This window comes from Anomaloglossus baeobatrachus, chromosome 9 (assembly GCF_048569485.1).
Source record: "Anomaloglossus baeobatrachus isolate aAnoBae1 chromosome 9, aAnoBae1.hap1, whole genome shotgun sequence".
Taxonomy (NCBI): Eukaryota; Metazoa; Chordata; class Amphibia; order Anura; family Aromobatidae; genus Anomaloglossus; species Anomaloglossus baeobatrachus.
In genome coordinates this window covers 16,249,832-16,321,347 of record NC_134361.1, presented here as the reverse complement: position 1 = coordinate 16,321,347, position 71,516 = coordinate 16,249,832, and the positions used below count along the sequence as shown (strand labels likewise).

The following is a 71,516-nucleotide window of genomic DNA, read 5'->3' as shown; positions in this document are numbered from 1 at the left end:
CGCTCCGGTGCGGAGACCCTCCTGTAAGTGATGGATATCAGCGGACCTCTTATATCGCTCCAGCACTATTATAACCTCCGGGCTGCGCGGGGGACTGTTCTTTTAGGTAAACCATATAATCCTCACAAAAGGGAATGGCGCCATCCGCAGGACGTTACCGCACGGCTCCGAACACACAGGAGAGGCAGGTGCAGCATGCGCAGAGTCCCAGCACCGCAGATATGGCCGCTGCCATCCGGGACTGTCTCTGGTACTTCAGCGCCTTCTTCACTTGCTCGTTGGACTGTGAGATGTAGTCCATGGTGTTCAGGACATTGTACTCAATGTTATTAATGACGTCCTCCTGCTCGGTCACCAGCAGGTCCAGCTGGATGAAGAGGGAGTGCAGCTCCGATATCTGGGCCTCCAGGTCCAGCAGCTGCTTGTGTCTCTCCTGGGCCATCGCCAAGTGCTGCTTCACCTTAAGAATCTCCAGGTCATGGCCGACGATCCTCGGAGCCATCGGACTCCCGATCAGCTCATTGATCTCCTCCTCCTGGAGGTCCAGGCCGGCCAGCTCCGCCTGCCGCACAATCTGCTCCTTCAGTTTCCCGACGTAGCGGGTCTCGTTGATGTAATGTTGGGTCATCACCTCCCGGAATCGGTTGGATAGAACGGTGAACTGACTTTGCCGGATCCGGTGCTCCGCCATCCAGTGCTTGTCACGTTGGGCCAAGCTGCTCTTCATCAGGCTCAGCTGGGACTGCAGGGTCTTGGCGTCGGCGGTGAACAGGTTCTTCATGACGTTTAGCTCCTTCTTGCCCTCGCAGATCTTGGCTTCAGTCGTGCTGCACAGGATCTCTTCTTGTTTGCTCTCGATGGTCTCCGCCAGGGCTTTGAGCTTCTTCAGGGCTTCACACAAGCTGTAGACCTCCTGGAAGAAGATGTCCATCTTGTTGGTCTCATCATTTTGGAAGACTGGGTTATCGAAGGCCAGGTGGTCGTCATAGTCCAGCAGGTCGTCCGGGTTGGTTCTGTTCTTGAGCTCCTCCAGCCGGTCCTTCATGGTGTGGACATGTGTGACAGCGGGAGCCGCGCGCTCAGCTTTTCCATGAGCTCACTCTTCTCTGGGCTTCCACCTCTGTTGCGTCAAACGAAGCTGCGGAGAAGTTTCTGACAAATATTGACCGAGGTGTCTTGGCTCTGGGATGATTTGCTCTGCCAGTCACGTGTGTGGTTGGGTGGCTGTGGATGCCAGAAGTGGGTGGTACTCCCATGGCTGCGGGCGAGATGTTGTGTTTTGGAGCAGGTGATCAGGAATTAAGCAAAAGAAATTAACCTGTGAACGTGGAACTGAGACGACTTAATCCTGTGCATGACGAAACCTTCCTCCCTGTCCGGGATCAAATGTCACCAGGAGCCTGAGGTGCAGCTCCGAGGGGAACAGACTGCACCTCCTGGTCCTGACACTACACAGGTGTCACATAGAGTGAAACATTAGTGGAGAGCTGCTCTGCAGGTCCATGAATGGTCACCATGCCATGGTCTCAGTACCAAATGTACAGGCCACGGGCAGCTCTGCCCCAATATACATGGGAAATATAATGAGGGAGCCTTAAAGCTATAGTCGGAGGACCATGGCCACCTGGTTGACCCCGTGGTGCAGGTGCTCACTCTATTCCTCCAGATGTGTCAGGCAAGGCGGCTACAGAACTGGATCTACAGGTTCAGCACCATCATCGTGCCCCGAACAGAAGATCCGGAATCAGAGGGGGACACAGAGAAAGAAGCCACATCCGGGCCCTGGTAACTGGGGGTCAAGAAGAAGCAGCCACATCTGGGCCCTGGTGACTGGGGGCCAAGAGGAAGCAGCCACATCTGGGCCCTGGTGACTAGGAGCCAGCCACATCCGGGCCCTGGTGACTAGGGGCCAAGAGGAAGCAGTCACATCCGGGTCCTGGTGACTGGGGGTCAAGAAGAAGCAGTCACATCCGGGTCCTGGTGACTGGGGGTCAAGAAGCAGCCACATCTGGGCCCTGGTGACTGGGGCCAAGAGGAAGCAGCCACATTCGGGCCCTGGTGACTGGGGGCCAAGAAGAAGCAGCCACATCTGGGCCCTGGTGACTGGGGGCCAAGAGGAAGCAGTCACATCTGGGCCCTGGTGACTGGGGGCCAAGAGGAAGCAGTCACATCCGGGTCCTGGTGACTGGGGGTCAAGAAGAAGCAGTCACATCCGGGTCCTGGTGACTGGGGGTCAAGAAGAAGCAGCCACATCTGGGCCCTGGTGACTGGGGCCAAGAGGAAGCAGCCACATTCGGGCCCTGGTGACTGGGGGGGCCAAGAAGAAGCAGCCAGATCTGGGCCCTGGTGATGGGGGCTAAGAGGAAGCAGTCGCATTTTGGCCCTGGTGACTGGGGGCCAAGAGCAAGCAGTCACAATCGGGCTCTGGTGACTGGGGGCCAAGAGGAAGCAGCCACATCCGGGCCCTGGTGACTGGGGGACAAGAGGAAGCAGCCACATCCTGGCCCTGGTGAATAGGGCCAAGAGGAAGCAGCCATTTCCGGGCCCTGGTGACTGGGGGCAGAGGGAAGCAGTCGCATCTGGGCCCTGGTGAGTGGGGGCCAAGAGGAAGCAGCCACATCCTGGCCCTGGTGACTGGGGCCAAGGGGAAGCAGCCACATACGGGCCCTGGTGACTGGGGCCAGGAGGAAGCAGTCGCATCTGGGCCCTGGTGACTGGGGCCAAAAGGAAGCAGTCACATCCGGGCCCTGGTAACTGGGGGCAAAGAGGAAGCAGCCACATCTGGGCCCTGGTGACTGGGGCCAAGAGGAAGCAGCCACATACGGGCCCTGGTGACTGGGGCCAGGAGGAAGGAGTCGCATCCGGGCCCTGGTGACTGGGGCCAGGAGGAAGGAGTGGCATCCGGGCCCTGGGGACTGGGGCCAGGAGGAAGGAGTCGCATCCGGGCCCTGGTGACTGGGGCCAAGAGGAAGCAGCCACATCCGGGCCCTGGTGACTGGGGCCAAGAGGAAGCAGTCACATCCGGGCCCTGGTGACTGGGGCCAAGAGGAAGCAATCACATCTGGGTCCTGATGACGGGGGCCAGGAGGAAGCAGTCGCATCCGGGCCCTGGTGACTGGGGCCAAGAGGAAGCAGTCACATCCGGGCCCTGGTGACTGGGGCCAAGAGGAAGCAATCACATCTGGGTCCTGATGACGGGGGCCAGGAGGAAGCAGTCGCATCCGGGCCCTGGTGACTGGGGCCAAGAGGAAGAAGTCACATCAGGGCTCTGGTGACTGGGGGCCCAAGACGGTCGCAGTCTCACCACAAGTGGCTCGTGGCTGCAGGATTAACCCCTTCCTACTGGAGGACATAACTGTCCCTCCCGGTGTATGAGTACGTAGCTGTGCCCGCCCTTCTGGCAGATGCCACCGACAGCAGGGACAGGAGCTCGTTGTGAACGCCACTGTTTAACCACGTAGATGCTGCTGGCCGTCACTTACGGCGACAAGTAAAAGGACGAGTTGGCGAAGCTCGTGTGCGCCGGCGGCCATCGAGCACCAGCTGTGCTGTATGTTCACTCCTCGCACTTCAACCAAAAATACAATAAAAAGTGATCAGAACATCGAGCCGACCCCAAAATGGTAAAAAACAAACAAACAAAAACCACCGTCTCGCTGCGGAAAAAAAAACAATAAAAGGACCCCTGATAGGGATCCATCGGCTGCAATAAAAAAAAATGACAGGTTCCAGAAAATAGCGCCAAAGAATTTTTTTTTTATTGATATTTTAGTCATTAAGAAAAAAATTGTAAAAAGAAGGGAATTTTGTTACTTACCGTAAATTCCTTTTCTTCTAGCTCCTATTGGGAGACCCAGACGATTGGGTGTATAGCACTGCCTCCGGAGGCCACACAAAGCAATTACACTAAAAAGTGTAAGGCCCCTCCCCTTCTGGCTATACACCCCCAGTGGGATCACTGGCTCACCAGTTTTAGTGCAAAAGCAAGAAGGAGGAAAGCCAATAACTGGTTTAAACAAATTCACTCCGAGTAACATCGGAGAACTGAAAACCGTTCAACATGAACAACATGTGTACCCGCAAACAAACCAAAAATCCCGAAGGACAACAGGGCGGGTGCTGGGTCTCCCAATAGGAGCTAGAAGAAAAGGAATTTACGGTAAGTAACAAAATTCCCTTCTTCTTCGGCGCTCTATTGGGAGACCCAGACGATTGGGACGTCCAAAAGCTGTCCCTGGGTGGGTAAAGAAATACCTCATGTTAGAGCTGCAAGACAGCCCTCCCCTACGGGGAGGCAACTGCCGCCTGCAGGACTCTTCTACCTAGGCTGGCGTCCGCCGAAGCATAGGTATGCACCTGATAATGTTTGGTGAAAGTGTGCAGACTCGACCAGGTAGCTGCCTGGCACACCTGTTGAGCCGTAGCCTGGTGTCGCAATGCCCAGGACGCACCCACGGCTCTGGTAGAATGGGCCTTCAGCCCTGATGGAACCTGAAGCCCCGCAGAACGGTAGGCTTCAAGAATTGGTTCTTTGATCCATCGAGCCAGGGTGGCCTTAGAAGCCTGCGACCCTTTGCTTACCAGCGACAAGGACAAAGAGTGCATCCGAACGGCGCAGGGGCGCTGTGCGGGAAATGTAGATTCTGAGTGCTCTCACCAGATCTAACAAATGTAAATCCTTCTCATACCGATGAACTGCATGAGGACAAAACGAAGGCAAGGAGATATCCTGATTAAGATGAAAAGAGGATACCACCTTCGGGAGAAACTCCTGAATGGGGCGCAGCACTACCTTGTCCTGGTGGAAGACCAGGAAGGGAGCCTTGGAAGACAACGCTGCTAGCTCAGACACTCTCCGAAGAGATGTGATCGCTACCAGAAAAGCCACTTTCTGTGAAAGTCTAGAAAGTGAAACCTCCTTCAGAGGCTCGAAGGGCGGCTTCTGGAGGGCAACTAGTACCCTGTTCAGATCCCATGGATCTAACGGCCGCTTGTACGGGGGAACTATATGGCAAACCCCCTGTAGGAACGTGCGCACCTTAGAAAGTCGTGCTAGACGCTTCTGAAAAAAGACGGATAGCGCCGAGACTTGCCCTTTAAGGGATCCGAGCGACAAACCTTTTTCTAACCCAGATTGGAGGAAAGAAAGAAGGGTAGGTAATGCAAATGGCCAGGGAGACACTCTCTGAGCAGAGCACCAGGATAAGAATATCCTCCACGTTCTGTGGTAGATCTTAGCAGACGTGGGCTTCCTAGCCTGTCTCATGGTGGCAACGACCCCTTGGGATAAGCCTGAAGACGCTAGGATCCAGGACTCAATGGCCACGCAGTCAGGTTGAGGGCCGCAGAATTCCGATGGAAAAACGGCCCTTGGGACAGTAAGTCTGGTCGGTCTGGTAGTGCCCACGGTTGGCCGACCGTGAGATGCCACAGATCCGGATACCACGCCCTCCTCGGCCAGTCTGGAGCGACGAGTATGACGCGGCTGCAGTCGGATCTGATCTTGCGTAGCACTCTGGGCAAGAGTGCCAGAGGTGGAAACACATAAGGGAGCCGGAACTGCGACCAATCTTGCACTAGGGCGTCTGCTGCTAGAGCTCTTTGATCGCGAGACCGTGCCATGAATGTTGGGACCTTGTTGTTGTGCCGGGACGCCATTAGGTCGACGTCCGGCCTTCCCCATCGGCGACAGATTTCCTGAAACACGTCCGGGTGAAGGGACCATTCCCCTGCGTCCATGCCCTGGCGACTGAGGAAGTCTGCTTCCCAGTTTTCTACGCCGGGGATGTGAACTGCGGATATGGTGGAGGCCGTGGCTTCCACCCACATCATAATGCGCCGGACTTCCTGGAAGGCTTGCCGACTGCGAGTCCCTCCTTGGTGATTGATGTATGCCACCGCTGTGGAGTTGTCCGATTGAATTCGGATCTGCTTCCCTTCCAGCCACTGCTGGAAGGCTAGTAGGGCAAGAAACACTGCTCTGATTTCCAGAACATTGATCTGAAGGGTGGACTCCTGCTGAGTCCACGTACCCTGAGCCCTGTGGTGGAGAAACACTGCTCCCCACCCTGACAGACTCGCGTCTGTCGTGACCACCGCCCAGGACGGTGGTAGGAAGGATCTTCCCTGTGATAATGAGGTGGACAGGATTGACTTTGGGAAGTTGATGATCCACCCGAACGCCTGGAGAGTCTCCAGTGCAAAATTCAGGCTGAGTTGGCATGCCTCCTGAGAGGGTGCCTTGACCAGTAGATCGTCCAAGTAAGGGATCACAGAGTGTCCGTGAGAGTGCAAGACTGCTACCACTGCTGCCATGATCTTGGTGAACACCCGGGGGGCTGTCGCCAGACCAAATGGCAGAGCCACGAACTGAAGGTGTTCGTCTCCTATCACGAAGCGCAGAAAGCGTTGGTGTTCCGTAGCAATCGGCACGTGGAGATAAGCATCTTTGATGTCTATTGATGCCAGGAAATCTCCTTGGGACATTGAGGCAATGACTGAGCGGAGGGATTCCATCCGGAACCGCCTGGCGTTCACATGCTTGTTGAGCAGTTTTAGGTCCAGAACAGGACGGAAGGAGCCGTCCTTTTTTGGAACCACAAAGAGATTGGAGTAAAATCCTCGCCCCCGTTCCAGAGGGGGGACAGGGATCACGACTCCTTCTGCTCTTAGAGAGTCCACCGCCTGCAGCAGGGCATCTGCTCGGTTGGGGTGTGGGGAGGTTCTGAAGAACCGAAGTGGAGGCTGAGAACTGAACTCGATTCTGTACCCGCGAGACAAAATGTCTGTTACCCACCGGTCCTTGACCTGTGACAGCCAAATGTCGCAAAAGCGGGAGAGCCTGCCACCGACCGAGGATGCGGAGGGAGGAGGCCGAAAGTCATGAGGCAGCCGCCTTGGAAGCGGTTCCTCCATTTGCTTTCCTGGGGCGTGAGTGAGCCCGCCAGGAATCTGAGCTCCCTTGTCCTTTCTGAGTCCCTTTGGACGAGGAGAATTGGGGCTTGCCCGAGCCTCGAAAGGACCGAAACCTCGACTGCCACTTTTTCTGTTGAGGTTTACTTGCTCTGGGCTGTGGCAAGGAAGAGTCCTTACCCTTGGACTGTTTTATGATTTCAGCCAATGGCTCACCAAACAGTCTGTCTCTAGATAATGGCAAGCTGGTTAAGCATTTTTTGGAACCAGCATCTGCTTTCCAGTCCTTTAACCATAAGGCTCTGCGCAAAACCACAGAATTGGCGGCCGCCATAGAGGTACGGCTCGTAGATTCTAGGACAGCATTGATAGCATAGGTCGCAAACGCAGACATTTGCGAAGTTAGGGACGCCACCTGTGGCACTGCTGGATGTATGATAGCATCCACCTGTGCTAAACCAGCTGAAATAGCTTGGAGTGCCCACACGGCCGCGAATGCTGAAGCAAACGACGCGCCGATAGCTTCATAGACAGATTTCAACCAAAGGTCCATCTGTCTGTCGTTGGCATCTTTAAGTGAAGCGCCATCCTCTACTGCGACTATAGATCTAGCCGCAAGCTTGGAAATTGGGGGATCCACCTTTGGGCACTGGGTCCAGCGTTTGGCTACTTCAGAGGGAAAAGGATAACGGGTATCCTTAGAACGTTTAGAGAAACGCTTGTCTGGATGAGCGTCGTGCTTCTGGATTGATTCTCTGAAGTCAGAGTGGTCCAAAAAAGCACTTAATTTACGCTTGGGATACAGGAAATGGAACTTCTCCTGCTGTGCAGCTGCCTCCTCTGCAGAAGGGGCTGGGGGAGAAATATCCAACAGTCTATTAATCGCCGATATAAGGTCATTAACCATGGCGTCACCATCAGGGGCATCCAGATTGAGAGGGGCCTCAGGATTAGAATCCTGATCACCGTCCTCAGTCTCATCACAGAGAGATTCTTCTCGCTGAGACCCTGAGCAGTGTGATGACGTCGAGGGTCTTTCCCAGCGAGCTCGCTTAGGCTGCCTGGGACTGTCATCTGAGTCAGAGACTTCAGCTTGTGATGCTTGAGACCCCCTTGAAGTACGGATTAGTTCCAACTGAGGGGGACCAGAGAGCATAGACACAGCAGTGTCCATGGTCTGAGGAACTGGCCTGGCCTGCAAGGTCTCCAGGATTTTTGTCATAGTCACAGACATTTTATCAGCAAACACTGCAAAGTCTGTCCCCGTCACCGGGGCAGGGTTCACAGGCGTCGCTGCCTGGGCTACCACCACAATAGGCTCTGGCTGACGAAGTGCCACTGGGACTGAACATTGCACACAATGTGAATCATTGGAGCCTGCCGGTAGATCAGCCCCACATGCTGTACAAACAGTGCACACAGCCCGTGCCTTGGCAGCCTTGCGTTTTGCGGATGACATGTTGCTGCCTCCTCAGAGCAGTACAGGGTGTCCAGCCAAGAAGCGACCTACAGTGCAACTATATATATATATATATATATGGTACCAAGACAAAAGTACACTATATATCACTGAGGCACTAGTGGGGCCAGCACTACTGTGCTGCTTACCACCCGCTTAGGAGCGGTGTGTGGTCGCCAGAAATCCCTTTAGTCTGGGTCTCCCAGAGCCTGCTGCCTCTCCCCAGCCAGATCGCATGTGTAATGGCTGCCGGCGTCCTTGTGGAGAGGGGGGGCGGGCCCTGGGCGTACACCGACGAAGAGCGGGAAGTCTGCTTCCCCCTGTGCCTAGTGAGAGGGCTGGAGCATGTAAATAAAGCTCCAGCCCTCGGCGCTGCCTATTGAGCAGCGTCTCTCCCCTACCCTGATTGACAGGGTGGGGGCGGGAACGAAGCGGCGCTAGGCCGCAGAAGCCGGGGGCTAAAGTTAGAAGCGCCGCCGCCGTAAAAGCGCGGTCGGCGCAAAGCCCCCGGCGCACCACAAGTCGCAGCTGCGCCGCCGCTCCAGGAGCGGTCGGCGCAGTAGTTCCCAATACACAACGTCACTCAGCAAAGCTGCAGTGACCTAACCCCCAGCGTACAGCGCCACTGTCCCCGGCGCACTACAACGCTCAGCAAGCCCTGAGAGTGTCCGTGCCTGCCGGGGACACAGAGTACCTGAAAGTTGCAGGGCCTTGTCCCTGAACGGCACTCCCGCTCCAAATCCAGCAGGTTCTATGGGTCTGTGGATGGAGCCCGGCCCCAGGGCTTGGGGGCCGGCAAGATCCCACTTCCACAGAGCCCTCCAGGGGATGTGGAAGGAAAACAGCATGTGGGCTCCAGCCTCCGTACCAGCAATAGGTACCTCAACCTTACAAGCACCAACCGCGGGTGAGAAGGGAGCATGCTGGGGGCCCTATATGGGCCCTCTTTTCTTCCATCCGATAGAGCCAGCAGCTACTGCTGACTACAAACAGTGGAGCTATGCGTGGATGTCTGACCTCCTTCGCACAAATCAGAAAACTGGTGAGCCGTGGGTGCGTCCTGGGCATTACGACACCAGGCTACGGCTCAACAGGTGTGCCGGGCAGCTACCTGGTCGAGTCTGCACACTTTCACCAAACATTATCAGGTGCATACCTATGCTTCGGCGGACGCCAGCCTAGGTAGAAGAGTCCTGCAGGCGGCAGTTGCCTCCCCGTAGGGGAGGGCTGTCTTTGCAGCTCTAACATGAGGTATTTCTTTACCCACCCAGGGACAGCTTTTGGACGTCCCAATCGTCTGGGTCTCCCAATGGAGCGCCGAAGAAGGGAATTTTGTTACTTACCGTAAATTCCTTTTCTTCTAGCTCCTATTGGGAGACCCAGCACCCGCCCTGTTGTCCTTCGGGATTTTTGGTTGTTTTTCGGGTACACATGTTGTTCATGTTGAATGGTTTTCAGTTCTCCGATGTTACTTCGGAGTGAATTTGTTTAAACCAGTTCTTGGCTTTCCTCCTTCTTGCTTTTGCACTAAAACTGGTGAGCCAGTGATCCCACTGGGGGTGTATAGCCAGAAGGGGAGGGGCCTTACACTTTTTAGTGTAATTGCTTTGTGTGGCCTCCGGAGGCAGTGCTATACACCCAATCGTCTGGGTCTCCCAATAGAGCGCCGAAGAAAGGTTATAAAGTCGGGAATCGGCGTCACCGGGCATCCCCCCGAAAATCACAGCATGGGGTCCGGGTATGTCCGGAGAAGCAGCGCCGCGAAAACTAAACCCAAAGGACAAGAGTTTTACAGGAGATCCCCCCCCACACTTGTAACGGGCGGCGGGATTCACTTTATTATATGAAAATCAACAGTACAAGAAAGAAAAGACAAAGGATAAAGAACAAAGGAGGACGGAGAAAACAAAGAACCCGGAGGAAAAGAAACCAGAGACTCACCATCCAGAAGAGACTGAAACCGCAATCTACAGACAGTATCACACAGGAGAGGATTAGATACACAGCTCAGCAGGCAGTATCACACAGGGTAGGATTAGATACACAGCTCAGCAGTCAGTATCACACAGGGTAGGATTAGATATACAGCTCAGCAGGCAGTATCACACGTAATAGGATTAGATATACAGCTCAGCAGGCAGTATCACACAGGACTGGATTAGATACACAGCTCAGCAGACAGTATCACACAGGGTAGGATTAGATATACAGCTCAGCAGGCAGTATCACACGTAATAGGATTAGATACTGTCTGCTGAGCTGTGTATCACACAGGAGAGGATTAGATACACAGCTCAGCAGACAGTATCACACAGGATAGGAATAGATACACAGCTCAGCAGACAGCATCACACAGGATAGGATCAGATACACAGCTCAGCAGACAGTATCACACAGGAAAGGATTAGATACACGGCTCAGCAGACAGCATCACACAGGATAGGAATAGATACACAGCTCAGCAGACAGTATCACACAGGAGAGGATTGGATACACGTCTCAGCAGACAGTATCACACAGGAGAGGATTGGATACACAGCTCAGCAGACAGTATCACAGGAGAGGATTAGATGCACAGCTCAGCAGACAGTATCACACAGGGTAGGATTAGATACACAGCTCAGCAGACAGTATCACACAGGATAGGATTAGATACACAGTTCTGCAGTTGGTATCACAGGATAGGATTAGATACACAGCTCTGCAGAAAGTATCACACAGGATAGGATTAGATACACAGTTCTGCAGTTGGTATCACAGGATAGGATTAGATACACAGCTCTGCAGACAGTATCACACAGGATAGGATTAGATACACAGTTCTGCAGTCGGTATCACACAGGACAGGATTAGATACACAGCTCTGCAGACAGTATCACGCAGGATAGGATTAGATACACAGCTCAGCAGACAGTATCACACAGGATAGGATTAGATACACAGTTCTGCAGTCGGTATCACACAGGACAGGATTAGATACACAGCTCAGCAGATCGGATTAGATGCAGTAGGGTAACAGTGTCTCTGGCGATTAGATTCCTAATTTTGCCTTCATTATTCCGCATTTTCACGCTCGGGGATCACTAATGGTTTGTTCTTCGCTGGAGGAGCTGGGATCTCGGATGTGGTTGGAGCGGGGCTGGTTTTGGATGATTCTTCGCCTGCGGCTCCAGTCACCGTCACATATGGAGGGACCCGCGATGGAGGACGGGGGCGGGAGGGGCAGAAGTGACGCTGTGACACCGATCGGACATCACATCGATCATCACTGCGCTATTATACATCATGGAGTCTTATAGTATTACTGCGTCCTTTCACAATTCATTGCTCGGCCCTAGTTGGAATGAGCCAGACGCTGTGTTCATCCTGAGCCTCCTGCTTCATGAATAGACTGCTGCAGCTGCAGTGGTCACTGACACGCGGGGCACAGGCGGGTGACAGGATTCTGCACAGTATCTGCACTGCTGCAGTCACAGACATGTGGAGCCATGAGGTTGTTCCAGCAGGGACTGCACGGGCGGCCATGTTGGCGGTCACCCAACTTTCCCAGGAGCAGATTCTATAATAAAACTTTTGGAAATTGTGACGGAGACTCAGGGGTCACGTTACTGTGGATTTGGGGTGACATGAGAGAAGGTACAGGGAATCTCATCTTATTTTAATCTGCAGCGTCCGGATTGTAATCTGTGCTCCTGTAAGAAGCGTCTACAAGGTCCCTGGCTCGGCTACGCGTGAGTCATCACCGTCCGTGCGTCACTGCTGAGCAAACACCGAGACGCGAGAGCCCGGAGAAGGCTGGAGGAGGAATAACTTCCACATCAGCCGCCGCCGCAGGAAAGATCCTGGTGTTTAAAGGGACCGCGTCATGTGAAACGTGCCATCCAGTCCCAGGCAGCGCGTGATCGGCAGGAGGAGCCGGGCAGATCAATATATACATTCTTTATAACTTGTCATTCAGGGATCTAAAATGTTGCCACTTTTGGGTGTAGAGTCCAGTGGGCGGTCCTACAGGATGATGGACAAGACTCCGCCCACTGGACTCCAGACAACAAAAGGAGCTTTAAAACTAATTCTAGAAGATCTTTTCCCACAAACTAATATATCAACCAACTCAGCTCCTCCTGCCCTATAACATGCCCGCAGAACGGGCGACATTTAACAGGACATCACAGCAGACACAGACAGAAGAGGGCCCCTGGGCAAGAACAGTATATGGGCCCCTGGGCAAGAACAGCCTATGGGCCCCTGGGCAAGAACAGCCTATGGGCCCCTGGGCAAGAACAGCCTATGGGCCCCTGGGCAAGAACAGCCTATGGGCCCCTGGGCAAGAACAGCCTATGGGCCCCTGGGCAAGAACAGCCTATGGGCCCCTGGGCAAGAACAGCCTATGGGCCCCCTGGGCAAGAACAGCCTATGGGCCCCTGGGCAAGAACAGCCTATGGGCCCCTGGGCAAGAACAGCCTATGGGCCCCTGGGCAAGAACAGCCTATGGGCCCCTGTGCAAGAACAGCCTATGGGCCCCTGTGCAAGAACAGCCTATGGGCCCCTGTGCAAGAACAGCCTATGGGCCCCTGTGCAAGAACAGCCTATGGGCCCCTGTGCAAGAACAGCCTATGGGCCCCTGTGCAAGAACAGCCTATGGGCCCCTGTGCAAGAACAGCCTATGGGCCCCTGTGCAAGAACAGCCTATGGGCCCCTGTGCAAGAACAGCCTATGGGCCCCTGTGCAAGAACAGCCTATGGGCCCCTGTGCAAGAACAGCCTATGGGCCCCTGTGCAAGAACAGCCTATGGGCCCCTGTACAAGAACAGCCTATGGGCCCCTGTGCAAGAACAGCCTATGGGCCCCTGTGCAAGAACAGCCTATGGGCCCCTGTGCAAGAACAGCCTATGGGCCCCTGTGCAAGAACAGCCTATGCGCCCCTGTGCAAGAACAGCCTATGCGCCCCTGTGCAAGAATAGCCTATGGGCTCCTGTGCAAGAACAGCCTATGGGCCCCTGTGCAAGAACAGCCTATGCGCCCCTGTGCAAAAACAGCCTACGGGCCCCTGTGTAAGAACAGTATATGGGTCCCTGTCCAATAGCTCATCATAATGCACAATTCCCCCTGCTGTGGAGCTGGATGTGGCCCCCTGACCTCTTGGGCCCCTGGCTGCGCCAATGACACGTCCGCCCCTGCAGGACACTGAAGATGGCGGGAACAGATCGCTCCTGAAATCTGCAGCCATAAAGCTCACAGGAAAATCGTATATTCCATAATTAGTACGCAGCACACATGCGGAGCCATGCGTCTCCACGGTGGCAGAATAAAGCGCTTCTGTTTGGTTTTCTGCAGCAATCACGCAGCCCTCGGACTCCGGGGACAATTGATCCGTCACGGTTTGCACCGGGGCAGGATCCGTCAGCTCCTGTTCGTCCGGCTCTGCAGACGACTCGTCCTCCTCGCTGCATTCTCCTGCTCATTTACGATTCGGGGACGGTGTAATTAGAAGGATCCGGCTAATTGCAGGGATGGAAGTGTCATTAACAGCCGCTCATCATCTCCTCTTAATTATCGGCTCCGATTACGATGTTTACACCAATGGTCATTACTGTTCATTTCTGGTGAGGAAATCTCAGGAAATTGCTTCCAGGGCTGCGAGGAAATCCCCGGCTCTGCACGACGGCGGCGGCGGAGGCTCAGGGAACCTCCAAAGTCCATGGATGAGCTCGGTCTGTCGTCCCCCGACCCCTTATTTATCACACGCGACACTTTGTGTTTTGTTTTTATGGAAAACTTTAATTTAAAAAAAGACCAAATAAATAAATCACGAACAGAAACATAAAAAAAAAATGGAGGAAACCTAAGAAACAAGACGAGCGTTCACCGATTCAGCCGAAAACCGGTCAATTCCTTTGGAGAGCGGGTCCCATGTATTATACCGGGAGGAGTGTGGATGATACGAGAGCGGACGGGTGCGGAGAGGGACGGGGACGTGACGAGGCAGATTCTTCGCTCCCACGGTCGGGAACGCGCAGCACCGGATCCACAGATCAGACGACCGGCGAGAGCGGAGCCCGAGGATTGCAGGCCGCACTGATGAAGGGTTTGTCCTTTTGGATGAATTTTTCCTCCTTTTCTAGTAAATTCCTACATTTCGTTTCTCAGAAAAAAAAAACTAAAGAAAACTGAGACTTTACAAATGTACACTGCTCTGTACAATACAAAACAACCACAGCTCGTTGCATATAAATAGAACATTTGGTGCGGCCGACGCGGCCATAAAAAAAATCCCTGAATTATTGGTAAGAACCTGAGACAGCGAGACGTACGGCAGAGACCGCCAAGAAGAGACGACGCAAGGGTCCGAGCGATGGCGGCACCTGTACCAGACCGGTGTCTGGAGAGGAGCGCGGGGAGAAGAAATACTGAGAACGCTGCGCAGCCGACCGAAAATCTAACACCCCCCAACTATAATGACCCGAAACAGAAATCCCGAGATCACGAGCCGCCAACCGGCACCTCGTCAGATCCAACCGTGAACCGCCGACCGGCACCTCGTCATATCCAACCAGGAACCGCCGACCGGCACCTCGTCAGATCCAACCGTGAACCGCCGACCGGCACCTCGTCAGATCCAACCGTGAACCGCCAACCGGCACCTCGTCAAATCCAACCGTGAACCGCCGACCGACACCTCGTCAGATCCAACCAGGAACCGCCGACCGGCACCTCGTCAGATCCAACTAGGAACCGCCGACCGGCACCTCGTCAGATCCAACTAGGAACCGCCGACCGGCACCTCGTCAGATCCAACCATGAGCCGCCGACCGGTACCTCGTTATATCCAACCGTGAGCCGCCGACCGGCACCTCGTCAGATCCAACCGTGAACCACCGAGCGTCACCTCGTCAGATCCAACTGTGAACCACCGAGAGGCACCTCGTCAGATCCAACCGTGAACCACCGAGAGGCACCTCGTCAGATCCAACCGTGAACCACCAAGAGGCACCTCGTCAGATCCAACCGTGAACCACCGAGAGGCACCTCGTCAGATCCAACCGTGAACCACCGAGAGGCACCTCGTCAGATCCAACCGTGAACCACCGAGAGGCACCTCGTCAGATCCAACCGTGAACCACCGAGAGGCACCTCGTCAGATCCAACCGTGAACCACCGAGAGGCACCTCGTCAGATCCAACCATGAACCACCGAGAGGCACCTCGTCAGATCCAACCGTGAACCACCGAGAGGCACCTCGTCAGATCCAACCGTGAACCTCACTGTGAGATGCAGCAAGTTCAGAGAAACCACAAAATCAGCAAGAAAGTAACACCGGACTGTCCCCTCTGCGAGGCAGAGACGCTGCTGGAGGGGGCGCAGCAGAGAACGGGCGAGCAATGTACCCCAGGACATATCATCCCAAACATTCCAGTGCCTTTAGCTCATTCTTTTGTTTGCCCTTCCATGTCTCTGGTCACAGACAGTCTCCTGTACTGCAAATAGTTGCATTAAATCCATAGGCAGTCTCCTGTACAAGCAGAGTAAATACATCAGTGCAGTATGGGGAAACAGTCTCTTGTACAGCAGAGGAAATACTTCAATGCAGCATGGAGAGGCAGTATTCTGTACAGTAGAGAATACATATCAGTGCAGCATGGAGATGCAGTATACTGTACAGCATAGGAAATACATCAATGCAGCCTGGAGAGGCAGTTTCCTGTACAGCAGAGAATATAGTCAATGCAGCATGGAGAGGCAGTCTCCTGTACAGCATAGGAAATACATCAATGCAGCATGGAGAGGCAGTCTCCTGTACAGCAGAGAATACAGTCAATGCAGCATGGAGAGGCAGTCTCCTGCACAGCAGACAGAACTTCCTGTGGTCATTCCCATACATGCAGTCACATTCTTACATGGCGCCCCTGTTATGCGTTGGGGGGAGGAGGGGAGGGGGGTAATCGTTTTGATCTTTATCATGTTGTTCAAGAAGTAAAAAAGAAAAACAAATCCTCCGTCAGCTGCGGGGTCCACAGTGCGGGGGTCCGACCATTATTGCTTTGTTATGAAGAACCTATGAAGGTAAATGATAGGGGTGGAATTCTGCTAAATTAGCCCCCAACATCACGCACCAGGGGTCCCCACTCATGTTAGAGAAACTAGCCCCCCAATATACACCAGGGTGTCCCCACCAGTGTATTAGAACACAGGGGTCTCAGGGATTAAACCCATTGGCACAAATAAAAGCAACATTATATGACGCAGAGAACGACCCGCGGCCCCAAGAGAGGAGCAGCTCCAATCCACCCGCCGACCGGCCGGCATAAGCCCCCTCCAATCCACCCACCGACCGGCCGGCATAAGCCCCCTCCAATCCACCCACCGACCGGCCGGCATAAGCCCCCTCCAATCCACCCACCGACCGGCCGGCATAAGCCCCATCCAATCCACCCACCGACCGGTCGGCATAAGCCCCCTCCAATCCACCCACCGACCGGCCGGCATAAGCCCCCTCCAATCCACCAGCTAGTGTAATCCCACTCCAATCCACCCACAGGCGTTTGTCCCCTCCAATGCAGCCGCCGGGGTCAGCCCGAACCACACAGCGCTATAGACCACCCGGCATCTAGAGGGCGAATATCCGGCTAATGAGAAGTTAAGTCATGTCCTTCACCAAAATCTCTGCTTGCTGCCAATGAATGACAACCTCATCACAATCATTGGGCGTGGAGAACATAAAACCGGACGCGACATGTGCCATCCTACAGCCGTCTACGCCAGGAGATCATGACCCCGCTGCCGGGCCGGCACTCTTAGATCGTCAGTGGTTTTAACTAGTTGTCTGCCAGGAAGATTCACATCCCAGACAGGAATAATATGGCTGCACAGAGGTCGCCGACGCTCCAACTCTACTCCAGTCACATCCAGAGCTGCTCCAATGGATGGATTTGAGCGCCGGATCCGCAGTGAGACCACCCGGGGGACGTGACGTGTCCGGCAAAGAGAACAAAATCTCTAATTAAGCACCAGGAGTCAATGAGATGACCTTCAAGATGGCGGCGGCGGCCTCAGAAGCTGTGGACTCAACAGGGGAGGTGAACCTGGGGTATGGTAATGGCGGCTCCGTCCCCGCGACGTGATACTGGTGCCGCTTTCTACCAGAATTCGATTATTGAGAGGAAAGGACCCTCATGGCTCCGGGACCAGGAGTACGGGCAGCACCGTAAGAGGCGACATGAAGCCACAGGAAGGAGCACCAGGCTCAGCCGCTCTACACCCCCCCAAAAATAAATATCCACTGAATGCAGCTCCGGAGTACAAAAACCACAGAGACCTCCCAATGTGGTGCCCCGGTAGGACCCTCACGCTCCGCACGTCTCCGCCCGCCGCCCCCGCTTTCACAGTTGCACCCGAGGCGCCGGAGGTAGTTAGAAGCTGCCAACGCAAAAAAACAAAAACAAATGGCGACGGAGCTTCCTGTATCCACCGGGCACAACACTGCGATGGCAGAAATCATATGTACAAAGGCACAGAACTAGGAGAGCCGGCACAGCACACGGGCGCACGCACATTTGGCATTGGAAGTTTTGTGAATGGTGACGTCCCCCCTCCCCCCACCCAACGAGGAAAATAAAAGGGTGAAAACCTGTAAACATTAAGGAGCTGCCGTCAGGGTTGGAGTCTTGTGCAAAAAAATATGAGTTTCTGTACTTTAAGCGTAAAGTCACAAAACCCTATAAAATCTCTATAAAAAGGTGCTGAGCTCTATAATACACACAGAAGTCACCGCCGATCGGTGGAGAGGAGGGGGGAGGCCGCGAGGCGCAGCCGCTGCACCCCCACATCTGTAGTGTTGGATTACGGTGTCTGTAAATCTGGTTAAGACCTCATGAATAAGGCTGCTGGCCCTTTAAATGGGACGGGGCGTGGATACTTTGACAACAGTGTCAAAAAGAGCACCAAGTAAAAAGAGTCCGGCCGTTACCAGGCGGCCGCCGTCAGCCGTTCCAGCCCATCAGGTGGCTGACCCGAGCCTTCTCCGTCATCTTCCTCACTCTCCCGGACCTGGAGGTGCCGAGGTTTAGCGGGTCGTCGATCTGCAGCAGGCCTTCGGGCTCGTTGTCGGAGTCGTCGTCATTGTACAGGACGGTCCTCCTGCCCTGGTTCCGGGTGTTGATCCGCGGCTTCTTCCTCTCTTGCTCCATGTAATCGCTCTCGTCTCCTTCGTCGTCATCGTCCTCGTCGGCGTCCTCGTCTGAGGAGTGGGCATTTTTCAATGTCGGGCTGGGGGGAGGGTCCTTTTTTGGCGTTCCCCTTCCTCTGCCCCGACCTTTCCCCTTTTTACTGTCTACACCTCTTAAGTGATAGATCTTGGGTCGTCCCCGTCCCCTGCCCCTCCCTCGGCCCCGTCCCTTCCCTTTCGTCTTGTGGTCGCTGACCGAGCGGCCGCGCTTCCTCTTTCTCCGGGACACTTTGGTGTAATCGTGGTCTCCTTCCACATAGTCCTGGTCGGATTTGGCGGAGGAGTCGGCCTCGGAGCTGCTCTCTGACTCGGACCCGCTCTTTGTACTTCGGCTCAGTTTGGAGTGGCAGCTGGCGGGGGGCGAGGGGGGCACTTTATCCTCCTCCCCCTTATCCTGCTCCACTTTCTCCTCGTCTACTCCTTGGCATTCGTCTTCGGAGGAGCTCAGCAGCTTCCTCCGGAGTTTTGGCGCGTCGCCCCCATCACCGTTGGTGAGAGGTCCATTGGTGTGGTCGTCTGGAAGGGAACAGGAACATCATAAATACCCGAATCATCGCTAAGACTTCACGCCAATACGAAGGAAGTGCGGTCCCGGGTCCCTCCGGTACTCACCCGTCAGCGGGGCGAATTTGGCCTTGGAGCTGCCGGCAGTTTCCGCTTCGGCGTCGCTGATCTTCTCGGCGTCGGCTCGCGAGGACGACTGTTGTGCGTCCATCTCCTCCTCCTCCTCCTCCGGAGCAGAGACGTGGACAGGACCCAGCGGAGAATCTGACACTGCAACAAAACACCATCACCGCTGTGTCCGGGGCGCGACTGACCGAGAAGGGGCTGCCGGCATCATGCGCTGCAGATTATTACCGTGGGACCGCCATTAACAGGTCATGGAGAAGGTGTGGCTATCAGACGGCCGGCTTATTACTGTCGTGCTGCGGAATATGTTGGCGCTAAATAAAATTATTATTATTAATGGAGGTAAAAGGGTTTGTGTATGGGGTGGTGTGTGCTCGTATAGAAGAGTTCACAGTGTCACCAGACTATAGCGGTGTATTATAATGTACACACGTGCAGTATATGTGTTTGTACTTGGGGCTTGGTGTTACCCCGGCCGATCAGTGATGTGTTGCGTACACTGGTATGGGCAGTCACGTGTCCACATACAACACGCAGAGCTTGGTCACATGGAGGGGCGATCATCGCGCTCAGCGGTCGGGTCTTACTTTCAGAGGAGGATGATGAAGAAAAAGAAGATGACGAGGAGGAGGATGAGGAGGTGGAGCTGCTCCGCAGAAGTCGCAGGGGCACGCTCTGCAGGACCCGCTGCGGCATCTTCCGGGGTTTCACTTTTGGACTAGAAAAGAAGATGTCATTGTAGACAATTCAGCGTGTGACTGATCTGATGCCATGCGACGGGGGCCGCTCGTACCTCGGGACGCTGCTGGAGGAGGACGAGCTGCTGCTGCTGCGGATCCTCTTCCTGTAGCGCTGCCTCTTCCGCTGCTGCAGCTGCATGGCCAGCTTGTAGTCAGAGATGATGTCCTTGATGTAGGATTCACACAGAGCAGATAACCGAAGCGTCATACTGTAAATCTGCCGGAGAGAATGGCCCAAAGTGAGGACAGGCACAAAAACAGAGGACACCAAGGAGAAGCCCACCGCACGGAGCCTTGTGAGAGGTCACAGACATGGCGGGTCCTGGAGGGTACCCCACTCCACTCAGAGGGCAAGTCCCAAGACAGTCATTCTAGATCCAGATCGCTGGCTGTTTTACTGATAGGACCCCAGTGATCTCGAGAACGGGGCCCTGGAAGCCACAAACCAGTCTCTACAGTCACGTATTAAATGGAATGAAACAGGTGCACACTGGACCTCCACTGCATACACTGTGTATGGGACCGCCGGAAATAATCCTATAGCTGCACCGTGCATGTGCACCCATCCCCCGCACCGTCCATGTGCACCCATCCCCCGCACCGTGCATGTGCACCCATCCCCCGCACCGTGCATGTGCACCCATCCCCCGCACCGTGCATGTGCACCCATCCCCCGTACCGTGCATGTGCACCCATCCCCCGTACCGTGCATGTGCACTCATCCCCGCACCGTGCATGTGCACCCATCCCTCGCACATGTGCACCCATCCCTCGCACATGTGCACCCATCCCTCGCACATGTGCACCCATCCCTCGCACATGTGCACCCATCCCTCGCACATGTGCACCCATCCCTCGCACATGTGCACCCATCCCTCGCACATGTGCATGTGTACCTATCCCCCGCACCATGCATGTGTACCTAATCCCCGCACCGTGCATGTGTACCTATCCCCCGCACCGTGCATGTGTACCTATCCCCCGCACCGTGCATGTGCACCCATCCCCGCACATGTGCACCCCATCCGTGCACCGTGCACCCATCCCCGCACATGTGCACCCATCCCCGCACATGTGCACCCATCCCCCGCACCGCACGTGCACCCATCCCACTGCACTGCTGCATTATACATCACATATCATGTATCTCACCCGGGATTTCTTGTTCGGGGTGTAAGCTTTGGAGTTAGTAAAAATGAGTCGGACGTCCTGTCCGAATTCCAGGGGATCGCTGTAATCTGCCGCCTCTAGTTTGGCTTTCACCGTGCTGAAGTCCATCGGATTATCGATGATGTCCTGGTAATCCTGAAATGACAAGGAAGGATACAGAACCACGAAGGAGAAAAATGACAAGAATGTGCGCGTCCAGAGCGGGAACCTCAGCCATTATAACATACAGAAGATGCCCCAGTCTGCAGCCCTTATCCAGGGTCGTCCAGTGCCCCCCTCTCTACAGCTCTATACAGGGCCCGGTACGTCCCGGTCTACGGCTCTATACGGGGCACGGTAAGGCTATGTGCGCACGTTGCGTAATTGCATGCAGTTACGCTGCGATCTGCACCGCAGCGTAACTGCATGCGTCCTGCGTCCCCTGCACAGTCTATGAAGATTATGCAGGAGCCGTGCGCACGTGGCGTCTTAGAGCGCAGCGCTTCAGCTGCTGCCCGAAGCGCGCGTTCTAAGAAGTGACATGTCACTTCTTCCGTGCGCTCTGCATGCTGTCCCCGCTCTGTCTATGGCAGGAGCTGCAGTCAGAGCGCATGAAATTGGCTTTTTTTTTTTCTCATTACGGACTGTTTCTGTAGCGATCTGAAGCGCACGTGTGCTGTTCAGATCGCTGCAGAAATTTCTGCAGGGACAGTACGCAACGTGCGCACATAGCCTATAAGTACCCATAGGGCACTTTACACACCGACATCGCTAGTGATCTCGTTAGCGATGTGAAATTCTAGATCGCAAGTGCGATTTTTCAAGATCGCACATGCGTAAAATGACCTATGTGCTATCTCGAAAGATCGCACTTGCGATCTTAAATTTCACATCGCTAACGAGATCACTAGCGATGTCGGTGTGTAAAGTACCCTTTAGTCCCTCTCTACAGCTCTATAGAGGGCCCGGTACGTCCTGGTTTATGGCTCTATATAGGGCATGGTAAGTCCCGGTCTACAGCTCTATATGGGGCCCAGGATATCCTGGGTCTATGGCTCTATACAGGACTGTATGTTGCAGTCTATGGCTCTATACGGGGGGCTGGGTATATCATCTATGGCTTTATCGTGGGTTGAGGACCCTATGAGACCCCCCACTGCCTTGCTGTTGGCACATACAGGGTAGGAGACGCTGTTGACCGGCTGTCTGAAGGGCTCGGAGTCCTCCCGCTCGTAGATCAGCTGCAGCAGCTCCTTGCACTTATCCTTCCATGAATCTGGATTAGATCTCAGCAGATTCCTCTTCGTCCGGCGTGTGATCTAGTGGGGTACACTGGGGTTAGTACAATGGTGGGTCTAATATGAGAGATCTACAGAGCTGCTTTTCACTCACTGCTCGTCCGGCAGAGGTCCCGGGGGCGTCTGACTCCATATCAGCAGCTGCACTTTGCTGGACAGGAAATAAAAGTGTGAGCTCACGTGTACGAGCAACAGAAATACGGGGACACTGCAGAGCGCCTCACCTCGGCCTCCTCCTCCACGTCACTGACCACCTCACACTTCACCTCCTTGTAAATCTCCAAGATGTCTGCACAGTCGTCATCTCTGGGAAGAAAAGAGAAGCGGTGAAGAGGCAGCACCGAGCAGAGACGCGGCACCGAGCAGAGACGCGGCACCGAGCAGAGACGCGGCACCGAGCAGAGACGCGGCACCGAGCAGAGACGCGGCACCGAGCAGAGACGCGGCACCGAGCAGAGACGCGGCACCGAGCAGAGACGCGGCACCGAGCAGAGACGCGGCACCGAGCAGAGACGCGGCACCGAGCAGAGACGCGGCACCGAGCAGCACACCCGCCTGATGTAGCTCAGCGCACGCGCCTGATGTAGCGCAGCGCACGCGCCTGATGTAGCGCAGCGCACGCGCCTGATGTAGCGCAGCGCACGCGCCTGATGTAGCGCAGCGCACGCGCCTGATGTAGCGCAGCGCACGCGCCTGATGTAGCGCAGCGCACGCGCCTGATGTAGCGCAGAGCACGCGCCTGATGTAGCGCAGCGCACGCGCCTGATGTAGCGCAGCGCACGCGACTGATGTAGCGCAGCGCACGCGACTGATGTAGCGCAGCGCACGCGACTGATGTAGCGCAGCGCACGCGACTGATGTAGCGCAGCGCACGCGACTGATGTAGCGCAGCGCACGCGCCTGATGTAGCGCAGCGCACGCGACTGATGTAGCGCAGCGCACGCGACTGATGTAGCGCAGCGCACGCGACTGATGTAGCGCAGCGCACGCGACTGATGTAGCGCAGCGCACGCGACTGATGTAGCGCAGCGCACGCGACTGATGTAGCGCAGCGCACGCGACTGATGTAGCGCAGCGCACGCGACTGATGTAGCGCAGCGCACCCACCTGATGTAGCGCAGCAGGACGTCCGTCACTATCTTGGCGGCTTTTACAATGGGGGAATTGGGCTCGTTGAAGGTCCGGGCGTTGTGCTCAATGTATCGCACCTCCCACATCAGCGCAGAGATTCTCCTGGGAGACGGAAGAAATCGGAAGTCAGAAAACCTGCAACATTCCCAAATATTCCCCGAGGGGCTGCACCAGGACTGTACGAGACCCCAAGTCTGTGCACAGAGAGAAGGAGGCCAGAGGGGGCGCTGTGCACCTCCCCGCAACTAAACAATTCCCAGAGACTTCACTGCTCCTATCACCAGTTTCAAGACCTCTGCTGGCAGTCAGTAACTAAGCATGTGCTGGTGACAGCAGCAATACCGTGCGGTATTATCCGACAGCAGCAGATATCGTGCGGTATTATCACTGACTGCAGCAGATACCGTGCGGTATTATCACTGACTGCAGCAGATACCATGCGGTATTATCACTGACTGCAGCAGATACCATGCGGTATTATCACTGACTGCAGCAGATACCGTGCAGTATTGAGAAATGTGGTTTTATGCAAAACAATACAATGAGGCTTTATACATAACAGGCAGCAATTAGCAGCCTCTCCTTCCCGACAGTACAGACACACGGCCCCCCATCCTGATGGTGCAGACACACGGCCCCCCCATCCTGATGGTGCACACAAACAGCCCCCCCATCCTGATGGTGCACACACATGGCCCCCTCATCCTGATGGTGCAGACACACGGCCCCCCCCATCCTGATGGTGCAGACACACGGCCCCCCCATCCTGATGGTGCACACAAACGGCCCCCCCATCCTGATGGTGCACACTCATGGCCCCCTCATCCTGATGGTGCAGACACATGGCCCCCTCATCCTGATGGTGCAGACACATGGCCCCCTCATCCTGATGGTGCAGACACATGGCTCCCCCCATCCTGATGGTGCAGACACTTGGCCCCCTCATCTTGATGGTGCAGACACATGGCTCCCCCCATCCTGATGGTGCAGACACATGGCTCCCCCTCATCCTGATGGTGCAGACACATGGCCCCCCATCCTGATGGTGCAGACTCTCTGGCTCTGGGCGCTCACCTATAGTAGCGGCTCTCCAGCCTCTTCCTCACGGTGCTCAGGTCGGTGGGATAGGCAACCACGGTGCAGTACAGGGGGTAGGCGCGGAGGTCCACCGGAGCACTGAATGGGCTGCTGAATTCTGCCAATAAGTAAGTGATGATTAGTGTCCTTCCCATGCGCTCAGCCACTGTGCACACAGGAGGGAACAGAGGACACGCACCGAGGGCGAGCAGCTGGTCGATGCCCCGGATCACCCGCTCACACACGTCATCTCGGGACTTGGCTCCCCACTCTCCTTCCTGCGGTTTATACTGGAGCGCATTCAGCTCATCCGCGGTGACGGGAACGCCGGCACCAACCTCGTCCGGAAGAGAAACTGCGGAGATCACCAGAGGATTACATAACGGATGCTCCTCCCCCCGCGGCCTCCACCAGGCAAGCGCACTCACACCGTCACCAGCCGCACAGGCGCACTCACACCGTCACCAGCCGCACAGGCGCACTCACACCGTCACCAGCCGCACAGGCGCATTCACACCGTCACCAGCCGCACAGGCGCATTCACACCGTCACCAGCCGCACAGGCGCACTCACACCGTCACCAGCCGCACAGGCGCACTCACACAGTCACCAGCCGCACAGGCGACTCACACCGTCACCAGCCGCACAGGCGCACTCACACCGTCACCAGCCGCACTCACACCGTCACCAGCCGCACAGGCGCACTCACACTGTCACCAGCCGCACAGGCGACTCACACCGTCACCAGCCGCACAGGCGCACTCACACCGTCACCAGCCGCACTCACACCGTCACCAGCCGCACAGGCGCACTCACACTGTCACCAGCCGCACAGGCGCACTCACACCGTCACCAGCCGCACAGGCGCACTCACACCGTCACCAGCCGCACAGGCGCACTCACACCGTCACCAGCCGCACAGGCGCACTCACACCGTCACCAGCCGCACAGGCGCACTCACACTGTCACCAGCCGCACAGGCGACTCACACCGTCACCAGCCGCACAGGCGCACTCACACCGTCACCAGCCGCACAGGCGCACTCACACTGTCACCAGCCGCACAGGCGACTCACACCGTCACCAGCCGCACAGGCGCACTCACACCGTCACCAGCCGCACTCACACCGTCACCAGCCGCACAGGCGCACTCACACCGTCACCAGCCGCACAGGCGCACTCACACCGTCACCAGCCGCACAGGCGCACTCACACCGTCACCAGCCGCACAGGCGCACTCACACTGTCACCAGCCGCACAGGCGACTCACACCGTCACCAGCCGCACAGGTGCACTCACACCGTCACCAGCCGCACTCACACCGTCACCAGCCGCACTCACACTGTCACCAGCCGCACAGGCGCACTCACACCGTCACCAGCCGCACAGGCGCACTCACACTGTCACCAGCCGCACAGGCGACTCACACCGTCACCAGCCGCACAGGCGCACTCACACCGTCACCAGCCGCACTCACACCGTCACCAGCCGCACAGGCGCACTCACACCGTCACCAGCCGCACAGGCGCACTCACACCGTCACCAGCCGCACAGGCGCACTCACACCGTCACCAGGCGCACAGGCGCACTCACACCGTCACCAGCCGCACAGGCGCACTCACACCGTCACTAGCCGCACAGGCGCACTCACACTGTCACCAGCCGCACAGGCGCACTCACAATCATCATCCACTCATCTACATACATTCACTCATTGTATGCGTACTGTCTTCAGGGATCGGCTCCATGTCCCAGGGGCTCATGTTTTCCTTTTCGTTGTTGTCCCAACTGAAAAATGGAAAAAAAAAAAAAGCAGCAATGAAAGTCATGTAAATTAGTAGCACCCCCCGGGTTGTGTTTACACGTAGACCCCAGTAGCACTTACTGGACGCTGTAGCACTGGAACAGACTGTCGGGGTACTCAGTTTGGAAGGGCTGCTGACTCTCCACCCTTCCAAACCACCAGGCGTCGTCAATGATGCTGCGGAAGCGATCGTCTGCAGAGCAAGGAGCATTAGTACAGCGGAGAGAACCGGACCCCAGAAATCCTCAATACAGAAATCACATCACCCACCGATCTGCCAATTCCTGTCCTTCGCCTCCTTATAGAACTGATGGAGGATGAGAAAGTCAATGACGTCCGGCATATCGTGATATCTACGAGAAAGGGTAGATAATATTCACACCCAGCAAATAGTAACCCCCGGAATATCGTCCCCCGAACATCAAGTCCCGGATCTTCCCCAATCCTGACAGCGCCATCATAACACCCCAATATTATACAGGGTGGTCCAAAAGTAGGTGGACAGTGTGTAATAGGGCTATCAAACATGCTGTGAAGTGAAACTGACTCAGTTGCCCTTAGCAACCAATCAGATTCCACCTTTCATTCTTCACAGACTCTTCGGAAAATGAAAGGTGGAATCTGATTGGTTGCTAAGGGCAACTAAGTCAGTTTCACTTTACACCATGTTTGAAAACCCAATTACACATTATATTTATTTATTTATAATTATATATATATATATATATATATATATATATATATATATATATATATATATATATATATATATATATATATATATATATATATAAAGAAATACAATTACTTGGTTTGTACTTACTTTTACACATAACTTGTGTTACTGCCTGGTGATTGCAGAACACAGAGAGCCCCCATAATAATGTGAAGCCCCCCCCCCACCCGCAGTTATCGGAGGCCCCTGTCTTTCAGTATAAAGCATGGCGAAGGGTCAGAGCAGCAAAAAGGGAGTTTAGGAAACTTTAAACTGCAATAGACCAAGCAGCCAATATGGAGGCACTGACTAAAGATGTGTTCTAATAAAGCAGATCTGCAGGGTAAAGCATGGAGGAAAGATGGCAGCAGTGAGAGCCTCTAATGGCAGGAGGTGGAGTTCAGACTCTCCCTCCATGAACAGAGCGGTGTCCGAAGGGAGCAGCGCTGCAGTGTAAATCATAACTATCATAAATGCCCCCAAGTCTCCACTGCGGGGTCTGACGCTGAATGTCGGGGGCTCGTGTCACTTACTTGAGTGAGAACGACTCTCCGCTCATCTGGCCGGAGGTGGGGTCCAGGAAGGCGAGCTTTAGGCAGCACAATGTGGGGGGCCCTGCCTCATATTTGATCCCCACAACTTTCAAGAACTCCTGTTCCTGGGAAAAGAATATCACGGTGAGCCGGCCGCGAACTGCGGGGATTTATCACAAGCAGCGCTCTGCCTCGGCTGGATCCGCAGATATTAGGGGATTGCACTGTGAGCGATTGCCTGACACGTTTATTACCAGCACGGCCGCAGTGAGGATGAAGTATACAGGAGAGACACTGCACTCCGCCAGGGTGTAATATCGCAGAGTGCAAAAGAGGAAACCGGGATCTATCAGGGAACGCAGGAAACCGGGTCCAGATCCGAGGCAACAGCGCCCCCTGCCGGTCACAAGACGCCACCAACACTTACCCGGAGCTCGGTCTTGTTCCACGGCTGCTTCTGCATATTCACGCTGTAGATTTTCGCCTTCTTCACAGCGCGCACGTACGCTTCATGCCCTTGCCTGAAATAGATGACCTGCACGGGAGAAGCGAGGGTTAAACACAAATGATAAAGATGGGAGAAGAAAACGTCTAATGAGGCGAGAAAAAGCCCAAAATTACACAACTGAAAACGTAAAAACCCCAATATAGGCAGGAGGTGCCCCAAACTAGAGACCAGAACCCCGGCCCCTCGGCGGGCGGCAGAAACAAAAAACCACAGCAAATCAGCAATAACAGCCACTCCACTGGTGAAAAGGATTGTTTCCTAATGCACAGGGCAGATCTGCAGTGTAAAGCATGGGGGACAGACAGCAGCAGTGCCCGCGTCCCGGCAGATATCTGCGCCGCTCACCTGCCAATATGATGCCCAGCGACGTCCGAACTACCCGTTAAATAAACTGTGTGGAAAAACCAACATGGCTGTCCTTACAGGATGCACAGCAGCAGTCACCCAGCTTTCCGAGGCTCCGGAGTTCCTCCTGCAGGAGCGGGGTGATCTACCATCAGCCTTTAACCTTCCACAGAAATACTAGAATCCTGAATGGTAAAATACCCGGTGGAGATCTAAACCCCCACAACTAGATCCTCTGCAAGGATCACATGGCTCCTGTCCTGCCAGATCCATAATGCTGCTGTGAAACTACAACTCCCAGCATGCCGGGAGAGCTGCACGCTTGTGGGGATGCTGGGACTTATGCTTCCACCCTATCAACCTCACAGACATCCAAAATACCTCGTCTCCCATCTGAGGGACAAAAGGAGAGCGGCGCGGGATCGTGTCCAGGATCCACTGGGGCGGGATCCACTCTTCACTGGCTTCCCCCTCCATAGACAGGAACTCGCTCTGCTTCTGAGGAGATTCAGAGAAGAGAGGTCATTCAAGGAAAAGTCCCAAAGTCACCGGAGAGACCCCCATATTATGAGTCAGCAGTAAGACCCTCAGGAGCCTGGGAAAGCTGGGTGACAGTAACCGGCATGTCCGTGGTGGCCGCAGTCACCCAGCTTTCCCAGAAGCAGCAGAATATACTTCGGCTCATGAACACCCAACTGTGAGGACCTTTCTCCGGGTCATCCTCCGCTTCCGCTGCTGCCGCTCCTCCTCCTTCGTGTTCTCCTCCTCAGAGCTGCTGCACATCTTCCTCGTCGTCTGACGCGTTTGTCTTTTCGGAGGCTGCAGATTTATACCAGCGTCCGCCGTCCAGTCCGAGTAATCGCTGGAGGTGTCGCTACAAGGGAGGACGGTGGTGAGGACAAATATCACAGCAGGTGACGCGCTCCCCTCTCCCAACCGGGCGAAGCCCTCCCCTCTCCCAACCGGGGCGACGGCCCTCCCCTCTCCCAACCAGGGCGACGGCCCTCCCCTCTCCCAACCAGGGCGACGGCCCTCCCCTCTCCCAACCGGGGCGACGGCCCTCCCCTCTCCCAACCGGGGCGACGGCCCTCCCCTCTGCCAACCGGGGCAACGGCCTCCCCTCTCCCAATTATATATCTGATGCTCACTGGCTGTGCTGGCGACCCACTACCACCACTATCCTCCCATTATAGGAGTACCTGGAGGAGCTCTCCGTCTGCCATGGAGCCGCCACTTCCCCATCGGAGGCATCACTGGACTGACGCGACTCCTCGTCCTGCAAGTGGAGTGAAAGCAAAAGTGTCTCAGCGAGTGTGTAAGGAAGGCAGCGGCCGCCGGATCCACTAAACCTCAGCGACACAAGCACAAATCATGAGGAATCACAGAGTCTGCAGAGCTTTTCAATGCTGACTTATGTGCGCACACCGCTCTGCCCCGGTCCTGTTCCCCCCTCCAGGTCCTGAAGAGCAGATACCTCCGCAGAGCTCTGGGAATCCTCCCCGTTGGTTGTAGCAGTGCTGGCCTGGGAATCCTGCTCCATGTTGGATCGGGTCTGGTAAGCGTGCGGCCGCTTCTTCTGGACCCTGCGCAGGGAGCGCCCGCTGCACACCTGATAATCGCTCTGGAAGAAAGCGCACAGGTGACACGATGAGCGGCCGAGAGGACTCCGGGCCGGGCCCACACCCCCCGCCATACTGCTTACCCTCTGAGCCGGGTGAGGCGGCTTCCTCCTCTTCTCTGTAGTGTAAAGATGAACCTCCACATCACCCTTAGCAGATCGGCAGTCCTCCTGCACCCTGCAAGATAGGACAAGGTATGTACACAGCAGAACAGTGAGCGCAGCTCCGGAGTATAATACAGGAGGTAACTCAGGATCAGTAACGTATGTACACAGTGACTGCACCAGCTGAATAGTGAGTGCAGCTCCGGAGTACAATACAGGAGGTAACTCAGGATCAGTAATGTATGTACACAGTGACTGCACCAGCAGAATAGTGAGTGCAGCTCCGGAGTATAATACAGGAGGTAACTCAGGATCAGTAATGTATGTACACAGTGACTGCACCAGCAGAATAGTGAGTACAGCTCTGGAGTATAATACAGGAGGTAACTCAGGATCAGTAATGTAATATATGTACACAGTGACTGCACCAGCAGAATAGTGAGTGCAGCTCTGAAGTATAATACAGGAGGAAAGTCAGGATCAGTAATGTATGTACACAGTGACTGCACCAGCAGAATAGTGAGTGCAGCACTGGAGGATAATACAGGAGGTAACTCAGGATCAGTAATGTAATGTATGTACACAGTGACTGCACCAGCAGTATAGTGAGTGCAGCTCTGGAGTATAATACAGGAGGTAACTCAGGATCAGTAATGTAATGTATGTACACAGTGACTGCACCAGCAGAATAGTGAGTGCAGCTCTGGAGTATAATACAGGAGGTAACTCAGGATCAGTAATGTAATGTATGTACACAGTGACTGCAGCAGCAGAATAGTGAGTGCAGCACTGGAGGATAATACAGGAGGTAACTCAGGATCAGTAATGTAATGTATGTACACAGTGACTGCACCAGCAGAATAGTGAGTGCAGCTCTGGAGTATAATACAGGAGGTAACTCAGGATCAGTAATGTAATGTATGTACACAGTGACTGCACCAGCAGAATAGTGAGTGCAGCTCTGGAGTATAATACAGGAGGTAACTCAGGATCAGTAATGTAATGTATGTACACAGTGACTGCAGCAGCAGAATAGTGAGTGCAGCACTGGAGGATAATACAGGAGGTAACTCGGGATCAGTAATGTATGTACACAGTGACTGCACCAGCAGAATAGTGAGTGCAGCTCTGGAGGATAATACAGGAGGTAACTCAGGATCAGTAATGTAATGTATGTACACAGTGACTGCACCAGCAGAATAGTGAGTGTAGCTCTGGAGTATAATACAGGAGGTAACTCAGGATCAGTAATGTAATGTATGTACACAGTGACTGCACCAGCAGAATAGTGAGTGCAGCTCTGGAGTGTAATACAGGATCAGTAATGTATGAAGTGTAACATATGTTATTCTGTTATCGGTTGTGACCCCCCATTAGTGTTACACCCCTTTATCACCTGCTGACTCCAGGATGTAACTCATTCACCACCACCCTCCTCCTCCATGCGATCAGGTCTCGCTCGGTCGCCATCTGGCTTCTCGGGGCGTTGTCGTGCATTTGGCGGACTCCTTCGATCTGTCCGCTGCGCCGGAGGCCGACATTCGGTGGTGATGACAGGTCCAGACTCTGACTCCTCACAACTGGAATATGAGAAGGTGACGTCAGTAAAATAATACATATTCCTGTAACAATGGCGAGAAGTGACCAGTCAGTTAATGCAGTGGAGTGCGCGGGCTTCAGTGTAGATGGAGGATGAGAATGTGGAGTGTGCACTCAGTCTGGACTTGGGTCGTTAATATCAGATTGGTGGGGGTCGGGAGCACTCACATCCGCTGCTGGAGTCGGCTCTGACAATCGGCGGATGCTCCTCGGGCGGCTCGTCCTCCGTCCGCCTCCGGTCTTGGTTTCTCTGCAGCTCGCGGATGAGACCGTCCAGGATGCTTTCCTCGTGGCCGGCCGTCTGCTGCCCGATCACCTGCTCCACCACGTCTCCATTACCTGATCAGGGGAAGGAATAGCAAAGGATGGTCATGGGACGCTTCTTCAGGAGCCACTGGGGGGGAGGGGGGGGGGGGGGGCAGACACTTCTCTGTGATTGACACTTCGAGGCTGGCAGGATTGTGGCGGTGCTAGTCTGACCGGCGTGTGCTCGGATGCTGCGGTACGAGACGGCCTGGTGTACCTGTCCAGCATCCGCAGCGCCCGGATTGTGACAACCTGCCATGTTCAGCGCGGCTTTCATAATCTCCTCTGTAACAGGTGTGCCTGGGCGAAGAAGCCATGATAAGAGCTCAGCAGCTGATGGCCCCGGAGGTGAAGGGGGGCATTAAATCCCCTCCGTGCACAGATACTGGGTGGTGTGCGGCCCAGCGGGGGCAGGACATCATGTCTATTGGGGGCCAACACTGCAAAAAGCTGAGAATCAGTGACCGAGATGGAGGAGCCTTAAGAAGCTGAGCAGCGAGTGGAGACAAGGAGAGGAGGGTGGTCCTGCTCCTCTGCCCGGACGCAGCCCTGTAGAGATGTATGGCCGGCGTCCGGAACCAACTGCGCATGTTCTGCTGACATTGTATCCCTGGCTGGTTTCTCGGCAAGTAAATAGCTCAACAGTAGCGACTGCGGGCAGCATCTGCTGGGCACGACACTCCTATGTCCTCCCCATACATGCACACCCAGACCGTGACGTACATGTACAGCAGGGTGCATGAAAGGGTTAAGAGAGGAGCGGTGGCCAAAAGAAAAAATAATCAAAAATGTTATTTCCAATTAACCTGCCCTAGCCCCATTTTATAGGAGAATACCCCTCTAATAACCCTGCACATGGACAGACGGGCGTCCGGGAGGGCGATCACTCGGAACGTATGCATCAGGTGGAGACGAGTCCCTATGATCGGCATCGTGCTGTCACAGCGGATACACGCGGCGTCTGTACCGCACACAACATTAAGGCCCTGTGCGCACACTGAGTTTTTTTGTTGCAGATTTGGTGCAGTTTTTGCCCAGATGTTCTCCCAGCAAAGTCAATGACAATTCTGAAGTGCTGTGCGCACGTTGCTTCTTTTTTCCTTGCAGTTTCGGGTGCAGCAGGTCAATTGTTGGTGCGTTGTTTTCCTGCGGTTTTTAGCCCATCCAGCCATTGATTTAACAAAACACGCAACAAAACACGCAACAAAACACGCATGCTTTTTGGTGTCACCAGGTGCATATTTTGGTGCAGAAACTTTCTGCACCCGATCTGTACCCTGATAAGTATGTGAACCCCGGTACATGCGCCTCCCCAGGGACGAGCACAAGGGCCGTTACCGTTAGACACGTATCCGAGCTGTGGGATCAGCTGTTCGTCTTTGCAGTTCTCCCTTCCGGGTACGAGGCGCTGGTAGCGGGTAGGATGCGGGTTTCCATCTACGTCCACCAGGAAGGGCGGGGGCATGAGGTGCGGCGCCTGCTGGGTCTGTTCATCCAAGACGTAGTTGTTGGCGTCTCGGATCAGCGGGCGGAAGTCGGTGTGGAAGAACATCTGCTCCGGGATCTGCGGGGACAACGGGGGATCAGGGGACGCAGGGGCACGGCTGAACGGCGGCTCTCTCGGACGTCCCCCGATAGATGCAGCGTCACTCACCTTCTCATACGTTTTACTACACCCGAAACCGAACAACAACAGGTGACCGTGGGAGTCGGTGCAGGCGAAGTGCTGCCCGTCAGGAGAGAACTTGCAGTCAAACACGGCGCCGTGCCCCTGACCCTCGATCTGAAATACAGAGGAGCATTACAAGAGCCCGCAGTGCCGAGCGAGGACTGGCCAGTCACTGACAGCAAGCAGTGATCCGGAAAATGGGGAGCGATACAAGCACAGCGCATGGGATCGTTATAGAACGTTTCATTTATTGCCCTAAATTGCGACCAGTACAATTTACTTATTTTTACATGCTATAATGTAGTGCCCGTTGCCTAGGTTACCGGCCACTTCTGCAGTGTATCAGCGGTGGCTGGACTCCTAGGTGAGGAGCGCAGCACTTACAAGCTCCTGTAAGCTGGCCGGATGGCTAGATCCCTCTGATCTTCTGCCCCCAGCACTGGAGTGCGTACATTGTGGGCCAGAAATGCGGCCTCTGGCCCAAACTAGCACTGATGAGGAGCAAATGAGCACTGCACTCCCGAAAACAAAGGATGAGGATAACCCTGTAGTTCCCCGTCACTCGCAGCCGCTCGCGCTTCTCACCATGTTAAAATAATTCCGGATTTTGATTCCTTTCTCCAGATCCCAAACAAAAATATTCCCATCATGACCGGCGGAGAGGAGGATTCTGGAGTCGAAGGGGTGAGCCTCCAAAACGAAGACCTCGTCATCGTGACCCTGCAGAGACAAGGACACAATAAGGAAAAATGTAGAAGACCTCTGCTTGCTGTCAGCCAATAAAAAAAAATTAAATTGTTTACACGAAAGAGCAGATAATTGCTCCACACAGCTGAGCGGGCGTTACAATGTACCAGCGTACATAAGAGCCCAGGAGGCCCGGGCAGAGGACTGTCTGTGGGAAGAGACGCTGATCAGCTGTGCACAAGCAGAAGAGCGCCCACTCACTGACAGCAAGCAGAGATATTGGAAGTAGTGCAGAACTGATACACAGAAAATTACAGAACTTCTCGTCATTACTGAGGGTCTGTTCCAGCCCATTGCGAGGACTTGTAAGCCCCTTGTGATATTCGGGATGTCTAACTTCAGGGACCCTCCACAATTCGCGGCTCTAGGGCCCCCTAAATGAAGTGACCCTGCAGCCTGTACTCACAGACAGGACGTGGAGCAGCTGTCCGCTGTGCGAGTTCCACACTTTTAGCAGTAAGTTGTTGACGGCGGTGATGACCGTGGTATCGGAGCGGTCCCAGGCCACCATGGTCACTTTCAGCTTGGTCCCTTTATCCTCCGCACTGGGCGCGATGCTCCTGTGGATACAATGATTGATGATGAGCTGCGGTCCCTGCAATGTGTGTGGTGACCGCTGGTGAGCAGCGGCGCCTCTTACCCGGCCATCCTGGTGTTCATGTCCAGCACAATCATCCGCCACTCCTGTTGCTGATACTGCCAGATCCGAGCGGTGCCATCTCTGCTGCCGCTGACGAAGCTCAAGCTACAAGCGAAACAGATAGAAACAAAGAGGGACGTCACCTCCTCGTTATACAGCGGCTCACTACAGAGCAGTTATATATACAGGACATCGGGGGGGAAAAGGGCACTGCACAGGAGGAAAAAAAGAGGGCGCTGCATAGGAGGGAAAAAAAGAGGGCGCTGCATAGGAGGGAAAAAAGAGGGCGCTGCATAGGAGGGAAAAAAGAGGGCGCTGCATAGGAGGGAAAAAAGAGGGCGCTGCATAGGAGGGAAAAAAGAGGGCGCTGCATAGGAGGGAAAAAAGAGGGCGCTGCATAGGAGGGAAAAAAGAGGGCGCTGCATAGGAGGGAAAAAAGAGGGCGCTGCATAGGAGGGAAAAAAGAGGGCGCTGCATAGGAGGGAAAAAAGAGGGCGCTGCATAGGAGGGAAAAAAGAGGGCGCTGCATAGGAGGAAAAAAAGAGGGCGCTGCATAGGAGGGAAAAAAGAGGGCGCTGCATAGGAGGGAAAAAAGAGGGCGCTGCATAGGAGGAAAAAAGAGGGCGCTGAATAGGAGGAAAAAAAGAGGGCGCTGCATAGGAGGGAAAAAAGAGGGCGCTGCATAGGAGGGAAAAAAGAGGGCGCTGCATAGGAGGAAAAAAAGAGGGCGCTGCATAGGAGGGAAAAAAGAGGGCGCTGCATAGGAGGAAAAAAGAGGGCGCTGCATAAGAGGAAAAAGGAAGCTACACGGTGGGGGGGGAGGGGAGGTTGCTGCAGAGGGTAAAGAAGGGAATTTTGTTACTTACCGTAAATTCCTTTTCTTCTAGCTCTTATTGGGAGACCCAGACGATTGGGGTATAGCTACTGCCCTCTGGAGGCCACACAAAGCACTACACTAAAAGTGCAAGGCCCCTCCCTCTCTGGCTATACCCCCCCGTGGTATCACGGGTTCTCCAGTTTTAGTGCCAAAGCAAGAAGGAGGAAGCCAACAACTGGTTTAAACAAATTAACTCCGAGTAACATCGGAGAACTGAAAAACCGTTCAACATGAACAACATGTGTACCCGCAAACAGCAAAAACAATCCCGAAGGACAACAGGGCGGGTGCTGGGTCTCCCAATAAGAGCTAGAAGAAAAGGAATTTACGGTAAGTAACAAAATTCCCTTCTTCTTCAGCGCTCTATTGGGAGACCCAGACGATTGGGACGTCCAAAAGCTGTCCCTGGGTGGGTAAAGAAATACCTCATGTTAGAGCTGCAAAACAGCCCCCCCCTACGGGGATGTCACTGCCGCCTGCAGGACTCTTCTACCTAAGCTGGCATCCGCCGAAGCATAGGTATGCACCTGATAATGCTTGGTGAACGTGTGCAGACTCGACCAGGTAGCCGCCTGACACACCTGTTGAGCCGAAGCCTGGTGCCGTAATGCCCAGGACGCACCTACAGCTCTGGTTGAGTGGGCTTTTAGCCCTGAAGGAACCGGAAGCCCAGCAGAACGGTAGGCCTCTATAATTGGTTCTTTGATCCATCGAGCCAAGGTGGCTTTAGAAGCCTGCAACCCCTTGCGCGGACCGGCGACAAGGACAAAAAGTGCATCGGAACGGCGCATGGGCGCCGTGCGGGAAATGTAGATCCTGAGTGCTCTCACCAGATCTAGCAAACGCAAGTCCCTTTCATACCGGTGAACCGGATGAGGATAAAAGGAAGGCAATGATATATCCTGATTAAGATGAAACGAGGATACGACCTTAGGGAGAAACTCCGGAATGGGGCGCAGCACAACCTTGTCCTGGTGGAACACCAAGAAGGGAGCCTTGGATGACAGAGCAGCCAGCTCAGACACTCGCCGAAGCGATGTGATCGCAACAAGAAACGCCACTTTCTGTGACAGGCGAGAAAAAGAAACTTCTTTGAGAGGCTCGAAGGGCGGCTTCTGGAGAGCCACTAGTACCCTGTTCAGATCCCATGGATCCAACGGCCGCTTGTACGGGGGCACAATATGACAGACCCCCTGCAGGAACGTGCGCACCTTAGGAAGACGTGCTAGACGCTTCTGAAAAAACACGGATAGTGCCGAGACTTGCCCTTTAAGGGAGCCGAGCGACAAGCCCTTTTCCAACCCTGATTGCAGGAAAGATAGAAAAGTGGGCAATGCAAATGGCCAGGGAGACACTCCCTGAGCAGAGCACCAGGTTAAGAAAATCTTCCACGTTCTGTGGTAGATCTTAGCAGAAGTTGACTTCCTAGCTTGTCTCATTGTGGCTACCACTCCCTGGGATAATCCTGTTGACGATAGGATCCAGGACTCAATGGCCACACAGTCAGGTTCAGGGCCGCAGAATTCTGATGGAAAAACGGCCCTTGAGACAGCAGGTCTGGACGGTCTGGAAGCGACCACGGTCGGCCGACCGTGAGATGCCACAGATCCGGATACCACGATCTCCTCGGCCAGTCTGGGGCGACGAGTATGATGCGGCTGCAATCGGATCTGATCTTGCGTAGTACTCTGGGCAAGAGTGCCAGAGGCGGGAATACATATGGGAGGCGGAAGTGCGACCAATCTTGCACCAAGGCGTCTGCCGCCAGCGCTCTTTGATCTCGCGACCGCGCCATGAATGCCGGGACCTTGTTGTTGTGCCGAGACGCCATTAGGTCGACGTCCGGCACTCCCCATCGGCGACAGATTTCCTGAAACACGTCCGGGTGAAGGGACCATTCCCCCGCGTCCATGCCCTGGCGACTGAGGAAGTCTGCTTCCCAGTTTTTGTCGTGACTACTGCCCAGGATGGGGGCAGGAAGGATCTTCCCTGAGACAATGAGGTGGGAAGGAGCCACCATTGCAGAGAGTCCTTGGCCGTCTGGGAAAGAGAGACTTTCCTGTCTAGGGAAGTCGTCTTCCCGTCCCATTGGCGGAGAATGTCCCATTGAAGTGGACGCAGATGAAACTGCGCAAAGGGAACTGCTTCCATGGCTGCCACCATCTTCCCTAGGAAGTGCATGAGGCGCCGTAAGGGGTGCGACTGGCCCTGAAGGAGCGATTGCACCCCTGTCTGTAGGGACCGCTGCTTGTTTAGCGGAAGCTTCACTCTCGCTGCTCGAGTATGAAACTCCATGCCAAGATACGTTAGTGACTGTGTCGGTGACAGATTTGACTTTGGAAAGTTGATGATCCATCCAAAAGTCTGGAGAGTCTCCAGCGTAGCCTGTAGACTGAGTTGGCATGCCTCTTGAGAGGGTGCCTTGACAAGTAGATCGTCTAGGTAAGGGATCACCGAGTGTCCCTGAGAGTGCAAGACTGCTACCACCGCCGCCATGACCTTGGTGAAGACCCGGGGGGCTGTCGCCAGACCAAATGGCAGAGCTACGAACTGAAAATGGTCGTCTCCTATCACAAAACGTAGAAAACGTTGATGTTCTGTAGCAATTGGCACGTGGAGATAAGCATCCTTGATGTCTATTGAGGCAAGGAAGTCTCCTTGAGACATTGAGGCAATGACAGAACGGAGGGTTTCCATCCGGAACCTCCTGGCGTGCACATGTTTGTTGAGCAGTTTTAGGTCCAGAACAGGACGGAATGAGCCGTCCTTTTTTGGCACCACAAAGAGATTGGAGTAAAACCCTCTCCCTTGTTCCTGAAACGGTACAGGAACCACTACTCCCTCCGCTCTTAGGGAGTCCACCGCCTGCCGCAGGACATCTACACGGTCTGGGTGTGGGGAGGTTCTGAAGAACCGAGCTGGAGGACGAGAACTGAACTCGATTCTGTACCCGCGCGACAAAATGTCCGTCACCCACCGGTCTTTGACCTGTGACATCCAAGTGTCGTAAAAGCGGGAGAGCCTGCCCCCGACCGGAGATGCGGAGGGAGGGGACTGGAAGTCATGAGGTAGCCGCTTTGGAAGCGGTTCCTCCATTTGCTTTCTTGGGGCGTGAATGAGCCCTCCAGGAATCTGAGTTTCTTTGCGTCCTCTGAGTCCCTTTGGACGAGGAGAATTGTGTTTTGCCCGAACCTCGAAAGGACTGAAACTTCTGCTGCCACTTTCTCTGCTGAGGTTTGCTTGATCTGGGCTGGGGTAAAGAGGAGTCTTTACCCTTGGACTGTTTAATGATGTCAGCCAGTGGCTCGCCAAACAGTCTTTCTCTAGACAAAGGCAAGCTGGTTAAACATTTTTTGGAACCAGCATCTGCTTTCCAGTCCTTTAACCACAATGCCCTGCGCAAAACTACCGAATTGGCAGACGCCATTGAGGTGCGGCTGGTAGATTCTAGGACCCCATTGATAGCGTAAGACGCAAACGCGGACATCTGCGAGGTAAGGGACGCCACTTGCGGCACCGCTGGATGTAAGATAGCATCCACTTTCGCTAAACCAGCTGAAATAGCTTGTAGCGCCCATACGGCTGCGAATGCTGGAGCAAACGACGCGCCGATAGCTTCATAGACAGATTTTAACCAAAGGTCCATCTGTCTGTCATTGGCATCTTTAAGTGAAGCGCCATCTTCCACTGCAACTATGGATCTAGCTGCAAGTTTGGAAATCGGGGGATCCACCTTTGGACACTGGGTCCAGCGCTTGACCACCTCAGGGGGGAAAGGATAACGTGTATCCTTAGAACGTTTAGAGAAACGCTTTTCTGGATGAGCATCGTGTTTCTGGATTGATTCTCTGAAGTCAGAGTGATCCAACAGAGCACTTAATTTACGCTTGGGATAGAGGAAACGAAATTTCTCCTGCTCTGCAGCTGCCTCCTCTGCTGAAGGGGTTGGGGGAGAAATATCTAACAGCCTATTGATGGCTGAGATAAGATCGTTTACCATGGCGTCCCCATCCGGGGTATCCAGATTGAGAGGGGTTCCAGGATTAGACTCCTGATCACTCTCTTCAGACACATCACAGGGAGACTGATTGCGCTGAGACCCTGAGCAGTGTGATGACGTTGAGGGTCTTTCCCAGCGAGCCCGCTTGGGGTGGCTGGGGCAATCATCTGAGTCATCATACTCATCCTGAGAGGCCGGGGACCCCCTTGCAGTCTGGATTAAATCCAACTGCGGAGGGTTAGAGGACATAGACCTCGCCGTGTCCATAGACTGAGCCCCAGGCATGGATTGCAAAGTTTCCAGGATTTTTGCCATAGTCACCGACATATTAACCGCAAAAACTGCAAAGTCTGACCCTGACACCGGGGCAGGACTTACAGGCGTCTCAGCCTGGGTCACTATCTCTCCTGACTCCGGCTGGCGAAGCAGCACCGGATCTGAGCATTGCACACAATGGGGGTCTTTGGAACCTGCTGGTAGAGCAGTCCCACAAGCAGCACACACAGTGCACACAGCCCTAGCCTTGGCAGCTTTGCGTCTTGTGGATGACATGCTGCTGCTTCCTCAGAGCGATCTGGGGTATTCAGCCAGGAAGCGACCTCACAGTGCAAGAAATCAATAAATCTCTATGTCCAGTGACACAAGACACTAACATACACTGAGGCACTAGAGGGGCCAGCTGAAAAGCCGCTTACCGCCCGCTAAAGAGCGGGTGTGTGGTCTTCCAAAGCCCCTCAGTCTAGGTCTCCCAGAGCCTTGCGTCCTTCTTCCAGCCAGCCATGCATGTAATGGCTGCCGGCGTCCTGAGGGAAGAAGGGGGGCGGGCCCTGGGCGTTCCTGACCAAGAGCGGGAAGCCTGCTCCCTCTGTGCCTAGTGTGAGGGCTGGAGCATGTAAATCAGGCTCCAGCCCTCCTCGCTGCCGTGAAACAGCGTCTCTCCCCTACCCTGATTGACAGGGTGGGGGCGGGAACGATCGGAGCTGCCGGCGTCCTAGGCCCAAAAGCCGGGGACTAGAGTTATAAACGCCGCCGCCGTAAAAGCGCGGTCGGCGTATCCCCGGCGCACCACAAGTCACAGCAGCGCCGCCCGGTCCAGTGAGGGTCGGCGCTGCGTTCCCAGAACACAAAGTCCCCCAGATGACTGTAGGAACACCAGCTCAGTGTACGGTCCCCGGCGCACTACAACACCCAGCCAGCCCGGAGTGTGTCTGTGCCTGCCGGGGACACAGAGTACCTGTATGATGCAGGGCCCGGTCCCTGATGGTACTCCTGCTCCGTATCCATCAGGTTCTGATGGGTCTGTGGATGGAGCCCGGCGACAGAGCTTTGAGGCCGGCAGGATCCCACTTCCACAGAACCCCCAAGGGGATGTGGAAGGAAAAACAGCATGTCAGGCTCCAGCCCTGTACCAGCAATAGGTACCTCAACCTTACAACACCATCCAGGGGTGAGAAGGGAGCATGCTGGGAACACTATATGTGTCCTCTTTTCTTCCATCCGAACTAGTCAGCAGCTACTGCTGACTAAAATCTGTGGAGCTATGCATGGAATGTCTGACCTCCTTCGCACACAAAGCTAAAAACTGGAGTACCCGTGATACCACGGGGGGGGTATAGCCAGAGAGGGAGGGGCCTTGCACTTTTAGTGTAGTGCTTTGTGTGGCCTCCAGAGGGCAGTAGCTATACCCCAATCGTCTGGGTCTCCCAATAGAGCGCTGAAGAAAAGGTTGCTGCACCGGGGGGGGAAAAAGAAGGGAATTTTGTTTACTTACCGTAAATTCCTTTTCTTCTAGCTCCAATTGGGAGACCCAGACAATTGGGTGTATAGCTACTGCCTCCGGAGGCCACACAAAGTATTACACTAAAAGTGTAAAGCCCCTCCCCTTCTGCCTATACACCCCCCGTACTGCTACGGGCTCATCAGTTTTGGTGCAAAAGCCCGAAGGAGGAAAAAATTATAAACTGGTTTAAAGTAAATTCAATCCGAAGGAATATCGGAGAACTGAAACCATTTAACATGAACAACATGTGTACACAAAAAACAGGGGCGGGTGCTGGGTCTCCCAATTGGAGCTAGAAGAAAAGGAATTTACGGTAAGTAAACAAAATTCCCTTCTTCTTTGTCGCTCCTTATTGGGAGACCCAGACAATTGGGACGTCCAAAAGCAGTCCCTGGGTGGGTAAATAATACCTCATAATAGAGCCGTAACGGCTCCGTCCTACAGGTGGGCAACTGCCGCCTGAAGGACTCGCCTACCTAGGATGGCATCTGCCGAAGCATAGGTATGCACCTGATAGTGCTTCGTGAAAGTGTGCAGGCTCGACCAGGTAGCTGCCTGACACACCTGCTGAGCCGTAGCCTGGTGTCGCAAGGCCCAGGACGCTCCCACGGCCCTGGTAGAATGGGCCTTCAGCCCTGAGGGAACCGGAAGCCCCGAGGAACGGTAAGCTTCGAGAATTGGTTCCTTGATCCACCGAGCCAGGGTTGACTTGGAAGCTTGTGTCCCTTTACGCTGACCAGCGACAAGGACAAAGAGTGCATCCGAGCGGCGCAGGGGCGCCGTTCGAGAAATGTAGATCTTGGCGGACGTAGGTTTCCTGGCCTGTCTCATAGTGGCAATGACCTCTTGAGATAATCCTGAAGACGCTAGGATCCAGGACTCAATGGCCATACAGTCAGGTTGAGGGCCGCAGAATTCAGATGGAAAAACGGCCCTTGAGACAGCAAATCTGGTCGGTCTGGCAGTGCCCACGGTTGGCCGACCGTGAGATGCCACAGATCCGGGTACCACGACCTCCTCGGCCAGTCTGGAGCGACGAGGATGACGCGGCGGCAGTCGGCCCTGATCTTGCGTAACACTCTGGGCAACAGTGCCAGAGGAGGAAACACATAAGGAAGCTGAAACTGCGACCAATCCTGAACTAAGGCGTCTGCCGCCAGAGCTCTGTGATCTTGAGATCGAGCCATGAATGTTGGGACCTTGTTTGAGAGATTGCACCCCTTCTGTAGTGAATGCTGCTTGTTCAGCGGAAGCTTCACTATCGCTGGAAGAGTATGAAACTCCATGCCAAGATATGTCAGCGATTGGACCGGTGTCAGATTTGACTTTGGAAAATTGATGATCCACCCGAAACTCTGGAGAGTCTCCAGGGTAGCGTCGAGGCTGTGTTGGCATGCCTCTTGAGAGGGTGCCTTGACCAGCAGATCGTCTAAGTAAGGTATCACTGAGTGACCCTGAGAGTGGAGGACCGCAACTACTGTAGCCATGACCTTGGTGAAAACCCTTGGGGCTGTCGCCAGGCCGAACGGCAGTGCCGCGAACTGAAGGTGTTCGTCTCCTATGGCGAAGCGCAAGAAGCGCTGATGCTCTGGAGCAATTGGTACGTGGAGATAAGCATCCTTGATATCGATCGATGCTAGGAAATCTCCTTGGGACATTGAGGCGATGACGGAGTGGAGAGATTCCATCCGGAACCGCCTGGTCCTTACATGTTTGTTGAGCAGTTTTAGGTCCAAAACAGGACGGAAGGACCCGTCCTTCTTTGGAACCACAAACAGGTTGGAGTAGAAACCGTGGCCCTGTTGCTGAAGAGGAACCGGGACCACCACTCCTTCTGCCTTCAGAATGCCCACCGCCTGCAGAAGAGCCTCGGCTCGCTCGGGAGGCGGAGATGTTCTGAAGAATCGAGTCGGGGGACGAGAGGTGAACTCTATCCTGTAACCGTGAGACAAAATGTCTCTCACCCAACGGTCTTTTACTTGTGGCAGCCAGGTGTCGCAAAAGCGGGAGAGCCTGCCACCGACCGAGGATGCGGTGTGAAGAGGCCGAGAGTCATGAGGAAGCCGCCTTAGTAGCGGCACCTCCGGCGGTCTTTTTAGGGCGTGATTTAGACCGCCATGCGTCGGAGTTCCTCTGATCCTTCTGCGGCCTTTTGGACGAGGAGAATTGGGACCTGCCCTCACCCCGAAAGGACCGAAACCTCGACTGTCCCCTCCTCTGTTGGGGTGTTTTTGGTTTGGCCTGGGGTAAGGATGTTTCCTTTCCCTTGGATTGTTTGATGATTTCATCCAATCTCTCACCAAACAAACGGTCGCCAGAAAATGGCAATCCAGTTAAGCACTTTTTGGAAGCCGAATCTGCCTTCCATTCCCGCAGCCACAAGGCCCTGCGTATTGCCACCGAATTGTCGGCTGCAACCGCCGTACGGCTCGCAGAGTCCAGGACAGCATTAATAGCGTAGGACGCAAATGCCGACGTTTGAGAGGTTATAGACGCCACCTGCGGCGCAGACGTACGTGTGAGTGCGTCAATTTGCGCCTGACCAGCTGAGATAGCTTGGAGTGCCCATACGGCTGCGAATGCTGGAGCAAAAGACGCGCCGATAGCTTCATAGATGGATTTCAACCAGAGCTCCATCTGTCTGTCAGTGGCATCCTTGAGTGAAGCTCCATCTTCCACTGCAACTATGGATCTAGCCGCCAGTCTGGAGATTGGAGGATCCACCTTGGGACACTGAGTCCAGCCCTTGACCACGTCAGGGGGGAAAGGGTAACGCCTCCTTCGCACAAAGCATAAAAACTGATGAGCCCGTAGCAGTACGGGGGGTGTATAGGCTGAAGGGGAGGGGCTTTACACTTTTAGTGTAATACTTTGTGTGGCCTCCGGAGGCATAAGCTATACACCCAATTGTCTGGGTCTCCCAATAAGGAGCGACAAAGAAAAGAGGGTGCTGCACCAGGGGGGGGAAAAAAAAGAAGAAGGACGCTGCCTAGGGAAAAATGGTGCTGCACAGGAGGAAAAAGAGGATTATCATGGGGCTTTTCTTCAGGAGCCCCAGCTCCACCACATCCCGATTGTTGGGGGGCAGACACTTCTGTTTGATTGACACTTCGAGGCCAACAGCATCGTGGCGCTGCTAGTCAGACCGGCAAGTGCGCAGCGCCCGGATTGTGACAACCTGCCATGTTCAGCGCGGCTGTCATAATCTCCCCTATAACAAGTGTGCCTGGGCAGAAGAAGCCATGATAAGAGATCAGCAGCTGATGGCCCCGGAGATGATGGGGGGCACTAAAACCCTCAGTGCACAGACACCGGGTGGTGTGCGGCCCGGCATAGGGGAAAAGGGTGCTGCACCAGGGGGGAAAAAGGGGGCGTTGTACCGGAGGAAAAAAAGGGGGCGCTGCACCGGAGGAAAAAAAGGGGGCACTATAGAAGGGGAAAAGAGGGCGCTATAGAAGGGGAAAAAGGAGCTGCACTGGGAGGAAAAGGGCGCTGTGCAAGTTGGATGTGGTTGGGATAGTTTCCATCTCACACAATGAAACTATAAATCGCAAGCAGAGATAGGGGAATCAGCGAGGAACTAAAACAAAGTCTGTAATATGTCAAAGAACATAAAAGTCAATGACTGCGCTGCCGCCCATCCTGGGCCAACCACTTATTCTCTGTACCCCAGAGTCACTATATACAGACAGGACTTGTGATTGCAGCTCTGGAGTTAATGAGGCATCTGTATAGGAGAAGGGCAAACACTTTATATTTTGGGATCTACATCCCTCAGCTCAGCTGTCGCAGACACTTACCGGTCTCCATTATTACAGAACTGAACAGCGACCACCTTATCCTGAAATGTGAAGCAGAGAAGAGTCATGACGAGGACCCCGGGGTCAGGAAAACTCCACAGTGGACAATTATAAAAATAAAGTCAGAAATAAACCAAGAAATGAGATCATAGTTAATGGAAAAAAAGTGGAAAATGCTTCTTCTCCCCCATGCTTTACACTGCAGCACTGACTCTTCAACAGGAAGTACATGAAGGGCAGACGATAATCTACAAGCACTGACACCTGGAGGACGAGGCACGTGAGCACGCCGCTCTTACCAGATGCGCCTCCAGCTCCGCGATCTTCTCCGGCTCATCACAGCCCAAATAATAGACTCTGATAACGTGGTCCGAGCTCCCAGTGACAATGAACATCCCACCTAGAGAGGGGGAAGAGACAGTGAGCGAGCGACCTAGAGAGGGGGAAGAGACAGTGAGCGAGCGACCTAGAGAGGGGGAAGAGACAGTGAGCGAGCGACCTAGAGAGGGGGAAGAGACAGTGAGCGAGCGACCTAGAGAGGGGGAAGAGACAGTGAGCGAGCGACCTAGAGAGGGGGAAGAGACAGTGAGCGAGCGACCTAGAGAGGGGGAAGAGACAGTGAGCGAGCGACCTAGAGAGGGGGAAGAGACAGTGAGCGAGCGACCTAGAGAGGGGGAAGAGACAGTGAGCGAGCGACCAAGACAGCGGGAGACTGTGAGAGCCCCCCACACAGCGGAGGACGACGAGAGCCCCCCCCCCCCCCCACACAGCAAAGGACGACGAGAGCCCCCCCACACAGCGGAGGACGACGAGAGCCCCCCACACAGCGGAGGACGACGAGAGCCCTCCACACACAGCAAAGGACGAGAGCCCCCCACACAGCGGAGGACGACGAGAGCCCCCCACACAGCGGAGGACGACGAGAGCCCCCCACACAGCGGAGGACGACGAGAGCCCCCCACACAGCGGAGGACGACGAGAGCCCCCCACACAGCGGAGGACGACGAGAGCCCCCCACACAGCGGAGGACGACGAGAGCCCCCCACACAGCGGAGGACGACGAGAGCCCCCCACACAGCGGAGGACGACGAGAGCCCCCCACACAGCGGAGGACGACGAGAGCCCCCCACACAGCGGAGGACGACGAGAGCCCCCCACACACAGCAAAGGACAACGAGAGCCTCCGCTGTGTGGGGGGCTCTCGTCGTCCTCCGCTGTGTGGGGGACACAGCGGAGGACGACGAGAGCCCCCCACACAGCGGAGGACGACGAGAGCCCTCCACACACAGCAAAGGACAACGAGAGCCACCCACACAGCGGAGGATGACGAGAGCCCCCTACACAGCGGAGGACGACGAGAGCCCCCCACACACAGCAAAGGACAACAAGAGCTCCCCCACACAGCGGAGGACGCCGAGAGCCCCCTCACACACAGCGGAGGAGAGCCCCCCACACACAGCGGAGGACAACGAGAACCCCCCACACACAGCGGAGGACGACGAGAACCCCCCCCCACACAGCGGAGGACGACGAGAACCCCCCCCACACACAGCGGAGGAGAGCCCCCCACACACAGCAAAGGACAACAAGAGCCCCCCCACACAGCGGAGGACGCCAAGCGCCCCCCACACAGCGGAGGACAACGAGAGACCCCCACACAGCGGAGGACGACGAGAGCCCCCCACACACAGCAAAGGACAACGAGAGCCCCCCCACACAGCGGAGGACGACGAGAGACCCCCACACAGCGGAGGACGACGAGAGCCCCCCCACACACAGCGGAGGACGAGGAGAGCCCCCCACACACAGCGGAGGACGAGGAGAGCCCCCCACACACAGCGGAGGACGAGGAGAGCCCCCCCACACACAGCGGAGGACGAGGAGAGCCCCCCCCACACACAGCAGAGGACAATGAGAGACCCTCCCACACAGCAGAGGACGATGGGAGCCCCCCACACACAGCGGAGGAGAGCCCCCCACACACAGCGGAGGACGACGAGAACCCCCCACACACAGCGGAGGACGACGAGAACCCCCCCACACACAGCGGAGGAGAGCCCCCCACACACAGCAGAGGACGACGGGAGCCCCCCCACACACAGCGGAGGACGAGGAGAGCCCCCCCACACACAGCGGAGGACGAGGAGAGCCCCCCCACACACAGCGGAGGACGAGGAGAGCCCCCCACACACAGCGGAGGACGAGGAGAGCCCCCCACACACAGCGGAGGACGACGAGAACCCCCCCACACACAGCGGAGGAGAGCCCCCCACACACAGCAGAGGACGAGGGGAGCCCCCCCACACACAGCGGAGGACGAGGAGAGCCCCCCACACACAGCGGAGGACGAGGAGAGCCCCCCCACACACACAGCGGAGGACGAGGAGAGCCCCCCCCACACACAGCGGAGGACGAGGAGAGCCCCCCCACACACAGCGGAGGACGAGGAGAGCCCCCCCACACACAGCGGAGGACGAGGAGAGCCCCCCCACACACAGCGGAGGACGAGGAGAGCCCCCCCACACACAGCGGAGGACGAGGAGAGCCCCCCCACACACAGCGGAGGACGAGGAGAGCCCCCCCACACACAGCGGAGGACGAGGAGAGCCCCCCCACACACAGCGGAGGACGAGGAGAGCCCCCCCACACACAGCGGAGGACGAGGAGAGCCCCCCCACACACAGCGGAGGACGAGGAGAGCCCCCCCACACACAGCGGAGGACGAGGAGAGCCCCCCACACACAGCGGAGGACGAGGAGAGCCCCCCACACACAGCGGAGGACATCAAGGGAGTGCCCTCCTGTACACACAGCACTGGACTACGAGCTAGCAGCACACACAGGAGAAGAAGACGAGTATGTGTAGCACACGGCCACTGAGCAGAGTCATGTGTGAGGACGAGTACCTGAGCTGAAGGAGGAGCAGGAGATCTGGACGCCCGGTCTGGAGCGCTCTGCAAACTTCAGGGGCCGATCACTGCAGAGACAGAGGCACATTACATCCCATCACGTGTACGGACACAAGGCTATAGACGCAGGCGCACGGGAGGCTCCAGTCCTCACTCATGTCAATATCCTCGCCTGCCATCGGGGAACGGGGATATTTTCCCTCTATCCAAAGATTAAAAAATCCTTCCTAACACCTTCTCAGCTGAGGATCAGCGGCTCAGCCGTGGCAGGAGGCGGCCGGGGAGCGGCTCAGCCGTGGCAGGAGGCGGCCGGGGAGCGGCTCAGCCGTGGCAGGAGGCGGCCGGGGAGCGGCTCAGCCGTGGCAGGAGGCGGCCGGGGAGCGGCTCAGCCGTGGCAGGAGGCGGCCGGGGAGCGGCTCAGCCGTGGCAGGAGGCGGCCGGGGAGCGGCTCAGCCGTGGCAGGAGGCGGCCGGGGAGCGGCTCAGCCGTGGCAGGAGGCGGCCGGGGAGCGGCTCAGCCGTGGCAGGAGGCGGCCGGGGAGCGGCTCAGCCGTGGCAGGAGGCAGCCGGGGAGCGGCTCAGCCGTGGCAGGAGGCGGCCGGGGAGCGCTGCGCTCCTGAAGAATAATCACGCGACAGTCCCTGTAAAATCCCCCCAACGTCTCACACAATGAAGCATTAGTCACAGAAGACGGGACACCGGCCCTTTACTCTGTGCATTGCACTATGTGTCTGCAGAGCATCGCGCACACACGGTGTACATAAGCCGCCATCTTACCTGAACGACATGGTGTCCACGTTCCACTGCCAGAAGCAGATGGCCCCGTCAGCACCGGTGGACGTGAGGTATCGGGTTTTACCTTTAGTTGCCGGACAAAACTGGAAAAAAAAAAAAAGCTGAATTAGATAATATCTGGTGACAATGAGAAGGGGAGTCTCGGGGCGACCGGAGGCGCGATCAGAGTCGGGGCGGCCGGAGATTCAATCAGAGTCGGGGCGGCCGGAGATTCAATCAGAGTCGGGGCGGCCGGAGATTCAATCAGAGTCGGGGCGGCCGGAGATTCAATCAGAGTCGGGGCGGCCGGAGATTCAATCAGAGTCGGGGCGGCCGGAGGCGCAATCAGTCGGGGCGGCCGGAGGCGCAATCAGTCGGGGCGGCCGGAGGCGCAATCAGTCGGGGCATGCCAGGGCTGAGAGGTCGGTTCTGCTATCCCGAGAGATCGGACACTGAGTGACGACCTCTGTAACAGCAGTAATGGAGGCCGCGACACCAGCCGTCCCACAACCGTCAGCATTGCCTCCTCTGCAGACAGTCACCCCCGTGTTCACTGCCTCCTCTGCAGACAGTCACCCCCGTGTTCACTGCCTCTTCTGCAGACAGTCACCCCCGTGTTCACTGCCTCCTCTGCAGACAGTCCCCCCCCCCGTGTTCACTGCCTCTTCTGCAGACAGTCACCCCCGTGTTCACTGCCTCCTCTGCAGACAGTCCCCCCCCCGTGTTCACTGCCTCCTCTGCAGACAGTCACCCCCGTGTTCACTGCCTCCTCTGCAGACAGTCACCCCCGTGTTCACTGCCTCTTCTGCAGACAGTCACCCCCGTGTTCACTGCCTCCTCTGCAGACAGTCACCCCCGTGTTCACTGCCTCCTCTGCAGACAGTCACCCCCGTGTTCACTGCCTCCTCTGCAGACAGTCCCCCCCCCGTGTTCACTGCCTCCTCTGCAGACAGTCCCCCCCCGTGTTCACTGCCTCCTCTGCAGACAGTCCCCCCCCGTGTTCACTGCCTCCTCTGCAGACAGTCCCCCCCCGTGTTCACTGCCTCCTCTGCAGAGAGTCACCCCTGTGTTCACTGCCTCCTCTGCAGACAGTCACCCCCGTGTTCTCTGCATGCAGCCGGCACCGCTCTATGAGGCGACCGTTGCCCATATGTTACCTGTATGGATGTGATGAACGCGGTGTGACCCTGCAGCACAGCCACCGGGGCGCAGGTGCGGAGACACCAGACACGCACCACCTTGTCACAGCTGCCGGCCGCGATCAGGGTGTTCTCGTAGTTGACGGCCATGTCAGATATCTCTGCGGAGTGTCCGCGCAGCGTGGACAGGAGTCTCCCGTCATCAGTGGCCCAAATCTTCACTAAACAGTCATCGGAGCCCTGAGAAAAACAGAGGAACAGTCCAGAGACCGTGGCGCAGACAAGTCCCATCGAGTCCAAGATCAGCGGTAAACTCACGGTAAAGATCCGCCTCCCGCTGCGATCGAACGCCACGCAGTACACGGACGACAGGTGGCCCAGGATCCTCTTGTGCATTTTCATGTGCTGGTAAGAGGAGCAGGGGAAGATGTACTGGAAGCGAGTGCAGCCGGTCAGAGCCCGCGAGGAGGCGACTTTTACTGAAAAGAAAAGAGGAAATGACTGAAAAACTCCAGAAGCCCCTCAGCCAATCGGATCTGTGGCCTTCTTGTGCGTAATGTGAGGCCGCCGTCAGTGAAGAAGAACCTCCGACAGATCCACTACTACAACGAGCGCCGAAAAACAGCGTCTACATGACAATCGTCAAAAGGGAGGAGCTTAGGTGAAAGGGTGTGGCTTACGATGTGAGTCCATAGTGAACAAAGCAGCATATCAGTCCTTAATGCTGGTCACAGGTGAGTGTTTGTTACTACGGAGTATCCTCCAACCACAGACAGCAAGCAGAGGTCCTAATCAGTGGAGGAAAGGAGAAAACTGTGCCGAGCCGCGCGGCCCACCCGGGACTCACCGACACTGAGCCGTGCGGCCCACCCGGGACTCACCGACACTGTGCCGTACAGCCCACCCGGGACTCACCGACACTGTGCCGTACAGCCCACCCGGGACTCACCGACACTGTGCCGTACAACCCACCCGGGACTCACCGACACTGTGCCGTACAGCCCACCCGGGACTCACCGACACTGTGCCGTACAGCCCACCCGGGACTTACCGACACTGTGCCGTACAGCCCACCCGGGACTTACCGACACTGTGCCGTACAGCCCACCCGGGACTTACCGACACTGTGCCGTACAGCCCACCCGGGACTTACCGACACTGTGCCGTACAGCCCACCCGGGACTTACCGACACTGTGCCGTACAGCCCACCCGGGACTTACCAACACTGAGCCGCGCCCCACCCAGGACTTACCAACACTGAGTGGCCGGCCGCAGATGACGGGGAGTTCTGGCGGCCGCCCCCGATGCAGGGCCGCGTATCCTGATGGTTTCCATGAGGAATTCCTAAATTCTGCAGGAATGTAACAATAATCAGTCTTGGTTCTCACCAACGTCACTGAACCCCAGACCTCCGTCATATCCCCCTCCCCCCACCATCCCAATGTCAACCGCAATCACTGCCCTACCCCCAGTCATCGAATTCCTGACTTTTGTCACCGTCCTCTCCCTCCCGACCTCTGTCACCTGATCCCCGACCTCCATCATTGCCAGCAAGCCACAGCCTCAGGCACCGGATCCCCGATCTTTGCTCTTTCATCCTGGCCTCTGTCACCGAATCTACAACCCCCCATCTCTGCCCAATCTCCAAGACCTCCTTCACCTCCCTCTTTCCCAGTCCCCGCCGGCCTCTGGCACCGAATCCTCTACCTCCACCCCCGGCCTCCATCACTGCTTTACCTTTTGCCCTTCGTAGGAGCGATTGTTTCCCCACGCCCAGGAGGCTGCACACCCCGGGGACGCTCTGGGGAATCTCCTGGTCGAGGATCGGGCCGATGCGCTCGCAGATCTGCAGCAGGTAGCTCGGAGGAATATGAGAGTTGGAGGCCACCTGGAAGGAAAGAAACAGTGGAAATGTGCCGAGCACCGGAGCTTTACAGCAGTGACGTAAAGAGAGACCCCGGGTGTCAGCAGAGATCAGCGAGAAGTATCACTATTACTATAATGGAAGGCCACTACCAGGCATAATGTATGCGAAGAGACCGGGTCATGTGACTGCTCATTATCATAGGGGAGGGGCTGTGACCCCAACCTGACCCAAGAGGGCACCCTGCCCTGTAGACACCCACCTGACAGGTGAGATGCAGCCCGGCACAGAGGGAGTCCAATATCCACATACGGAGTTAGATACAGCGCGCCGCAGCGTATCTCAGCACTGCAGGGACACTATACACAGAAGCTGCTGAACATTACAGGGTGGAGACTGCAGCTAGCAACGGAAGTCAGGCGTAACCCATCAGCGGTGCGACCCCAGTACATCCGCTCAGCAGCACCATGGTCATCACTGCATGATATATAGGGCAGCACGGTGACTCAGTGGTTAGCACTATACTATGTATAGGGTAGTAGTGGCTACTGGCTAGACCTGTACTATATATAGGGCAGCACGGCAGCTCAGTGGTTAGCACTATACTATATATAGGGTAGTAGTGGCTAGACCTGTACTATATATAGGGCAGCGCGGCGGCTCAGTGGTTAGCACTATACTATATATAGGGCAGCATTGTGACTCAGTGGTTAGCACTGTAGTATATATGGGGCAGCAGTGGCTAGATCTGTACTATATATAGAGCAGCACGATGGCGCAGTGGTTAGCACTATACTATATATAGGGCAGCATTGTGACTCAGTGGCTAGCACTGTACTATATATAGGGCAGCAGTGGCTAGATCTGTACTATATATAGGGCAGAACGGTGGCTCAATGGTCAGGAATGTACTATATATAGTGGTGTCTAAAAGTCTTTGCCCCCTTCCTGATTTTTTATTCTTTTCCATGTTTCTTACACTGAAATGTTTCAGATCAACAAACAAACGTAAATATTAGACAAAGCTAACACAAGTAACACAAACTGCAGATTAAAAAGGAAATCCAAACCTACAGGGCCTTAAGCCATAAATGAACTGTGGTCTATCACATCTTTGGGAAGCCAAGTTCCTAGCCACATCTGTTGTCAATGAAGAAATTACTTAAATAGGACCTGCCTGACAAAGTGAAACAGACCAAAAGATCCTCAAAAGTTAAACATCATGCCGCGATCCAAAGAAATTCAGGAACAAATGAGAAACAAAGTAATTGAAATCTATCGTTCTGGAAAAAGGTTATAAAGCCATTTCTAAACCTTTGGGAATCCAGCAAACGACAAATGGTGAAAACATGGAGCAGTGGTGGACAGGGCTGTGGAGTCGGTAAGCCAAACCTTCGACTCCGACTCCGACTCCTCAAATTCTCTTGCACCGACTCCGACTCCGGCTCCGACTCCGACTCCTACATATATTGCTTATAGTTAGGTGAAAAATTTATTGTAGTACATGAATATGTGTATGTGAACATCAGACATTTAATAATTTTTATGATACAATAATCAAGATATTTGGATAGAACATAAAATATATTTATTGGAATACAACTTTAGAACACAAACTGTAATAAATTGTAAATATGTAATACACTATGTAATATACAGTAGATTACATATATATCTTGTGTGTGTATATACACTATACTATAGATACTATATACTATAGATATATATATATATAATATATATATATATATATATATATATATAATTACATATTTACAATGTATTAGTTTTTTGTGTTCTAAAGTTGTATTCCAATAAATATATTTATGTTCTATCCAATTATCTTGATTATTGTATCATAAAAACAATTAAATGTCTGATGTTCACATTGTACTACAATAAATTTTTCACTTAAATATAAGCATTATACTAAATATTATTTAGTAAAATATTCAGCACATTCTGCATTGCACTCCTGTCCCCAATTTATTATATATTTTAGGAGTCGGAGTCGGTGCATTTTATACCGACTCCGACTCCGACTCCACCAAAATGAGCTCCGACTCCGACTCCGACTCCACGACTCCGACTCCACAGCCCTGGTGGTGGACCTTCCCAGGACTGGCCGGGCGACTATCACCTCAAGAGTGCAGCAATGACTCAAAGAGGTCACAAAAGACCCCACAACAACATCCAAAGAACTGCAGACCTCACTTGCCTCAGGTAAGGTCAGTGTGCATGACTCCACCATAAGAAAGAGACTGGGAAAAAAATTGCTGACATGGCAGAGATCATAGACGAAAACCACTGCTGAGCAAAAACAACATAAAGGCTTGTCTCAGTTTTGCCAGAAAACATCTTGACGATCCCCAAGACTTATGGGAGAATACTCTGTGGACTGACTAGACAAAAGCTGAACTTTTTGGAAGGTTTGTGTCCCACTACATCAGGTGTAGAAGTAACACATTTCAGCAAAGGAACATCATACCCACAGTAAAATGTGGTGGTGGTCGTGTGATGGTCTGGGGCTCTTTTGCTGCTTCAGGACCTGGAAGACTGGTGGTGGTAAATGGAAAGATGAATTCTGCTGTCTACCAAAAATCCTGAAGGAGAATGTCCGGCCATCTGTTCCTGACCTCAAGCTGAAGCGCACTTGGGTAGTGATGGGCAAACCCGAACTATAAAGTTTGGGGTCCGTACCGGACACCTAGTATCTGTGCATGGACATTGAACATGGACTTCTCAGGGATGTCCGTACTATTGTTTGGGTTCAGCCACCGAGATAAAAATAATGAAAATTAAGCAAAATAAAGATTAATATAGGTGAATTCTACTTCCTGAGTCTCCCGCGTGGCTGTCACACTGCTTCCAGGTCCGCTCATTGACCCTCATGCATATTCACTTCTTCCACCGCCCACCCTCTGTGATTGGTTGCAGTCAGACTGCCAGCATCTGTGATTGGCTGTGGAGTGTAAAAATAAATGGGGAAAAAAAAAAAATGGTGCAGGATATTCTGTATAATTACCCAGCACAGCTAAAACAGGCACGGCCACAGGCTGCAGACCCCAGCCGTGTGCGTTATCTTGGCTGTGTATCAAAATACGAAAGACACCAGGTGGCTTTTTTTTAATTATTGGAATAATTTTAATAATCGGCGTGCGGTCTGCCCCAATTTTGATACCCAGCCAAGATAAAGCAGACAGCTGCGGGCTGGTATTCTCAGACATGGGAGGCCCATTGTTATTGCTCCCCCTCCCCAGCCTAAAAATAGCAGCCACAATGGAACTGTCACATCCGGCACTTTAACCGGCCCATCCAGATTGCACTGGTGTGGTGGCAATTGGGGTAATATAAGGGGTTAATGACTGCTGTGAATTGTCAAAAAAAAAATAAATTAGCTGTCATCAAGCCTGTCTGAGATTAGTAATGGGGATGAGTCTATGAGACCCCTCCCCTCATTACTAACCCTGTAAGTAAAAAGAAATAAACACAAACATAAAAAATCCTTTATTTTAAAAAAATAAATAAAAAAAACAAAAAACCCTTCTCTCAAAGTTATTAATTTCAAAACACTCCTGCAGTTCCGACATAATCCACACAAGGTCCCATGATGATCCCCGGCTCTGCTACATCTGCGGTCACATTAGAAACATGACTGAACACTGCCAGATGACGGACACACTGACTGAGCCGCAGCGGTGATGTCACGGAGTTCACCTGAGGTCACAGCTGGAGGTTCCCACGATTCTCCAGCTGTGACATCAGGCGAACTGAATGAACTCACCTGAGGTGAACTCCATGTCGGATTAGCGACTTAGGCCATGTGCACACGTTGAGTATCTGGTTGCAGAAAATCTGTATGTCCCAGCAGAAGAACGCAATAAAACCGCATGTGATGTACTTTTTTTTTGTGTGACCGCGCAGCGCTACCTCAAATGTAGCAGAGCCAGGATTGTCGTCTGACATCACGGTGCGGATTATGTTGGACTCGCAGGGTGTTTTGGGGGTTAATAAATTGGAGAAAGGGCAGTAAAAAAATAAAATAAAGTAAAAAAAGTGTTTTTTTACTTAGAGGGTTAGTAATGAGGGGTCTCAGACAAAGCGGAGCCGGGTGCTAAGCTCGGGGGGGTGAAGGGCTGGATTTCCTTTACAATTAATAATGATATTTATTTATAATCTTGTTTTCTCTGTCTCTAATATTTGTTGATCTGAAACATTTAATTGCGAGAAACCTGCAAAATAATAAGAAATGAGGAAGGCGCGAACCCCGCTGTGTGTATAATATATATATAGCATCACTGAGGGCTCCGGGGCCGCACTGCATGCGCTGAACAACACTAGGGAGGCGGGCCTCTGTTTTGCCGGTATCCCCGCGCTCGGGGCCGGTGTATCGTCACTGCCGCCGGTAATTTCCCGGGTTGCGCTCGTCACAGCTCGGTCCGGCGTCTCCTGAGGCGCGGACCAATCACAGGTCTCGTCTTACACCGCCCACTTGTAAGCGGCTCTACTATTGGCCCAGGCGGCGGTGACGTCATGTGATGCGCTGCCCTCACATGACCCCCGGTTTCCACAATGGACACTATGCCGGAGTGACCCCGATAACCCGCGACACCCGGAATCTCCCGGCGCTCACCAGGTCCGGGTACGTCCTGCGGTGCCGGCTCCCCTCCCAGTCCAGGCGCTCCGGGATCAGCTGCGGAGAGAAAGAGGGAGACGGTGAGAGCAGCGGGGACCCCGACACCGGCAGCCGCCCCCACACCCGCAGACCCCGGCGGCACCGGGCCGTTACCTGGTGCTCCTCTAGCTCCTCCGCCAGCGCCTGCAACACAAAACATGGCCGTTACCGGAAGTGGTGACCCGGAACCGGGCGTCCTGTACGGGGCAGTACCGGGCGGGTGACGGGGTGACCGGGGGAGCGGGAGCAGGAGGGCGCGGGCGCTTCTCCGGGAGGAATACGTGACCCGGATCAGGGTTTTTCCCCCCCCCCCCTTTAAATCCGGGTGTAACGAGAGGTGACCCGGATCGGGTGTCGCCGGTGTGGTGTATGGAGCGGGTGACACGGGAGGCGCCCGGGAGACTCTGAGCGGTGACCCGGGGCGGGCGCTCACTGGGCGGGGCGTCAGAGGCGGGTGAGCGGCGAGGTGACCCGATCCGGGCGCAGTGCGGGTGATCGAGGGTGACCCGTCCGGGTGATGTGTGCGGGGGGTCGGGGGAGGTGACCCGGGCGGGCGGGGATCGGTGGTTACCCGGGCGGGCGCTGATCGCGGAGGTGACCCGGTTCGGGCGTTCTCCGGTCTCACCTGAGCGGATCTCCGGCACGGTCCCGACTGCAGAAAGCGGGCGATCAGGAAGTAGAGCTCTGCGGGGAGACACCGGGGGTTACTCACACCGGAGACCGGAACCCCGCCCCCTCCCGGCCGCGCCCGGTACTCACCGGCCTCCATGGCGCCTGCTTCTCCGGGCTGCTCGGGGATTACGGTGCCGGGGCGCCCATAGAGGCCTCGGGGACTCAGCGCATCTCTCCCCGGGTGCACGGAGCCCCCTCCGGCCTGACACTGCGCTCACAACACGGAGCGGCGTCCTCCGCGGCCAGGGGGCGCTGTGGTCCTCCAGAGCGACGCTCTACACCCGCACAGCTCCATGGTCGCGGCCGGATGTGCGCTCCTCCACGGACAGGTGGCGCTGCGGTCCTCCAGAGCGACGCTCTACACCCACACAGCTCTATGGTCGCGGCCGGATGTGCGCTCCTCCAGAGCGGCGCTCTACCTATCCCCGCACAGCTTCATGGTCACAGCCGGATGTGCGCTTCTCCGCGGACAGGGGGCGCTGTGTTCCTCCAGAGCGACGCTCTACCTCCGCAGAGCTCCATTGTCGCGGCCGGATGTGCGCTCCTCTGGGGAGTGGGGACAAGGGGCGCTGTGGTCCTCCAGAGCGACGCTCTACACTTGCACAGCTCCATGGTCATAGATTGGGCGGATGTGCGCTCCTCTGCGGACATGGGGCGCTGCGGTCCTCCAAATCGACGTTGTACACCCACTGTACACTGCAGCTGTATTCCCCACCCTCATGCTTTATACTGCAGCCCTGCCCCCCATTCTGTACACTGCAGCTCTGCCCCTCCATGCCTTACATTGCAGCTGTATTCCCCACCCTCATGCTTTATACTGCAGCCCTGCCTCCCATTCTGTACACTGCAGCTCTACCCCTCCATGCCTTACATTGCAGCTGTATTCCCCACCCTCATGCTTTATACTGCAGCCCTGCCTCCCATTCATGAATTTCATGAAATAATTAAAAAAAAAATAAAAAAAATGACGTGAGCTTCGCCTAATTCTTGTGTCCAGCCGGGTACAACTAGGCAGCTGGGGATTGGAATCCACAGTGCAGGGTGCCCATGCTTTCTGGGCACCCCCGCTGCGAATTGCAGTCCGCAGCCGCCCCAGAAAATGGCGCTTTCATAGAAGCGCCATCTTCTGGCACTGTATCCAACTCTTCTAGCTGCCCTGATGCCGGGTGGCTCACTGGGTAATAATGGGGTTAGGGCTAGCTGTATATTATCAAGTGGCCCTAAGCCCGAAATTCATGGTGTCACGCCAATATTAGACATGGCCACCATGAATTTCTAGTAAAGATAAAAAAACTACAACACACAGAAAAATATTTTTATTAGAAATAAAACACAACACAATTAGTGACTCCATCTTTATTGAAATAAAGAACCCCCCTCCGCAGTAATCCTGGGTCAAGGGTCCCGCGCCGTCCAATCCGGATCCAATATCATCTGATCGGTTTGCTGGAAGGCACAGCGCCAGCACCAGTCTCTGGACAGATCACTCCTCTAGGCCAGAGGTTCCCAACTCCAGTCCTCAAGGCACACCAACAGTGCATGTTTTCAGGATTTCTTTAGCATTGCATGGGTGTTGGATTCAGCACCTTTGCAGGTGATTAAATTATCACCTGTGCAATACTAAGGAAATCCTGAAAACATGCACTGTTGGTGTGCCTTGTGGACTGGAGTTGGGAACCTCTGGCCTAGAGGAGTGATCTGTCCAGAGACTGGTGCTGGCGCTGCGCTCCACGTCTTACACCTGCTCCTGAACTACAAGATCCAGCAATCTCTACTCATCCAGACACATCAGACGTGAGGCCCAGGATCTTCTCTCTGCAGCTGCCTCCCCCCAGTCATAAATAGAGGAGGCTGGAGACGGCTGTGCTCCACAGCCGAGGAATATCTCACTAATGAATTACAATAAATAACATCACTCTCTCCCCAGCACCCAAAGTTCGGTGCCTTGGAGCGACCCTCGACTCTGCCTTGTCCCTCACCACCTCCTGCCGTCTTTAACTCAAAAACATTTCTAGAATCCGCCCTTTCCTCAATTCTCAATCTACAAAAATGCTTGTGCATGCCCTCATAATCTCCCGCCTGGATTAATAATAATAATAATAATAATAATAATAATCTTTATTTCTATAGCGCCAACATACTCCGCAGCGCTTTACAATTCAGGGGGATCATATACAAACAAGTAACAGTTATAGAAGATACAATATTTAAAGGGAGAAAAGACAACCCTGCTCGTGGGAGCTTACAATCTACAATGAGATGGGGGAGGGGCAAGGTACAAGTGCTTATTTACAATGGCAGTCCAGCCAGCTCACGGAAATGGGGCTGGATAATGGCTTCCCGGATCATGGGCCCGAGCCTTGAGATGCATTTGGGTGCCATGGAATATGACGTGGGGTTATTTTCTGATAAGTTGTGGAGGGATTAGGTGAAATTAGTTTGGCTAGGGATTGTGATAGGCCGCCCTAAAAAGATGCGTTTTTAGGGTGCGTCTGGAGCTGAGTAAGTTGTGATTACTGTAACATCCTCCTCTGTGGTCTCCCTGCTTACACGCTCGCCCCTCTCCAGTCCATCCTTAATTCTGCTGCCCGTCTGATCCACCTCTCTCCTCAATACCACCCCGCTTCTCCTCTCTGCAAGTCCCTTCACTGGCTCCCAATCTTCCACCGCATCCAATTCACACTACTAACACTGACCTATAAAGCTGTGCATAATCTGTCTCCTCCGTATATCTCCGAACTAATCTCCCGCTACACTCCAACACGTCACCTCCGGTCCTCCCAAGATCTCCTTCTCTCCTCCTCTCTCATTCGCTCCTCATGCAACCGACTCCAAGACTTCTCCCGAACATCCCCAGTGTCCTGGAACTCGCTGCCTCAACACGTCAGATTATCTGCTACACTCGAAAGCTTTAAACGGACCATGAAGACTCATCTGTTCAGAAATGCCTATAATCTCCAATGACCCCACTGCCTCACCACCACCACAGCTGCCGCCCCACCACCACAGCTACTGCCTCACCACCACCACAGCTACTGCCCCACCACCACCACAACTACTGCCCCACCACCACCACAGCTACTGCCCCACCACCACCACAGCTACTGCCTCACCACAACTACTGCCTGACCACCACCACAGCTACTACCTCACCACAGCTACTGCCTGACCACCACCACAGCTACTGCCCCACCACCACCACAGCTACTGCCCCACCACCACCACAGCTACTGCCTGACCACCACCACAGCTACTGCCCCACCACCACCACAGCTACTGCCTCACCACCACCACAGCTACTGCCTCACCACCACCACAGCTACTGCCTCACCACCACCACAGCTACTGCCTCACCACAACTACTGCCTGACCACCACCACAGCTACTGCCTCACCACCACCACAGCTACTGCCCCACCACCACCACAACTACTGCCCCACCACCACCACAGCTACTGCCCCACCACCACCACAGCTACTGCCTCACCACAACTACTGCCTGACCACCACCACAGCTACTACCTCACCACAGCTACTGCCTGACCACCACCACAGCTACTGCCCCACCACCACCACAGCTACTGCCCCACCACCACCACAGCTACTGCCTGACCACCACCACAGCTACTGCCCCACCACCACCACAGCTACTGCCTCACCACCACCACAGCTACTGCCTCACCACCACCACAGCTACTGCCCCACCACCACCACAGCTACTGCCCCACCACCACCACAGCTACTGCCTCACCACAACTACTGCCTGACCACCACCACAGCTACTGCCTCACCACAGCTACTGCCTGACCACCAACACAGCTACTGCCTCACCACAGCTACTGCCTGACCACCACCACAGCTACTGCCTCACCACCACCACAGCTACTGCCTCACCACCACCACAGCTACTGCCTCACCACCACCACAGCTACTGCCTGACCACCACCACAGCTACTGCCTCACCACAGCTACTGCCTGACCACCACCACAGCTACTGCCTCACCACAGCTACTGCCTGACCACCACCACAGCTACTGCCTCACCACCACCACAGCTACTGCCTCACCACCACCACAGCTACTGCCCCACCACCACCACAGCTACTGCCTCACCACAACTACTGCCTGACCACCACCACAGCTACTGCCTCACCACCACCACAGCTACTGCCTCACCACCACCACAGCTACTGCCCCACCACCACCACAGCTACTGCCTCACCACCACCACAGCTACTGCCCCACCACCACCACAGCTACTGCCCCACCACCACCACAGCTACTGCCTCACCACCACCACAGCTACTGCCCCACCACCACCACAGCTACTGCCTCACCACCACCACAGCTACTGCCCCACCACCGCCACAGCTACTGCCTCACCACCACCACAGCTACTGCCCCACCACCACCACAGCTACTGCCCCACCACCGCCACAGCTACTGCCTCACCACCACTACCACAGCTACTGCCCCACCACCACAGCTACTGCCCCACCACCACCACAGCTACTGCCCCACCACCACCACAGCTACTGCCCCACCACCACCACAGCTACTGCCCCACCACCACCACAGCTACTGCCCCACCACCGCTACTGCCCCACCACCACCACAGCTACTGCCTCACCACCACCACAACTACTGCCTGACCACCGTGCGGAGCCGCACCCAACCAACAGCCCACATATTGTCTCCTCCCCATAATCCTATAGAATGTAAGCCCGCAAGGGTAGGGCCCTCTTCCCTCTGTACTAGTCTGTCTACTGTAACTTGTATATGTATTCTGTATGTAACCCCCTTCTCATGTACAGCCCCATGGAATCAATGGTGCTCTATAAATAAATAATAATAATGAAAAGCATGAAACCCCTCAACAATGTCGTCTTCTTCATGAAAACAGCTTTCATTTATTGGAATATGGTTCTCATAATGTGTATATGGGGAGAACTAAAACCACGGTGGGTGCAAATTCTGCCTAAGCCTCCTGCAATACAGGCATGTGACCACATGGTGGCGGTCTCGTACACACTTCTCAGCACCTGATGTGGGGTGTTCATGCAAGAGTAAGGCTATGTGCCTACGGGAGCTTGTATTTGCGGATTTGTCCGCTGAAAACCTGCAGATTTTTCATGATTTTCCAGATAAATCTGCAGGTTTTAGCATGTACAGTCACTCCCCATGTTATCCTAGGGGACACGGGGAGTGCTGTGTCCACGCTGCGGAAAGTGCGGCCAAGCCGGGTTCTACCATGAGAGACTCGCACGAGTTACACGCGAGGCACTAGCAAGTGTGATTCTGGCCTCAAAGGGAACCTGTCAGGTCAAAAAAGTGTTCTGACCTGCAAGCAGGAGCCCGTGTGAGCTGCTAACCCCTTCCTACCCATCCCTGTGGTGTAATATTGTGTAATATGAAAGTAATAAAATACGTTTTATTACTTTCATGTGTGCTATGTAAATAGCATAGGTCTCTAGCCCCATGGGCGTCTACATGCTTTCCCTGGTATCACGCTCCTGTGGGCATCTACATGCTTTCCCTGGTATCACGCTCCTGTGGGTGTCTACATGCTTTCCCTGGTATCACGCTCCTGTGGGCGTCTACATGCTTTCCCTGGTATCACGCTCCTGTGGGTGTCTACATGCTTTCCCTGGTATCACGCTCCTGTGGGTGTCTACATGCTTTCCATGGTATCACGCTTCTGTGGGTGTCTACATGCTTTCCCTGGTATCACGCCTCTGTGGGTGTCTACATGCTTTCCCTGGTATCACGCTCCTGTGGGTGTCTACATGCTTTCCATGGTATCACGCCTCTGTGGGTGTCTACATGCTTTCCATGGTATCACGCTCCTGTGGGTGTCTACATGCTTTCCCTGGTATCACGCTCCTGTGGGTGTCTACATGCTTTCCCTGGTATCACGCTCCTGTGGGTGTCTACATGCTTTCCCTGGTATCACGCTCCTGTGGGCGTCTACATGCTTTCCCTGGTATCACGCTCCTGTGGGCGTCTACATGCTTTCCCTGGTATCACGCTCCTGTGGGTGTCTACATGCTTTCCCTGGTATCACGCTCCTGTGGGCGTCTACATGCTTTCCATGGTATCACGCCTCTGTGGGTGTCTACATGCTTTCCCTGGTATCACGCTCCTGTGGGTGTCTACATGCTTTCCCTGGTATCACGCTCCTGTGGGTGTCTACATGCTTTCCATGGTATCACGCTCCTGTGGGTGTCTACATGCTTTCCCTGGTATCACGCTCCTGTGGGTGTCTACATGCTTTCCCTGGTATCACGCTCCTGTGGGTGTCTACATGCTTTCCCTGGTATCACGCCTCTGTGGGTGTCTACATGCTTTCCCTGGTATCACGCTCCTGTGGGTGTCTACATGCTTTCCCTGGTATCACGCTCCTGTGGGTGTCTACATGCTTTCCCTGGTATCACGCTCCTGTGGGTGTCTACATGCTTTCCCTGGTATCACGCTCCTGTGGGTGTCTACATGCTTTCCCTGGTATCACGCCTCTGTGGGTGTCTACATGCTTTCCCTGGTATCACTCTCCTGTGGGGGTCTACATGCTTTCCATGGTATCACGCTCCTGTGGGTGTCTACATGCTTTCCCTGGTATCACGCTCCTGTGGGTGTCTACATGCTTTCCATGGTATCACGCTCCTGTGGGTGTCTACATGCTTTCCCTGGTATCACGCTCCTGTGGGCGTCTACATGCTTTCCATGGTATCACGCTCCTGTGGGCGTCTACATGCTTTCCCTGGTATCACGCTCCTGTGGGTGTCTACATGCTTTCCATGGTATCACGCTCCTGTGGGTGTCTACATGCTTTCCCTGGTATCACGCTCCTGTGGGTGTCTACATGCTTTCCATGGTATCATGCCTCTGTGGGTGTCTACATGCTTTCCATGGTATCACGCTCCTGTGGGTGTCTACATGCTTTCCCTGGTATCACGCTCCTGTGGGTGTCTACATGCTTTCCCTGGTATCACGCTCCTGTGGGTGTCTACATGCTTTCCCTGGTATCACGCTCCTGTGGGTGTCTACATGCTTTCCCTGGTATCACGCTCCTGTGGGTGTCTACATGCTTTCCATGGTATCACGCTCCTGTGGGTGTCTACATGCTTTCCATGGTATCACGCTCCTGTGGGTGTCTACATGCTTTCCATGGTATCACGCTCCTGTGGGTGTCTACATGCTTTCCATGGTATCACGCTCCTGTGGGTGTCTACATGCTTTCCATGGTATCACGCCTCTGTGGGTGTCTACATGCTTTCCCTGGTATCACGCTCCTGTGGGTGTCTACATGCTTTCCATGGTATCACGCCTCTGTGGGTGTCTACATGCTTTCCATGGTATCACGCCTCTGTGGGTGTCTACATGCTTTCCCTGGTATCACGCTCCTGTGGGTGTCTACATGCTTTCCATGTTATCACGCCTCTGTGGGTGTCTACATGCTTTCCCTGGTATCACGCCTCTGTGGGCATCTACATGCTTTCCCTGGTATCACGCTCCTGTGGGTGTCTACATGCTTTCCATGGTATCACGCTCCTGTGGGTGTCTACATGCTTTCCCTGGTATCACGCTCCTGTGGGTGTCTACATGCTTTCCATGGTATCACGCCTCTGTGGGTGTCTACATGCTTTCCCTGGTATCACGCTCCTGTGGGTGTCTACATACTTTCCATGGTATCACGCTCCTGTGGGTGTCTACATGCTTTCCCTGGTATCACGCTCCTGTGGGTGTCTACATGCTTTCCATGGTATCACGCCTCTGTGGGTGTCTACATGCTTTCCATGGTATCACGGCTCTGTGGGTGTCTACATGCTTTCCATGGTATCACGCCTCTGTGGGTGTCTACATGCTTTCCATGGTATCACGCTCCTGTGGGTGTCTACATGCTTTCCATGGTATCACGCTCCTGTGGGTGTCTACATGCTTTCCCTGGTATCACGCTCCTGTGGGTGTCTACATGCTTTCCCTGGTATCACGCCTCTGTGGGTGTCTACATGCTTTCCATGGTATCACGCTCCTGTGGGTGTCTACCTACTTTCCCTGGTATCACGCTCCTGTGGGTGTCTACATGCTTTCCATGGTATCACGCCTCTGTGGGTGTCTACATGCTTTCCATGGTATCACGCTCCTGTGGGTGTCTACATGCTTTCCATGGTATCACGCTCCTGTGGGTGTCTACATGCTTTCCCTGGTATCACGCTCCTGTGGGTGTCTACATGCTTTCCATGGTATCACGCTCCTGTGGGTGTCTACATGCTTTCCATGGTATCACGCTCCTGTGGGTGTCTACATGCTTTCCATGGTATCACGCTCCTGTGGGCATCTACATGCTTTCCCTGGTATCACGCTCCTGTGGGTGTCTACATGCTTTCCATGGTATCATGCCTCTGTGGGCGCGATACCATGGATTTACATGAGCGATGTCACCATCAGCGTCTTCAGAATCTCGCTTGCGCGCGCTTTAACATTCTCGCCTCCTTCTCATCCTGGCATTTGCTTCTTGGCTTCTGACGCGCACTGCGCATGACCGGAACCGCAGGCGTCTTCTGAGCATGCTCAGTGCGCGTCAGAAGCTGACACGCAAACACCAGGATAAGACGGCGAGAATGGTAAGCGCGCACACGAGATTCTGAAGTAGCGACAGTCACGTCACTGATGTAAATTCATGGTATCACGCCCACAGGAGCGTGATACCATGGAAAGCATGTAGATGCCCACAGGAGCGTGATACCATGGAAAGCATGTAGACGCCCACAGGAGCGTGATACCATGGAAAGCATGTAGACGCCCACAGGAGCGTGATACCATGGAAAGCATGTAGATGCCCACAGGAGCGTGATACCATGGAAAGCATGTAGACGCCCACAGGAGCGTGATACCATGGAAAGCATGTAGATGCCCACAGGAGCGTGATACCAGGGAAAGCATGTAGACACCCACAGAGGCGTGATACCATGGAAAGCATGTAGACACCCACAGAGGCGTGATACCATGGAAAGCATGTAGACACCCACAGAGGCGTGATACCATGGAAAGCATGTAGACACCCACAGGAGCGTGATACCATGGAAAGCATGTAGACACCCACAGAGGCGTGATACCATGGAAAGCATGTAGACACCCACAGAGGCGTGATACCATGGAAAGCATGGAGACGCCCACAGGAGCGTGATACCATGGAAAGCATGTAGACGCCCACAGGAGCGTGATACCATGGAAAGCATGTAGATGCCCACAGGAGCGTGATACCATGGAAAGCATGTAGACGCCCACAGGAGCGTGATACCATGGAAAGCATGTAGATGCCCACAGGAGCGTGATACCAGGGAAAGCATGTAGACACCCACAGGAGCGTGATACCAGGGAAAGCATGTAGACACCCACAGGAGCGTGATACCAGGGAAAGCATGTAGACACCCACAGGAGCGTGATACCAGGGAAAGCATGTAGACACCCACAGAGGCGTGATACCATGGAAAGCATGTAGACACCCACAGAGGCGTGATACCATGGAAAGCATGTAGACACCCACAGGAGCGTGATACCATGGAAAGCATGTAGACACCCACAGAGGCGTGATACCATGGAAAGCATGTAGACACCCACAGAGGCGTGATACCATGGAAAGCATGTAGACACCCACAGAGGCGTGATACCATGGAAAGCATGTAGACGCCCACAGAGGCGTGATACCATGGAAAGCATGTAGACACCCACAGAGGCGTGATACCATGGAAAGCATGGAGACGCCCACAGGAGCGTGATACCATGGAAAGCATGTAGACACCCACAGGAGCGTGATACCAGGGAAAGCATGTAGACACCCACAGGAGCGTGATACCAGGGAAAGCATGTAGACACCCACAGGAGCGTGATACCATGGAAAGCATGGAGACGCCCACAGGAGCGTGATACCATGGAAAGTATGTAGACACCCACAGGAGCGTGATACCATGGAAAGCATGTAGACACCCACAGGAGCGTGATACCATGGAAAGTATGTAGACACCCACAGGAGCGTGATACCAGGGAAAGCATGTAGACACCCACAGGAGCGTGATACCATGGAAAGCATGTAGACACCCACAGGAGCGTGATACCATGGAAAGCATGTAGACACCCACAGGAGCGTGATACCATGGAAAGCATGTAGACACCCACAGGAGCGTGATACCAGGGAAAGCATGTAGATGCCCACAGGAGCGTGATACCATGGAAAGTATGTAGACACCCACAGGAGCGTGATACCATGGAAAGCATGTAGACACCCACAGGAGCGTGATACCATGGAAAGCATGTAGACACCCACAGGAGCGTGATACCATGGAAAGCATGTAGACACCCACAGGAGCGTGATACCATGGAAAGCATGTAGACGCCCACAGGAGCGTGATACCAGGGAAAGCATGTAGATGCCCACAGGAGCGTGATACCATGGAAAGTATGTAGACGCCCACAGGAGCGTGATACCATGGAAAGTATGTAGACACCCACAGGAGCGTGATACCATGGAAAGCATGTAGACGCCCACAGGAGCGTGATACCATGGAAAGCATGTAGACGCCCACAGGAGCATGATACCAGGGAAAGCATGTAGACGCCCACAGGAGCGTGATACCATGGAAAGCATGTAGACGCCCACAGGAGCATGATACCAGGGAAAGCATGTAGACGCCCACAGGAGCATGATACCAGGGAAAGCATGTAGACACCCACAGGAGCGTGATACCAGGGAAAGCATGTAGACGCCCACAGGAGCGTGATACCAGGGAAAGCATGTAGACGCCCACAGGAGCGTGATACCATGGAAAGCATGTAGACGCCCACAGGAGCGTGATACCATGGAAAGCATGTAGACACCCACAGGAGAGTGATACCATGGAAAGCATGTAGACACCCACAGGAGCGTGATACCAGGGAAAGCATGTAGACGCCCACAGGAGCGTGATACCAGGGAAAGCATGTAGACGCCCACAGGAGCGTGATACCATGGAAAGCATGTAGACCCCCACAGGAGCGTGATACCATGGAAAGCATGTAGACGCCCACAGGAGCGTGATACCATGGAAAGCATGTAGACGCCCACAGGAGCGTGATACCATGGAAAGCATGTAGACGCCCACAGGAGCGTGATACCATGGAAAGCATGTAGACGCCCACAGGAGCGTGATACCATGGAAAGCATGTAGACGCCCACAGGAGCGTGATACCAGGGAAAGCATGTAGACGCCCACAGGAGCGTGATACCATGGAAAGCATGTAGACGCCCACAGGAGCGTGATACCATGGAAAGCATGTAGATGCCCACAGGAGCGTGATACCATGGATGAGTCCCAGAATCCCACCACAGTCTGACAATCAGAAGGCCGGACATACATATGTGTAGGGCCGTGGATTCTTTACAGGAAGAAAACTTATTAACGTTTTAAGTTTAATATAAAAAATGCAGTGTTTACAATAAAAAGGTGTAAAAGATAAATATGTGCAAAACAGTAACATAAAAAGGGGAGAAATAACAGAAATACCCAACTTAGACTGGAACATTTATCTTTGGTCTCCTTGAGGGAAGAAATAATGAAATGTGGATCCCATCAGCATCGTCTCCCACACTCCAAAGAGTTAGATTGTGAGCCTCAATGGGGACAGTTTGCCATTGTATGTAAAGTGCTGTGGAATTATCACTTTTAATTGAATAAATATGATTATTATTATTACCGTATATACAAAATGAACACCCTTCAGTACAGGCATGTGAGCACTTGGTGGCGCTAACACTTCATATACAGAATGAGCACCCTGCAGTAAAATCATGTGACCACTTGGTGGCGCTAACACGTTTATACAGTATGATCACCCTGCAGTACAGTCATGTGGCCACTCAGTGGCAGTAACATACAGAATAAGCACCCTGCAGTACAGTCATGTGGCCACTCAGTGGCAGTAACATACAGAATAAGCACCCTACAGTACAGTCATGTGGCCACTTGGTGGCGCTAGCACTTTACATACCTGAAGTTACACGTCATGTGGAAATATACCGTATATAAGTACAATCTTCCCCTTCGCCCTGGATTTTATTATTTCTCCTGTTATACACCCCGGAGGGCACTGACGCCTTTCTTTGTGGCGGCTTTTGTATCGTGTTGTTTGTGCCCAGGCCGCGTCTCTTTTCACGCGCTGCGTCTCTTTTCACGCTGTGTCTCTTTTCACGCTGTGTCTCTTTTCACGCGCTGTGTCTCTTTTCACGCTGTGTCTCTTTTCACGCGCTGCGTCTCTTTTCACGCTGTGTCTCTTTTCACGCGCTGCGTCTCTTTTCACGCTGTGTCTCTTTTCACGCGCTGTGTCTCTTTTCACGCTGTGTCTCTTTTCACGCGCTGCGTCTCTTTTCACGCTGTGTCTCTTTTCACGCGCTGCGTCTCTTTTCACGCTGTGTCTCTTTTCACGCTGTGTCTCTTTTCACGCTGTGTCTCTTTTCACGCTGTGTCTCTTTTCACGCGCTGTGTCTCTTTTCACGCGCTGTGTCTCTTTTCACACGCTGCGTCTCTTTTCACGCGCTGCGTCTCTTTTCACGCTGCGTCTCTTTTCACGCTGCGTCCCTTTTCACGCTGTGTCTCTTTTCACGCGCTGTGTCTCTTTTCACGCTGTGTCTCTTTTCACGCTGCGTCTCTTTTCACGCTGCGTCTCTTCACGCGCTGCGTCTCTTTTCACGCGCTGCGTCCCTTTTCACGCTGTGTCTCTTTTCACGCGCTGCGTCTCTTTTCACGCGCTGCGTCCCTTTTCACGCTGTGTCTCTTTTCACGCGCTGTGTCTCTTTTCACGCGCTGCGTCCCTTTTCACGCTGCGTCTCTTTTCACGCGCTGCGTCCCTTTTCACGCTGCGTCTCTTTTCACGCGCTGCGTCCCTTTTCACGCTGCGTCTCTTTTCACGCGCTGCGTCCCTTTTAACGCTGCGTCTCTTTTCACGCGCTGTGTCTCTTTTCACGCTGCGTCTCTTTTCACGCGCTGCGTCCCTTTTCACGCGCTGCGTCCCTTTTCACGCTGCGTCTCTTTTCACGAGCTGCGTCCCTTTTCACGCTGCGTCTCTTTTCACGCGCTGTGTCTCTTCACGCGCTGCGTCTCTTTTCACGAGCTGCGTCCCTTTTCACGCTGTGTCTCTTTTCACGCGCTGCGTCTCTTCACGCGCTGCGTCTCTTTTCACGCGCTGCGTCTCTTTTCACGCTGTGTCTCTTTTCACGCGCTGCGTCTCTTCACGCTGTGTCTCTTTTCACGCGCTGCGTCTCTTTTCACGCGCTTCATCTCTTTTCACGCACTGCGTCTCTTTTCACGCGCTTCATCTCTTTTCACGCGCTGCATCTCTTTTCACGCGCTGCGTCTCTTTTCACGCGCCGCGTCCCTTTTCACGCGCTGCATCTCTTTTCACGCGCTGCGTCTCTTTTCACGCGCTTCATCTCTTTTCACGCGCTGCATCTCTTTTCACGCGCTGCATCTCTTTTCACGCGCTGCATCTCTTTTCACGCGCTGTGTCTCTTTTCACGCGCTGCGTCCCTTTTCACGCTGCGTCTCTTTTCACGCGCTTCATCTCTTTTCACGCGCTGCATCTCTTTTCACGCGCTGCATCTCTTTTCACGCGCTGCATCTCTTTTCACGCGCTGTGTCTCTTTTCACGCGCTGCGTCCCTTTTCACGCTGCGTCTCTTTTCACGCGCTTCATCTCTTTTCACGCTGCGTCTCTTTTCACGCGCTGCATCTCTTTTCACGCGCTGTGTCTCTTTTCACGCGCTGCGTCCCTTTTCACGCTGCGTCTCTTTTCACGC

The 71,516-nt window shown here is 54.5% G+C and overlaps 2 protein-coding genes across 7 annotated transcripts in view; both read right to left on the bottom strand.

Moving 5' to 3' along the window:
- Positions 1-1,197, bottom strand: part of LOC142250254 (syntaxin-1B-like) — a 1,759-nt gene extending 562 nt beyond the window's left edge. Inside the window, exon 1 of the mRNA XM_075322382.1 lies at positions 1-1,197. This exon is cut by the window's left edge and continues 562 nt beyond it. Within this exon, the coding sequence (XP_075178497.1) occupies positions 155-1,045 (891 nt within the window). The 5' untranslated portion in view covers positions 1,046-1,197 and the 3' untranslated portion in view covers positions 1-154.
- A 15,611-nt stretch (positions 1,198-16,808) lies between these two features.
- Positions 16,809-57,921, bottom strand: BRWD3 (bromodomain and WD repeat domain containing 3). Of its 6 annotated transcripts, none has more exons than XM_075323089.1 (40): positions 57,782-57,921; positions 57,648-57,706; positions 57,137-57,166; positions 56,981-57,040; positions 52,221-52,371; positions 51,736-51,834; positions 50,801-50,961; positions 50,501-50,722; positions 49,347-49,447; positions 48,568-48,638; positions 45,962-46,062; positions 45,663-45,703; positions 35,206-35,310; positions 34,972-35,125; positions 34,404-34,538; positions 33,804-33,932; positions 33,488-33,713; positions 32,012-32,182; positions 31,641-31,824; positions 30,224-30,317; positions 29,996-30,142; positions 29,721-29,797; positions 29,227-29,395; positions 28,903-29,016; positions 28,096-28,203; positions 27,669-27,793; positions 26,691-26,773; positions 26,502-26,613; positions 26,322-26,404; positions 24,817-24,972; positions 24,615-24,735; positions 23,517-23,642; positions 22,634-22,715; positions 22,504-22,560; positions 22,290-22,430; positions 21,115-21,267; positions 20,016-20,179; positions 19,810-19,940; positions 19,205-19,366; positions 16,809-19,108 (listed from the first exon to the last, which is right to left on the bottom strand). In XM_075323089.1, exons 1-40 carry the CDS (start codon positions 57,789-57,791, stop codon positions 18,348-18,350), a joined length of 5,376 nt encoding a protein of 1,791 aa, XP_075179204.1. In that variant the 5' UTR covers positions 57,792-57,921; the 3' UTR covers positions 16,809-18,347. The 6 variants fall into 6 exon arrangements, with proteins under 6 accessions (XP_075179204.1, XP_075179202.1, XP_075179203.1 ...); XM_075323087.1 differs by having other exon boundaries at positions 28,903-29,019; positions 29,218-29,395; positions 57,782-57,920; XM_075323088.1 differs by having other exon boundaries at positions 28,903-29,019; positions 57,782-57,920.
- Positions 57,922-71,516: the final 13,595 nt, after the last annotated feature.

Bases quoted from the DNA above. Each gene is read 5' to 3' on its own strand.
- BRWD3 (XM_075323092.1), bottom strand. From the start codon at position 57,791: ATGGAGGCCGGTGAGTACCGGGCGCGGCCGGGAGGGGGCGGGGTTCCG. The intron at 57,041-57,136 runs GTAACGGCCCGG...TTCTCTCCGCAG, and splicing joins AGGAGCTAGAGGAGCACCAG to CTGATCCCGGAGCGCCTGGA. The intron at 19,367-19,809 runs GTAAGACCCGAC...GTTTTGTTGCAG, and splicing joins TTCATCATCCTCCTCTGAAA to TGTCAGATTCTCCGCTGGGT.